The 68,790-nt window shown below is 32.9% G+C and overlaps 1 protein-coding gene across 1 annotated transcript; it reads right to left on the bottom strand.

Moving 5' to 3' along the window:
- Nucleotides 1-56,244: 56,244 nt before the first annotated feature.
- LOC149560089 (phenylcoumaran benzylic ether reductase IRL1-like) lies at nt 56,245-60,344 on the bottom strand. Its single transcript, XM_089824503.1, has 5 exons — nt 59,954-60,344; nt 59,352-59,486; nt 57,225-57,462; nt 56,903-57,106; nt 56,245-56,587 (listed from the first exon to the last, which is right to left on the bottom strand). The coding sequence occupies exons 1-5, from the start codon at nt 60,131-60,133 to the stop codon at nt 56,424-56,426; spliced, it is 921 nt and encodes a 306-aa protein (XP_089680629.1). The 5' UTR covers nt 60,134-60,344; the 3' UTR covers nt 56,245-56,423.
- Nucleotides 60,345-68,790: the final 8,446 nt, after the last annotated feature.

The following is a 68,790-nucleotide window of genomic DNA, read 5'->3' on the forward strand; positions in this document are numbered from 1 at the left end:
AGACAATTCATGGTACTGTCACTTGGGCAATGGGAGACCATTAAATTATGATGGCATGCTTTTGCAATTTGGGCTCAAATGTAGTAGTGACAATAAAAAGCTTTGAAAGATAAAGAACATTTGTCACTATGAAGCTCTAACATGACCCATATGTCCTTAGGTTAATTTTTCATTTAAAATTAGCATGTTCTATAGGTATGTTTGAGGTAGTCATGAAAATTTAGAGGAAGTGAAGGACAACGATGGACAATAGAAACCATCTTTAAATAAATTGGATAGGTTGGAGGATAGATTGATAGAACGTGGGAAAAAATTGGTCAAATCCAAGTCATGTTCCTTTTCAACCATTTAGGAATGCTTTCAATTGGATAAGGTCAAAAGCAACAAAAGTAGTGCTCCACCTCCTAGTTGGAGATGCATTTAATAGATGGCCTCAAAGAGTTTAATTTCTAGGACAATGAGGGATGACTCTTGTGTGCTGGAGTGGGGTCTTTTCTCACAACTAAATTATAGTTATTGATTTCTTTAACAAATGTGCCACAATCTAATAAAAAAAATATAATTTGTTGCTGCTCTCATACCATGCTTCAAATGGAGCCATATTGTCTAGGGCACTCATATGACTCCTCTTAAGTATATATAGAATGTTGTAGCAACTTCATCAGTTGCATAATTTGCATAGTTCTTGTCTTCTTTCTCAATAAGAATTCCAATCTTTTCTTAATATCTTTAAATTCATTGTCATTTTCTCTTATCTTCTTTTCTTCTTCATTTGTTCTCTTTTTCTTGACCTTCAATCTTTTGTACAATTCATTCGGTATATTTCCATGAACATGTATGAAATTTTTATTAAAATCTATCATATATGTAATCATTTCATTTTCTGATTGTCTTTTTTTGTGAAGGATCATACAAATCATAAAATTTATTCAATTGTGTCAAATTTCCATCCTTGATAATCATTTGATTCATTCTTCCTATCTTTGGTTTCAAAATTTTCTTTTTCTTTTCAACTCCCTATTCTTGTTGAGGTTTATTTTGAGGTTCCATCATTTTCTTTGTTGGTATTGTTTCCTCTTTTTTAGCTTTTGTCTTCTTCCCAACATATGTGGCTATTACTTTTCCTTTCTTTCTATGTCTATGTCCACTAGCCATTTCTTGAATCCTCTTAGACATCTTAGGTGTTGATTCCTCATTTCCTTATTTGACTACAATATTTGGTGATGCCACTACTAATGATAAAGTCCTTTTAGGTTTCTTAATAGATTGTGCACACTAGTCAATAATTTTAACTTCATTTTCCTCTATTGCAAGTTGATCTATCAATGGTATTGTAGGTGGGTGGATGCAAGAAGTTGAGTCCCATTTTTGGGGAAAAAGTGGAAGTGTTTTTTTTACTTTAAAAATTTCCTATCGATTGATGTCTAAATTTGATGCACTTAAAGATTGAATCTAAAAAAAAATTCTAATGGAAAATGTAGTATTCTAAGTCTGGTTTCCAAATATGGAATTTTTTCAAATACCCACACAGTATAATTTACATTTTGGTAATTCAAAAGAAGAATATTAATCTTATCTTATAAAAAATGGAAAACTCCTTCAGAAGAGCAAAAATAGTAGGAAAATAAAATTATCAAAACAATAGATGTAAAAACCCTAGATCTTTTTCCCATGCAAATGGTAACAATATTTGAGCTCTTTCAAATGAACATATCAGAGTAAGGTCTACTTCGGCTGTCCAAGACACACAAAGATCCAAATATGCAATCAAGATGGAAAATAGCTTCTCCATCCTGGAGAAATTTGAAGAAAAACATTATCAAAGCCAACAAAACCTATAGGGGGCATGCTTGTAGCAAATACCTTCAAATGAACAAGGACCCTCAATTGTAATTCTTACTAATTTCTCAAGCCTATCAGGTAGTTCCTATCCTCATGCTTTCTTTATCATTGATAGCTTGGAAAATTAGTTTAGGGTATTCAACTTAACTAAGTATGCCCACTCTCACTTTTGCAAGTTTTCCCCAAAATCTATGAATTTAGATCTCCATTTTTCTTATACTCAACCTCATTTGGATAGGTTTAGGTTTCTTCTTACATCTGATATTAATACCTTGAGTGCATATATCCCCCCATATCGTTGTCTTGCAATGGCATCTACCCATTCTTCATCAAACCCTAAGAATCTTCATAGTCCACAGTCCCCACCAAAATTTGATGATAACACTATAATTATATCCAATAAGGAAGTTGAAGAAACTTGGCTTGAATGTCAAAAGGTAGGAATTTTTTTAGTTTGGAGTGGTCCTAAGAAAGATCTTTCCCTTCTCTTTGATTGGCTAGAAGAAAATTGCGATGAATAGGTAAGTATTTCTCGCTTTTATATAGAATTATTTATTTGCATTGTTTGGATGATCCTATTAAAAAATAATTTATTTTAGCTTTTGAGAGTTTTTTTAAAGGGCACATTGTTAAATTCGTAGAATGGTCTCTTGATTTTAGTGTAGAAAGGTTAGATTTTATGATACCGACATGGTTTAATATCCAATCTCTACCTTCGAAGCTTCTCCAAATTGAGATACTTAGGTCTCCAGGATCTACCTTGGGAGAACTTATTGTTATTAATTCCAACTTTTAGTGTTGCAATAATGTGAAATTTCTCATCAAAAGAAAGTTTAACCAATCAACATAGATACATAGGAAAGTAATAACTAAGAAAGCTTAATATGATCTAAAACTACAAATATTTGAAGGTAAAATATCAGAGATTATAAGATTAGATGACAATAACAAAATCAGATTTAATACTCTACCCCTAACTTTAGATTTCAATAGTAAATTCCCAAGGATAAGAATCTTGAGGAAGAGAAGGAATCAAAGGAATCTAGATTAGGACATTCCTACAACTTCACATGAGCAATTTGAGTTTTAGATAGAACCATTTTGCATAGAAGGGCTAGGTAGTGGAAGGATAGATGAAGTACCAGTAGAGACAGTTAAACTTAAATCAGTCATAGTGGCGATCATAAGAAGAGCCTAAAATTTTCAAAAGATGACAAGCTCATTAGGAAACAAAGATCTAAAGAAAAGGAAAAGACCTCTAAAATTAGCATGGGACAAAGTAAAATAGTGGAAGATGGCAAAGCCAGGAAAAACAAAGGAAATAGAGATCCACTACATTTCCAGGAGCAATTGGTATGTAAAGAAAAGGAAGTAGAAAATTTAAAATCCATGATAGACAAGCTTAAGGAAATATAATCTCCTCATAATAGAGGTTCTATAGAGCATAATTTGAGTCCTTCATCCGAAGATGTCAAAGACAGAATGAACTCAATATTACAGCAAATAGAGGTAGCATGGGACAATAAAGAGGGCAATATCAAAGACAGAGAATTCTTTATTATTTGACCCAAATAGAAAAATTGAAGATGAATATAAAACTCAGAAGGATAAGACTAAAAATGGAACAAGGCCAGATGTAGATGTAGATGTAGATGCTAGATGATAAGGAAGCAACTCTGGTCTCTCACAACTTATACAAGTTTTGACAAACTCCAGTAACCTCAATAAGCTCTCCATTCACCTTGGTTAGAAAGAAAAATGATAAGGAAACTAGTATAAGGAAAGTAGATAAGTCTCTTTTAGAGAAAGTTCAAGATTTCTTAAATAACGCTATTAATTTGGACCGAGCAATGGAGAATCTAAGTATATCAAAATTAGAAGAAGATGGCCTTAATCTTTTAAGTGATGAATTAACTCAGGTATTTAGGTTCGAGAACATTCACAAAAGTACTAAAGTTCAGAAGGGAGATTTAATTTAGAAGTTTCTTAAATTAGGAGGTAACAATTATACCTATGAAGATCTTAGAAGAGATGTCTTAATCATTGAAAATGAGGATAATAATATAAGACAATCTTAGACAAAGGAGCATGGAATAGCTATAGAGCAGAATGAGAAAATAAAAAGCAATGACAACATAACAAGCTCATATATAGAGGTGGAAAATCATCATGGTATTATAAATCAAAAATTAAGAGAACCTGAAAATGAGGAACTAGAAAGGAACCTTTGTGATAAGTCTACTACTGTTCAAAAATTGGAAACAAATTTAGATCAACTCGGGATTCAAATGAATCAAGAAGGTCTTAAATCTCCTAAATGCAGCAAAATGAAAGGTAAAAGAGGAAGAAGATCCTTAAAAGAACTCAGGAAAGTAGATGGGTATAGTAGAGAATAGCAAAAGATTGATCAATTATTTAAAAATGGGAAGGGGAAGTGCCTTCCCAAGGAGTCATGAAAATTACAACATGGAATGCTACGGGTCTTAATGCCCCTAGCAGAAAAAGGTTACTAAAATAGAACCTTAAAAAATTTGAATCTGATATTATTTTAATTTAGGAAACAAAACTAAATAAGTTAGAAGGTAATAAATTAGATAAGATGTTAGGTCTTTGGAATATTATCTTTCAAGAGTTAGCTGGGGCTTTAGGAGGATTATAATTTTTTTGGAACCTTGGAAAGGTTTCCATAGATGTTTTATACAATAGCAATAATTGGATTAGTGGTAGTGTATAGAGTTTAAAATTAGATCTTAAGTTTATTGTCATTAACGTCTATGGTCCAATTAGTAATTTAGACAAAAAGTCAGTCTAGGAAGATATCACCAAATTCATGAATAAATTTAAGGGTATTTTATTCTTAGTAGGTGGAGACTTTAATACGATTTTAAATATAAATGAAAAAGTAGGTGGGAGTCAACAAATCTCACAAGCATCCAAAGATTTCAAAGAATGGTGTGCTAATCATAACATGATTGATATCTTGATTAGTAAGAAGGCTTTTACATGGAATAATAGGATGAAAGATTTTTCTTACATTGCCAAAAAACTATATAGGTTCCTTATTAAAGGTGATTTGGATGATAAAAATTTGAATTTCCAATCTTCTATGTTGTCGATTGTTGGGTCTGATCACTACCAAGTTAGATTTGAATTCTCTGAGCCACAAAAACCTACCAGGAACCCATTTAAATGTGAAAAGATGTGGTTCTTAGACCCCAATTTTATCAATAAAATTAAAGAGTGGTGGGCTCAAGAAAACTTTGAAGGTTCAAAGATGTTCATTTTCATTGCCAAATTGAAAATGCTTAAGGAATGAATTCTCGGGTGGAACAAGGAATAATTTAGTAATATTTTTAAAGAAAAAATAGACATTGAAAAGCAACTAAAGGAGTTAAACCTAGAAATTATTAAGAAAGGTATGAAAAATGATAGTTATATTTTGGAAAAGGAACTACTAGAAAATTAGGAGGATATACTATCCAAAGAAGAAATTTTTTGGAGACAAAAGTCAAGAGAGAGATGGTTAGAGGAAGGGGATTGAAATATGAAATTCTTTCACAACTCCACTCTATACAACAGATCAAAGAGAAAAATATCATGTATTAAAAATCCCCTAGGTATCTTAACTGATAAACCTAGTGAAATTGTAGATACCTTCGTTGAATAATTTAAGAACATTTTAAACAATTATGAATGGTCCAATAGAATAGCACAAGTTAATCTTCTCAAAGTAATCCCAAAGATTGTTACAACTGAAGACAATAGGATTTTAAATAAACCTATTACTTTGGAAGTGGTCAAGTTAGTAGTCTTTAATATGAATATGGATAAATCACCTGGCCCAGATGGCTTTCAAGCCTTATTTTTCCAAAAATGTTGGGATATTATTGGTATAGATCTCTGGAAAGCTATTAAAACCTCTAGAAATGGTGGTGCTCTGATATTGGAAATCAATCATTCCTTTCTAACTTTGTTTCCAAAAAAACCAAATCCTGAGACCACAATAGACTTCAAACCGATCGTTCTTTGTAACATAGTTTACAAAGTGTTTTCTAAGGTCTTAGCTAATAGACTTAAGGGTATCCTCCCAAAGATTATTACAGAGGAACAAACAGGATTTTTCCTGGGCAAGTCCATTCTTGATGGCATTATCACCATCCAAGAGACAATTCACTCCACATGTAAGAATAAAGAGGCATGTATGTTTATGAAATTAGACATTCAAAAAGAATACGACATGTTTGATTGGTAGTTTCTTTGCAAGGTTCTTGGAGCTTTTGGGTTTTCCCATCAGTGGATTAACCTCATTTTTAAATTTATATCCTCTCCCAAAATATCTGTACTTGTTAATGGAACACCTGAAGGTTTTTTTAATATATCTAGAGGTATCAGACAAGGAGATCCATTATCCACTTCTCTTTACATTATCATGGAAAATGCCTTTGGGAGAGTGGTGGCTGATGCTCATAAGAATCAAAATATTTTAGGTATTATTGTTACTAGTAATGTGCTCAATATCACACATCAATAGTATGTTGATGACACTATTCTTCTTGGCAAAAGTATAGTTTCTAAGGCTTTGGGTCTAAAAAACATTGTTAATTCATACATGGAAGCATTAGGGCAGAAAGTGAATGAGTTTAAATTTGAGATTTATTTTTTATATACTAAACTTGAAATAGAATTTTAAATATGCAAAATCATTGGGTACAAAAAGGGGTCATTCCCCTGCAAGTATTTGGGAATTGCCCTAGAGTAAGGTCTGAAATCCAGTAAAGTCTAGTCGAATATGCTAGAAAAAATGTATGTGAGGCTTGGTAGTGGAAGGACAAATGGCTGACAAAGGCTAGAAAGAGTATCAAGATTTGATCTATTTTATCTACCATTCTAACCTTTCCTCTTTCTTGTCTTCCTCTTCCGAAGCATCTTCATCTAAAATTCAAATCTAAACTCAAAAATTTTCTTTGGAATGATTGTGAAGAAGACAAGAAATTGGCACTGATCAAGTGGGAAAACATCTATAAACCTAAGGACATGGGTGGTTTAGGGATTAAGAATTTACAATGGCAAAATGAAGCCCTAGGTGCCAAACTTATATGGTGCCTCTATAAAGAAAGGGAACATAAATGGGCCAAGATTCTTTATAATAAATATCTCAATGTAGATGACCCTCTTTCAATTTTTAGGATGAAGACCTTGCCCAAAGGTTTTGAGAGTTGGAACTTTATTATAGAATGTCAACATTTGGTTTGCAAGTTTCTTGCTTGGGATGTAGGTAAGGGCGATGAGGCATTGTTTTGGAATGATTCTTGGGATGGACATCCTCCTCTCTAACATAATTCTATCTCTAAGGAGCTTAAAGAAAAGTTATGTAATCTATGGGGAAGCAAAATTTGTGATTACAAGACTAAGCATATTTCAAAAGGTAAACCAAGATGGATGTGGCAACCTTTGGATGGGTTAGGTGTGGACTTAGATGTGATTAAAGCTTATGAAAATATATTAGTAGACAAAAGGATTAAGCAAATAGAGAGGAACGATGAACTTATTTGGGCAGCTTCTAATGATGGGAAGTATAGTGTGAAAAGTTGTTACAAGGCTTTGATTCATTCTAAAAAATGGGATAAAGTAGACATTCCACTTAAACTATTCTAGGACTATGCATGCCTTCCAAAGGAAGGATTCTTTTTATGGTTGGCTTTTTAGAATAAAAATTTGACAACTAAGAGGTTACATAAACTTGGTTTCCATGGCCCCTCTAGATGTGCATTATGTTAGCATAGTTGCAAGGACTCAGACCATCTCTTATTTAACTGTTCATTCTCCCAAAGATGTTGGGAATGGTTCAAGCATATGTTAGGATGGTCTAAACCTTTGCCAAAATCCTTCATTGAACTCCTCAAGGGATGGCCCTAGAATATAGTTAATGGCATTTATAATAAAATTTGGAACATATGTCCTTCCATCATGGTATGGGAAATTTGGAAGGAAAGGAATAGACATATTTTTTGCAACAAAGAAATGAAGCCTAAAGAGTTAATAGTGAAAATAGAAGCTAGCATAGTTGAAACAACAAATTCACACCTTAGAAATGTTCATAAGGAAGAAAATTCCTTGTCTAATTGGGATGGTCAAATGAAGAATTGGTCAAAATTGATAAATCATCCTCTTCTATATACCAGGAAAAGTAAGGAGGCAAGAGATAAGTGCAAATAGACACCACCTCTAAAAAGTTGGGCTAAACTCAATTTTGATGGTGCCGCCAGAGGTAACCCAGAGAGGGTAGGCATTGGTTGCATCATTAATGATGACACAGGTCATTGGGTAGCCAAAAAAGCTATGTCAATTCAGCCCACTTCTAATAATATGGCAGAATTAGAGGCTTTGGATCAAGGTCTACAGTTGTTTCATAAGTTAGGATTATCCAAAATTATCATAGAAGGATATTCTTAGAATATATTAAACATAATTAGGAAATGAGTGACTCCTAATTGGGTTCTTAACTCCAAGCTAAAAGAAGTCCTTGCACTTTTGGATCAGTTTACAGACAGTAGGATTTGCCACATTTTTTGAGAAGGTAATTAGAAGGGTGATTATTTAGCAAATTTGGGGGCAAATGGTGTCAATTCCTTGGTAATCAATGATGTTCCTTCTTTTTGTAGTTTATAGTTTTATCGATTTAATTAGACTTCCTTGTTTATGTGCCCAACTTCTATTCTTTCTATTTTATATTTATAATTATATTTATATGTATATATACATATATATTTATATATATATACATACAGTTACATACATACATACATACATGCATGCATACATACATACATACATACATACATACATACATACATACATACATACATACATACATACATACATATATATATATATATATATATATGTATATGTATATACAGATTCATAAATAGATTATATTTGTTCTATTTATATTATTTGTTGGTCCTTTTTTCTTAGGGTTTTTGCTTTTAATATATTGTTTTTCTATCCTTTTTCTGGGTTTATATTTATAGATACTCACATATACATATATAAATATAAATATAAATATTAAAAAAAGATAAAATATAATATATAAGGATTCATAAATGGATTCTTATATATCAGATTATTTTTTATCTATCTATTCTATTTTTTCTTGGGGTTTTTTCATTTTATATATTGTTTTTAGGATATTCATAGTTTATATATTCTATATTGTGATCATTTCATTGAGTGGTCATTTAACTGCTTCTATTGGCTCTATTTTTTTTGGTCATTTTCTTGTTGTTTTCATCATTATTTAGCATTTAAGACAACCCCATGATTAGGTTAATGTGGGTGACATCATCAAATGTCATCATGACAAGGTGTGATTCTATGGGTTTAGATGCCTTTGTCTTCTTCTAGGGTGTCGTCGTCTCTCATTTTCAGCTAATTCATTTTCTCTGAGGATGGATTCAAACATCAATGTTTACCATGCTACTAAAAATTGCACCATGGCTTTCCTTGGCAATGTCAAACTAGAAAGATGGAATAGAATTCTTAGTCCGATTGATGACATGACCAAGATCGCTATAAGGAAAGCCATTGGTGAGATGATTTTTAATTACTAATCTTCATGGAGGATGAACAATGACATAATTGGCTCTTTCATTGGTTGTATGGAAAGAGCATAGATTGAACCAAGGGATATCATCAGTCTATGTTGCAGCATCTTTGTCTCAGTCTTGAGGAAGGGTCTCAAGCAAGCAGTTTATAGTATAGATGATAAATGTTGTGTTCCCCTTCCAAAGAAATACATGGAGCTCCCGCTAGAGTCATCTAATTTAGAGATATCCTATTAATGCCCTTCACTGGTTATTCATAAAAAATTTACCTTTTACCGAGAATGGCCTAAGATGGAGGCAAGTATTTAATTTTGCCTATGGTGGAGAGGCATTGTTGTGGAAGAAAGCAGAGCATGGTTGACAAACTACCTTAATTTGTTCAATGCTTATATTCAACCTAGAGTGGTCTTTGATAATCTTGATGCCCTAGAATTTTGCACTTCGAATTCATGGAAAACTAGTAGGGCTAAATTTGATTTCAAAATCCCTCTAAACTTCTATGTTGAGAACCCTAATGACATGTTCGAGGTCATTATGGTGTTTTGGAAGAACGTATAATGCTGATATTTTCTCGAGTAGTCTTCCACATTTTTTGGCAGATAGTAAGAACATATTAGGTCTTAGGGTTGGTATTTACATATTTTATTGTAATTATTAGCTTGTTTATTATACTTTAATATTTTCTTTCTGTAATCTCAAACTCAAGACTCTTGGTATATGAACTTGCATGGATGTAGATGCATGGAATTATGGTCTTACCCTAAATTTTGTATATCATATCTTGATTAAAAAGCTAATATCAAGTAGTTTGGTGTGTTTAATTATCCCTTTGATTTCTCTAGTTTGGATGCCCTTGTGGCATATGGTATTTAGTAGATCCTTACAGTTATTCTGTTTTAATTTAATGGGTTGATAGTGGATTGATGTATTAAGAATAAGATGCTATCTCTAGAGCTATTAAAGGAAGTTTTGCTCTATTTTTAAGTAGGTTAATCGAATCCATGTATTAGGGATTTTTCCCTTTGATTGTTGTTCTATGTTATGGTTTTGGTAATTATCATTTCATTACTAATACTCTACTATATGGTGTAGTAATATAAACTAGGGATCCTAGATTTTAGAATCAATATAAGATCTTGATGTATGGAGATACAAATTCTATCAAATTCTTGTATATATCTTATTTGGGTTACGTGGCTGATAATAAGAAGTTTGGTTTTTTATTATTCTTGAGGAATCTAGATTTGGATGCCCTTGTGGCTTTTGGTTCCATAGACATACTTAGAACATTTTATTTATATTCTTGTTCATATGGTTTGGTATGATCTTATTCGGGCAAGCTCTCTGCATCAATAGACTGTTAGGGCTATTAGTTTGTTTATTTAAACCTACTGACGGTTCTTTATGGTGTCACCTACTCTTTGGTAATATCTTTCTCCATATCTAATGGAAGGTTGCTATGGTCTAGAGTATTGGATTTAGATATTGGGGTGCTCCATGATCTTATTAGAGAGAAGGTTATGTTGCAATCTTGTTAATATGACTTGGATTGATTGATTTGATCCTTATTTACATTAATTTTCTCTGATTGTTCTCATCCAATGATTCGTACATTGTGGTGTGGCTTCAATTTTGACATCTTAAGTATTGGATGTAAGACTAGGGTCGCAGTTGTACCCATCTACCCCCTGGCATTCCTTCGTATTAGGTTAGAATGCTTTAGGCTAATGGTTTTGGTCCTATTGTTTCCTATTTTTCTATCATTTTTATTTAGTTAAATCTCATCTTTTATTTATTCTATCTAAGTTTATGTCTTGATTGATATATTTAACTCATCTCGATAAGGTTAGGTAAGCATTTTAGAGTTATTTTGATATAGTTTAAAGCTTTGTTAATTAATATGAGTTTACGAATTATAAATCTAGTTATAAATAGTCTCTATGTTTAAAATATTATATTATTCATATGATTAACCAATTTGCTTCACAAGCCATTTAGATAGGGACGTGCATTCTTGATAGCTTCGCAAGAATGTAAAGAAAGTGATGGTATTTCTTTAAGATATCCTATAGTTTATCGAGGAACTTATCCTCAAATAATTTTGTGTAAAGTTGATTTTGTAATGTAATACCAGAGACAAGTATAATTCAATAGGGGTATGCCCCTTTTATGCTGTAATAATAAAGGACCATGGTCTTGGGCTAGATTGGAGGTTTTCTTTCCTTGTTCTTTCCTACTAGTGCCCATTTGAATGGTGGAATGCTATTGTATTCATTTGATTTTATTAATAATAAATTAATGGCCATTGGCCATTTACCGATCAAAAAATAAATAAATAAATAACATTTTGGTGGGCATATTCAAAAAATGTTTTTTCAAAGTACTTGTTTCAAGAGCATACCACACACATGTACAACCATCCTTTTTTGGAAAAAAAAAATATGTGAGTGATTCATTCTAGGGAAAGGTACAACACACCAAAGATTGATGAGAACATGTTTTCTTATTTTTATTGATTTTATTTTAAATTTATTTTTATTTGACCATAGACTGGATTTTGAAAACATACGGTGTATGACTACCATTATTTAATTAAAATTTTACCTTCCTTAAAATAATTATTTTTCATATTGAAGTACATTCTATGTAGATTGATGACATATAATTCATTTTTCAGAACATAATATTAAAAAAGATAAAAAAAAATTAGTTCACCATACTATTTGATGTTTAGGTTAAACGTTGGCTTAATAAATATTATTAAAATACTAAAATAAATCATATGAGTATAAAAATTATATTTTGATCATCTAGACAAACAATTGTATATCAAAAAAATTTACCTTTCTTAAAAAAAATAAAAATTATATTGAAGTATATTCTATGTAGATTGATGACATATAATTTTTTTTTCAAAACATAAAATTAAAAAATATATAAATTTTTTATTTCAGCATACTATTTGATGTTTAGGCTAAATTTTAGCTTAATAAATGTTATTAAAATACTAAAATAAATCATATCACTATAAAAATTATATTTTGATAATCTAGACAACCATTTGTATATCAATTTCTTGTTTCATCAAAAAATTCATTGGGAAAGTCCTCCAAAAAATTATGCCAATGCTAAATTTTTATGTTCCTATGGCTTCCCCAAATTTTGGTTGGCACAAGCATGGCTTTGGTTGTACCAAGCGCATCCCAAGGAAAAACTCAATGCAATCTATGGCTTGTGAAATTTGAATTTAAATAAATGGGTTACATGTTTCAAAATGGCTATACATTTCTAAAAGTTGGTAAAAATAAGTTTTAGGCACCAAAAATTATTTTTTATAATTTTTCAGAAACATGTACCCATTTTTAAAATAATAGCTACCTTTTTAAAAAAATGGGTACCCATTTTTTGAATTTATGATCAAGCATTTGAGACTAAAAAAGGTATCTGTTTCTAGTGACATAATGTTTCCCCAATAATTTCCATGGTTTTGGAACTCAACTTCTTACATTAACCTAACTATAGGTACTATTGGTGGAATAACTATAGGTGGTCAAGTGCTTGTTGATGGTGCAACTAATAAAGGTTACTCTAATAATATATTAGTATCTCCACTCGCCCTCATCTCTTCTAATGTTCACTTAAATTATGCATACTCTTATTTATTCATTTGAGTTTCTTTAAGCATTTTATTAACTCACTTTCCACTTTCTTCTTTGCTATGTTTTTTATTTCTCTAATAAATTGAATTCTCAAATTGACAAAGGGTTCTTAGCTACAATAACCAATTTAAATTTTTCCTTTGATATATGTGTTGTCTTCTCTACCCATACTTTATTACTTGTATATGTTCCTTCTCTTAAAAAAAATTTTTCAATTCACTTTCCTTTAAAATGCTAATTTCTTCTTACATTATTGCTCACATTCCTTCTAAAGTTCATATTATTTCATCTCATACTAGGTTGACTCATTCTATTTGTTGCCACGATTTTAGCATGTGAGTTTTAAACTTGTGAGAATCAGTCCTATAGAGGTGACTCTTAGATTATTTATTCATCATGAATTCTTATTTCTAATGGTACTTTTGTAAGGCTTGGTTTTAAAAGAGATAGTGTTCCAAGATTGTGTTGAACTTGAACTTTGAACTACGAGGTTCAAGGTTCAATGTTCAAAAGGCAGTTTCTTCAATTCAAGAGCTTAGTTCAAACTTCAAAGTTTAAAGTTTTAAAGTTTTAAATGCATGGTTTGGAGCTCAATGATCAAGGTCTAGGGTTCAAGTTTACAGTTCAAATTGGAAGTTCATGTTCAATTGTAGAAGTTCAAGGTTTAAAGTTTGAATCTTAAAATGTTAGTCTTGGTTCATGGGAAATATTTCCAAATTCAACTATTGGATTTTTCTCTATTTTGGATATGTTGTTAAGAGACACATTTTCCAACTTCTAACTAGAGCAATTGACAAAAATTGATCAAATGTAAAAGATATTGATGTTTGACTATGATCTAATCAACACAAATAGATAGCCTAAAGCTCATCTTGAACTTGAACCTTTAACAACCAGTTTCAAGTTCAAGTTTGTTGTTTCTAAATGCAGTGGTTTAGAGTTGTTTGTAGCCCAGTGGTTCAATTTCTTAGGAGAAACTAGTTCAAATGGTTTGACCAGTTCAAGTGTTTAAATAGTTTACAAACACCAAGGTATAGGTTGGCAAGTTCATATTCAACTTGAACCTTGAACCAAGTTCAAGTTCAAGTTCGAAGTTCAAGGTGTTGGTGCAAATTTAGATATAAGTTCACAAGTAGTTCAATGGTATAGGGGTAAATTAGATCAAAATTTTTAGCCAATTCACGTGTTTAGACAGTTCAGATTCATCTTGGTTCAAAAGTTTAGGTTGGGAAGTTATCATGTTGAACTTGAACTTTGAAAAAACAAGTTCAAGTTCAATGTTCAAGTTTGTAGGTTCAAACTATACAATTTTTAACAATAGCGACTTGTAACTACAAATTTTTTGATAGGAAACAAGGGGTCTTAGTGCAGGAATCATAACTTTTAATCCAATTGTTGGATTGAGCCTATTTTCAGATATGATTGAGGAAACCTAGTTTTATAAATTCTCTCCAAAAAAAAATTCATATTCTAAATAGATCAAATGTTACACATGTTTTAGTGTGACACTGTCAAAATTATCTGTGACAGTTACAAAATGATGACAGAAATATTAGTCTTGATGCGGAAGCCATATGTCCCAAACTCACTATTGTATCAACCTTATTTTTGGATATGTTTGAATAAATATAATTATATAAATCATGTCTAAATTTTTTTGTTAGATTCTGAATGGATCAAAAGTTACACATGTTTGATTGCAACATTGTCAAACTTATCCATGACAGTTACCAATTGTTGCCAGAAATATGTGTAATGTTTCAAGGGGCATAGGTTTCAATCTAACTATTAAATTGAGCAATTTTTTAGATATGTTTTATAAATACTAGTTTTTAAAATCCTTTCCAAACTATTTGGTCAGATAACCTACAAATTAATAGTTATGATCATTGGCATGAACTATCAAAACTAGAAATTAAATTTATGAAATCATTACAACATCTCATCACTGAATTGCTTATTTTGACATATGTACTTTATAAAGAAGAAAAAGGAGAGGAAGTTGAAGACAGGAGGGAAGAAAAATGACATGTTATCTAAGAATTATTTATGATACCTGAGAAGTCATCCATAATCTAAGATGATAATTAAATATGCAACAAAACATCAAATCAAAGGTTCTTCTTTTTCTGCATGTCATGTGGCTAGTGGAGAGGGGCACATTTTCTGTTTGTAATAGGGAGATAGGAGAAAGTTAACTTATTTTTCAGAAAATGCTGATTGTAATCACAGGGATATGCAAATTGTGTTTTTTCTTTTGGTTTGTGTATAAAGCAAAGGTAAGTTTATATCTATTAGACCATGTAGTTTGGATATATCTTTCCTGGATTGATACTGATCCTATTGTCACATCTTTAATATTTTGTATGCAGTCCTATGTCACTTATAGTTTGTAGAATAAATAATAGAATCCTTCATTTTCTTTACAATTGAAGGAAGGATTGAATGAATGGTCGTGTGGTTGTTTGTTGATCTTTCTCTATTTATTCCAACCTATAAATATAGAATTCACATTCATTTCATGTTTATGAATGAATGTTAGAAATCCTCGGTATCTTTAGGTTAAAGATACATCCTATTTTTTAATTCTTTGTAAATCTTTCAACGAGGGAGATGTACCTCTCAATTTAGAGGAGGTTTATTAGTGTATGATAACTCATCCAACTGTTAGTTCTATTTGTTCTTCTTTCTAGGTATTTAAGAGTCAAGTTATTTCGTTATTTCTTTGAAAGACAAATTTGTTTACTAGCACTATTCATTCTACAAAACCTTTTTGCATGTTCCAAGTTATTACAAAGACATGTTATAATATTATTTTTATCTCTAGGTCCAAATTGACTTTTTTTTCATCTACAACCCCTAGCAATATGCCCAAAATTGTTGCACTTATAACACGTACATCCATTTCTTATGAAATTTTTAATTCACAAAGATATATTAGCTATAGGGTCAGTGCTTCCATTGATTCCACTATTATTATGTCTAGGCTTTCTATATTCATTGGATTTATGTCCATAAGAAAAGAAATTATAACAATAACCAAAAAAGTGTTTATTATACTTACCTATACAATCCTTATTCATGTGTCCAAGCTGATTTCAAGAAAAACATCTTCCATTAAATTGTTTCCTTACTTCTTCACATTATTTAGGCTGATTAGGTAACTTTATGTTCAAGTCTTCTTGTTACTTAGGTTGTTGGTTCAGTAAATCTTGTTCCTCAGTAACTTCATATCCTTTAAATGATCCTCCTTCAAGATATCAAATCCATGTTTTGTCTGCAATAGTTCTTTGTGCCATAATCTATTCATCATGTTTGTTAGTGCTTGAATATAACTTCTCAAGATGTTGTTTTGTTTTTGTAAGTTTTCCTTTCACAATAGTGTTGTACTTCTTAAGTTCTATTTACCATAACATTTTGCTCTCAAGTTCAAATGTCACCATGGTAAGTTTAGATTTCAGAACTGCATTCTTCGATCTTAAATATGATCAAGACTTTTCTTTTCATCATCCATCATGCTCATCTCTAGGTTTGGATTCTAAAGCTCACTCTTTATAATTTTACTCTCCTTCTTAAGCTTAGAAACTGCTTCATTGTCCTTGATCTGATTATGTGATTCTTTCCTCTTTGATTTAGATGATTCAATCTTCTCTTTTAGTTTATGAATGAAGTCTTTTACATCTCTAAGTTTGATCTTTGGTTTATTTCTATCTTTTGTAACTATATCAAGTTCATCATGAGCTTTTTCAAGATTCTTTTACAATTGTTACATATCCATAGTGATCTCACTCAAGTTGCTAGGCCTCTTATGAGTAATTTTTCTCTTATACCAATTTTTAGAAATAGCCTTGAATACTTGGGGAGGATGGGGGGTAAAATGGTGTTCCACATTCTTTTTCCCAACTATGGATATCATTAACAATATTTAAACTTGCATATATGATCAAGATAAAAAGTAAACATAACCTCAACACAATGTAACTCATAAAGCATTATTTTTTAACACAAAAAACCTTGGAAAAGGTAAAACCCCAGTGGGTATGGTACCTAAAAAATGATCCACTAATAGAAAGTTTCTTGTGAAAGATATTGATCCTATTATGAGTCTATCACATCCAAATAGTGTATATGTCCTTGGTAGAGGGCTATGGATTTTTAGAAGTTTTAACCTTGTTAGATGTTGGTATTACAATAAAAAAGTATTCTATAAGAGCCTACCACTCAAATAAACAATAATATCTTTACAATGCTATAAAAAAGGTAGATAAAAATACCTCTTACATAGTGTTGATATCTTCAATATCCGATCTATTCATGTAGCTCTATCTTCAATGCTAATCATGCAAATCTATTATCCTATACTACCATCAAATTTGCACCAATATTTGTAATGGATAGTGCTCATTCAAACAATTTATTAAAATGTCACACTTCACTAAACAAAACGTTCTTCCTTTATACCAAAGTATTTCATCCTGTTGGCCTTATTGTTTGATACTTTGCTAAATCATTTGAATTAACTTTTTCCAGGTGTGGCTTAACATCTATCATGTCATCCCAACATTGTTAATTCATTTTTTTGGTAAACCAACATGATCCCTTAACCAAGGTGCATTTATCCTACCTTTTTCTATTTTGTCTATTAGACCCTATAAATAGTAAAATGCTTATAACTCTATCTATATATAATCCAAAATTAAGTGCTATTACCCATGCATTCTTCAATACATGTACTATCTTCATCTAAGAGTGCACATACTCAAGTACCTCGAGGGATCTGCATTGAACATAATAAGATGACTATTCATAATTTCCCTTGATGACACTTAGAAACATTTTTAAGTCTTAGCCTACAAAACTTCATAATATGTTTTTCTCTCTTCATACAAGATATATGTTGTCATAGATGAAAACCCTAGCATATCTTCTTAGGAAAATTTCTAAAAGAATTAGCATCCATATGATAAATCTTGATGTTCTTGTTAGTTGCATATGAAAAAAAAAACTTCCTCTAATTTAGCAATAGGTGGAAAAGTTTCCTCAAAATCAATTTCTTATTTTCGTGAATAACTTTTGCATATTCAGATCCGAGAAAAATTGACAAAAGTGTTTCTTTAGAAAGCATATTCTACATGAGTAAACCTTATATGCTTATTCACAAGAGTCAAGCTTGTATTCATCTATTATAGCATTTTTTTTTAGTCTAAATAGCCAAAATTTTGGACCCATGCACATCAGGTGAGTCTTCATAAGTTTCCTTCCAACTATCATAACTTTTCCCATAAAACTTTATACCTTCTTTCCTAAAATAAGAAGTCATTGATTCCCTTAATCTATAAGACTTTTCCTTTAGGGAACTAATTCTCTAGAATGAATCGTTAGAAAGTAATGGACCCACCAAGATAAGTTATGTGATTAAAAAAACTTTTAATAACTTTTTCAAATCTGAAACATGTAATCAAAAGATGTGATATCCATAGAAAGATAATAGTACAAAATAGTTCATATGTTAACTAAGGAAACGCTTGATTAGAGGGAAAACCTTAGTGTGAATGATGCCTAGAAGATGATGTACCAATATAGAAATCTCATTGTGAAAGGATATGACCAAGTCAAGATTCAAATTAAATATAAGATCAGCAAATATGTGCCCTTGTTAGGAGACTTTGAATCCCTTCTAGGAGATTCTAACCCTATTAGGAGTTGTAGCACCCTATTAGGATTTTAAAGGAGGACATGTGAACCCTCTAAACTCAAATAGCCTTAAGAATGTCTTCACTAAACAATCATCAAGATAATATATCCAAGTTCTTGAACTAATTAGATAAAAACTCCTTTACCAGTACAACTATTTTGAATCTCACATCACATCAACGACATCAATCTCTCCTCTAATCATACATAGTTTGAATCCAAAGCTCACATAACATAATATACATCCACATTAGATCACATGGAGACTTTGCCAAAAGGGGAATAAAATTTCCTTTTTAGCAAGTCCTACGTAAAGTGATGAGTCAGCCTTGATGCTTTCTCAATTCACAGTGACTTATATAGGACCATATTAAGATATTAGATTTACATGTTATCCTACAAATAACACTTCCCATAATGATTTTAAATATAACTAGCTTCCAAGGAATAACACATTGAATAGACTTCACAACTCATCACAAATTGAACATATGATTCTGCCATATTAACCATAACAATCTAAATATTTTCTCTACCATAATACAATCCCATGATTTAATGGTCTTCAACTTCACTAAAAAGATACAACATAATTGCTAGAAACTATTAATAAAAACTCACTCTAAGAGTAGTCTCTACAAAATCCTTTATTACTCATGCAAATCTTCATATTTCATTTTGAAAATATAGACAAATCATCAAAAAAATTTCTTGAATACTCCTCTAATTGAACATAACATAATATTTTGATCAGAAACCTTAGCACACAAATCTTCCTTTGCAACTTTGGTTAAACTATCCAAAAAACTAATATGTTGACATCAATGAAAAATATTGTCATGACTGCAACACATAAGTACTCAATCATATCTCTAATATACATATGAACTCCCTCATACAACAACATAAAGGATTTGTGCTTAAATTGGAAACCAATGATGGAACATGGATGGGAGGTAGAGGAAAAAAGGGAGAAGGAACAACAAGAAAAGATAAAAAGGTGGAAAGAACCTAAGAGGGGGAACTAGAGAAGAGGAAAAGATTAACCCAATAGCCAAAGAGGTCATAGGCATGGGTCTAGCACCCATGATACCTTTATTTGCCCCATTAGCCTTAAGAGGAGAGGACATGGAGGGGGGAAACTTTAGACATGGAGAAAAGGTGACCTCTAGAGGAACAAAGTTGAAATATAGTAATAGAATTCTCATACCCTAGAGTTTGAGAGACTGAACCCATCCTGGACTTAAAAAAAGCCAAAATGGGTATTCCTTGAGCTTAGAGATACCCATTCATTTTTCAAAGATGTATACTTTGAGGCTTGCTTCATCATTCTTCTATTTGACATGGATTATCTACTTTTTTCATTTTGTAGTGCCCCTCTTGGAGATCCTTGAAACAAGGATAAATAAAAGCCAATACTTTTTTTTAAAGTATCAAGCATGGATTCAAATAATATCAACATACAATCGATCAAAAGATTGCAATGGAAGAATTAACCAAACAATTCAAGAAACCAATGATCTCCAAGCATCACTACTTACCAATGCATTCAATAACCAACTATGAAAGTTTGAGAAAACAAGAAACCCTTAATCTTTAATCTTTTAAGACCTAGGAAGGGGTACAACCTAGTAGGGTATCCAAAACACCCTTTGAAACTCACCCGAAAAGTCCAAAATTACTTGATGTTTACCTGAGCAAGTTTTTTGCGCAGAAACCATGCAATACTTTTCCAATATTGTACAATGTTATTTAGTAATACTAGGCAATACTTTTCTAGTGTCACGCAATACTTCTTACAACTATCATGCAATACTTTCCAGCATTGCACAATATATTTTACTATTGTCATGTTATATTTTACCAGTATCATATGATAGAACTTGCTACTTCTATGTGATATTTTCTACCATTGCATGATATTTTCTAGTATCACATGAGATTTTCTAGTATTGCATGATATTTTCCAGTGTCGCACAATATTTCTCTCTATAGTCATGTGATAATTTTCCAATATCACCTAATGTTGAACCAATATCATCCAAGTTTACAAGGAAAAATCCTGATGAAAATTCTAGAATAAAGATAGAGTTAGAACCACTACACTAAGGACTACTGGAACCAGAATATAATTATAGTAGAGGAGTAAACACTCAAAAGCATAAGGTGATAAAAAAAAATTAACATCTAATCCATAACATCTAAGCTAATCATGCAGAAAGCAATATTGTGGTTAAAATACATGTACATAAATTGACTATTTCAAGAAGGAAAATACAAGCAAAGAGCCACCAAACTAACAAAAACTATCCTCATTTCCTCCCAACCATAATGGCATGTTGAGACCTCAAAGGCCCTAGGCATCCCCCGAGCATGAACTTCAAATTGCCAACAAGATAGTTGGAGCTGTACCATGAGATCATTCTTACCAATAACCATCAAATAACATCATAAGAACAAGTACATCTAACATGCTAATCTACCAATAGCATCACTAATCCAAAGCAGTGGTAAGAAACATCATCTAGCAATATGATACAACATCATAATAAAGGAATGCATGAAGTAACATATTAATTGTCATCTAAACATGATATCGAATGCTTCCAAAGTAAAACAGAAATCACTAGAGAACATACTCTACATACACCAAAGTACATTGGCCTCAAACTAGAAACAGACCATCTTTGTACATTGTTTCCTAGTAGTGTTATAGGTAGCTACACCTCCCAACCATGTGGTACCCATAGGCCCACTCCGGTCATACTGATGGAGATAATGATCTAACCATAAACACACAACACAATCATCCATCCAAAGCTAACACTCATGCCAAACAGTACAAAGGACTAAAGTGAAGATCATGAGATAATGTAATACAACAAGTCTTGGTCAAACACTTTATGGCTCTACTATATAGGGACTCTAGTGGAGAGTAGATCACTTGGCATCATGGACCCTAAGCTAAACATCGTATAGAAACTCTCCCTCAGGAGGCCATCATGCTATTTCCCCAGATGAACCACATCGATATCTGGCCCTTGGATAAATTGAATAGACACATGCCTTTAGGGCCTGTTTGGTCAATGGAATAGGATGTGAATGGGATTAGAAAATTAGAATACATTTCTAATTCTTTGTTTGCCACATGGAATGGGATTAGAGAATAGAATTTTGAATTCTTATTTTAGCCCAAAATGGGCTTTTATCCATTCTTAAAAAAACTTGTAATTGGAATGGGCCAATCTCATTCCCAATCTCACTATGACAAAATCTATAATCTATTAGGTCTTCCAATTTACTTTTCCCAACATATTGCAAATTGAATGTTTCATCGGGTCCATAGAAAAACTCGTACTCCTACATTTCATGATGCCATTTCAGGAGATCGATTTCAAAGGTCCATTTCAGGAGATCGATTTCAGAGGTCTTCCATTTCTTAGAGGTCTTGCATTTCAAGGTATGTTCTTGCATTTCACTACCCCATTGCATGTTTCCAAAATATCTTTTAACCACTGCAATTAAAAATCTGGGGAAGGAAAAAAGATGGGTAAAAGAAAAATGAGTTTTTGTGGGTCTACTTCCAATGCCACAACAGTCTGAGATGCATTCTTCTCAAACCCCCACAAAATAACATGCCAGATTTTGGGTTTTGAGGTCTTCATGGTTTCTTACTACTATGTATCTTGTACTCTCTCTTACCTCTTCATGTTTTGTTATTTTCTCTTGCAGGGCTTTATCTTACACAAGCAACTCATTTACAGAGTGTCATGGGGTACCCAGTATGTTGTGGAGTTCTGCAACCGTTGCATGAGTGCTTTTAGTTTAGGGTTGGAGTGTTGATGGTGTGAAAGGTATTGTTATTAGTAATGGTAGAAAAAGCTTGAACGGAAAAGACTACTAGCCTGTATTTCCCCTTTTTTGTTGGGTGATTTGAAGTTTTTGCACAAGTTTCTAAAAATCACTGCGTTTGGGGGTTTTGAAGTTTTAGCAGAATGCGATTGATTAATGTTTCTGGCCATTTGGCAATGTCATAATGCAGGCTTCATGCACTTTATATTACCACTATCTTTTATTATGGTTATGATGCAATTGTGTCCTGTTTTTTTCGTAAATTAGCCAAAGAAAATGAGCCAGAAATCTGATATTTGGATTAACGGGTAGCCTGTTAAGTTTTACAAACACTATTATAATGGAATTTTTGTATAAATGGCTCTGATTATTGTAGCCAAGTTTTGAAAATTGATTTGGGTATTCTTTATATTTTAATAGCTAGGCCTAGAAAACTGATTTGGGGTATTCTTACAATGCGAACGAGTCAAGCATATGTTTTTCTGATTTCTAAATAGGTGTCTGAGTTGTCGAGGGCAACCACAACAATTAATAAAATTCTGTTGAGATGTGTCGAATATTTAAACCTTGTTCCGAAGCTCATTTTCTGGTGTTCACCTTGTAAAGTCATCCAACAGTCATTATATTATATGACGTGAAATGCTATCAAACAGTCGCATCCTTTACATTTACATCTACAACATTTGACAAACCCCTCATCCTACAACAAACAATCATTTGTCTCCCCCCCAAAACAAGGTAGTTCCAATAACTGCTATTATTAGAAAGAGATCTATTATTAGAAACAGAATTCACATCAATATATCTGCTATGCTAACAGTATACAGCAGATTCGTTGGGTGCATTATTTGCGGACCTTTTATAGTAAAATTCTTAACCTTGAGAGTGAGTAATCACGAATATGTTATCTTTTATTTCCTTTTGCTATTTTAGATATCTTTCTTGTAACAATATATGATCAGATCAATCCTCTACTTAAAATTTGTACCAGAAGCATAATGACATTGCTCCCTTGGAGAGAATCAAAACTGTCAATCATGCTCTGGCTCAACTTGAGCATGAAATTTTAAAACTACATCATGAACCAAATTTATATCATAGCTCAAGGGCTTCCAGGATAATCGAGCATTAAATTAATAAGTTACGAATGCATTCATGGGTGGCGATAATGCAACAAGCACCATTACCATCTGATAAGTGAAAGTATTAACATATATGATGCAGGGGAGAATAACACATCTACTAGCACAACTCTCCTTGTTTGTTTCTTATGACTAACAAGGAGAGTTGTGCTGGTAGATCTACTAACTTATTTATTCCATTAGTTTATTAATTTTAAAATTTTAAAAACATTTTTTTCAAATAAAATTTAGAATGATATAAGATCAAAATTAATTCTTTAACTAAAAGAGGGGTAAAAATTTTATTGAATATCAAAGAGGGCTAAACAACACAAAAAACAAAGAGAACTACATTGCTTTATCCTGGTCCACAAGTTGAACCAGCATTTGAGATAAATCAAGGGGAAGCAACCTATGATCAAGAATGTTCTAAGCTGGCCCCTACTCAGAGGCCCATTTAGCCAGACAATTAGCCACACCATTCCACTCATGAGGAATATGCATAAAAGACACAGAATCCAGAGAATTGCATAACTAAATGATCTACTGAATAACCAGAGCCAAATGCCAGTCCACATGCACAAGGTTCCTATTATGCAATAAGTTCACAACCACCCACGAGTCAATCTCACAAATGATTCTTTTCCAGTCACGTTAACAACACTGTTCCACTGCAACCAAGATAGCCAGGGCTTCCATGAGATTATTAGTATGGTAACCCTTGTATAGAGAAAACATAAACTAAATATCACTAGAACTATCATGCCCGACTCCCCCAATACCAGTCGGACCAAGATTTCATCGAGAAGAACCATCAGTGTTGATTTTAAGAGTGCTTGCCTCAAGAGGAGACCAATGTCCCTAATGATTAACATGTTGAGAGTGTTGCTTAGCTCTATTCCCAGAGCGGGTGTGGGAGATTGAGGGAGTGCAACCCTGAGGAGGAAAGGAGAGGCGAGAGTAAATACCAGCATCAGTAGGATCCAAAACCCCACCGATGTCACATTTAGCTAGGAGTGTTTCCTAAAGAGAATAAACAATTTTCCCCCACATGTGTCTAATCTCAAACTGCAAATCATGAAAGATCCTCGTATTCCTCTCAAGCCAAACATGCCATAAAATAAGGGAAGGGTTGATAGTCCAAGCAACCTGAAAAAAATATTTCTTGGAAGGGGAATGGCCCAAACGGTCCCAAAATTCAGACAAAGAGGAAACATGCTAGCACGTGCATCCCCACACACTCCACCAGAAGTGCCAAATCTATTTGGCAAAGGGGCACTAGAAAAAAAGGTGAGATACAGTCTCTTCACTATTGCGGTAGAGAACACAGATGGAAGGCCCTTGGAAGCCTCACTTGTAGAGATTATCCCAAGTGAGACAATGATTGTAAACCAAAATCCAGAGGAAAAAGTTATACTTAGGCCATGAAAAATTATTCCAAACTTTCGTCTACCAAGAGACCTCCACCTCACTGAAAAGTTGCTTCATTAGTGCAAGGTACCTAGAAGAAATAAAATACTTGCCAGAAGAAGCACCTCCCCAAGCCAAACCATCAGGTTCTTGCAATGAGCTACACTCTATAGAAGCCAATATCTGAGATAGTTCCAACTGATCTCCCATTGAACCACCTAGAGGCCAATCAAAAGAATTCATCCATCTATAACCCACAGTAAGGCCCGGGTTAAAAGCCTCCTTATAATGAGCCACCTTATTCTCTCCAGCAGAAAGGAAAGAATCACATAGAGTCTACAAGTGAGGATGAGAGGAAAGTAGAGGAGTATGCCCATTCCAAGAATCACTCCAAAATAGAGCCTCAGTGCCTCTGTTGCAAATCCAAAATAAACTTCTCTTCACCAGGTGAGCACCAATCTTGAGGGTATTCCACACCATAGAGCCTCTTCCCTCAAGAGAAAACCTAAAAATATATGAAGGTTCAACACTAGGTAAATACTTGTGTGACAGGATATTGGCCCAAAGCTGAGGCTGACTAGTACACCAATGCGAATAGAGCTTGGCAGAAAGAGATTGACTGGACAAGATAGCAGACCGAAGACTAAGGCCTCCTTCCTTTTTTGGCCTGCAAACAGTATCCCAATTAATGAGGCTCCATTTGGTATGTTACAAATTGCCACTACAAAGAAATTGGCGAGAGAGGGCACCAAATTCCTTAAGAAAATACACTAGGGCAGCCTGAACCATGCTTCAATATATGGGAAGAGTCTAAATTATAGATTGAAGGAGTGTCACCCTACCAATAGTAGAGAGCCACCTGTGAGTCCAATGATTGCACAATTGTCAAAAAAATTTCAAGCAAGCTTTGCCAAAAAAGCCTAGGCTATCTACCCACCACAATAGGGACCCCCAAGTAAGTCAAAAGGAGAGACACAATCTGAAATCTCAAGATATTAGCAATCCTCTGCTGGATTGGCTCAGGAATGTTGAAGAAAAAAATAGAGGACTTTTGGTCATTAATTTTCTACCTAGAGATAGCCAAATAAAAATCCAAGGTGAGCCCAAAGGCTTTAGCTTCCTGAATCTAAGCTCTCCCAGCAAGGGCAGTATCATCAACAAACTGGAGGTGAGAAAGAGTAGGCAAACCATTTCCCCATTGCCATCCTTGAATCACATTTTTGGAAACATGAAACTTGATAAGTCTACCAAGTCCCTCAGCCATAATGATAAACAAATAAGGTGAGATGGGATCTCCCTAACGAAGACCCCTAGAAGCCCCAAAAAGCTTCGTTGGTTCACCATTAAGGACTAAGAAAGAAGGAGTAGTAACATAGCTAAGAACCCATCTAACCCAATCTTGATTGAAGCCAAAAGCTAGAAAAACTTTCCACAAGAAATCCAAATTGACTCTGTCATAATCCTTAGCCATATCTAGCTTAATAAACATAGCACGTTCCCTAAAAGTACACATAGAGTGAATAGCTTTAGAAGCAATAACCACCCCATCCAAAAAAAAAAATCCTATCAACAAAACCCCCTTGTTCCTCAAAGATAACCATGGGAAGGAAAAATTTAAGTCTCTCTACTAGGAGCTTAGTGATGATTTTATAGACCACATTACAAAGAGCAATGGGCTTTAAAAAGTCCAGCAAATTAGCCTCTTCCTTCTTTGGAATAAGGACTAAGAAAGTAGCATTCAAGGCTCGAAGCATTTCTTTGTTCGAAAAGGACTCCTAAACCACATGCAAAAGGTCATGATTTATACCAAAATTCCTGAAAGAATTCAACAGCAAAGCCATCCGGCCCTGGAGCTTTGCCCTTTAGCAAGCTGAAGACCACCCCCTCCAAGTCAAACATAGTAATTGGCCTCATGAGAGAATCATTCATTTTTCGAGTCACAACAAAGGGAATACAAAACAAGATAGTATTCTCCTCAATCTCTGTTGGAGGTAAATCATCTGAAAAGAGAGTAGAGTAAAACTAAATAGCTTCCTTGGAAACAACTTGAGAAGAAGTTAGACGTGTCCCATGAGAAGTAACAAGAGAAGAAATGTAACTCCTATTACGTCGAGCCTGCACATATTTATGGAAAAATGCAGTGTTCTTGTCCCCTTCCTGAAGCCAGTCAACTTGAGCCTTCTATTTCCAATAAATTTCTTCTCTAAAATCCCACTTAGCTAAATCAGCAAAAGCTCGAGATTCTATAATGCCAAGAGCTTCTGAAAAACCAAGAGCCTGAATCTACCTAGTAATAACATCAAGACAATCATGAGCCCTCTTCTTTATAATATGAAAATTACCAAAATAATTCTTGTTCCAATGCTTCAACTTCCTTTTAACATATTGAAGTTTTTTAGAGAAGGAGAACATAGCAGTGCCATAGGCAGGGCCTCCCTGTCTCCACCAGTGAGCCATTAAGTCATGAAGAGAAGAGTCTCAAAGCTACATCAGCTGAAACTTAAAGGGAGGCTTCTTGGGGACAGCAACATAACTAGCTGTGAGCTTAATAGGCTAGTGGTCAAAACCTCACCAATCAAAAATTTTAGAAGAGAGCAAAAGAGAGCCAAAATTCCAAAAGCAGGAAACAAGGAACCTGTCCAAGCGTTCTGAGATAACATCATTTCCAACCCGTCAATTGTTCCAAGTAAAGATCCCATTGAAAGGTTTGACATCAGAGAGATGTAAAAGATCAATATTTTGTCGAAGAATCTTAGAAGAAGGACCAAAGTGAGCCATCCCACCCCTCTTCTCCTCTAAACTAAGAACAAAGTTGAAGTCTCCAGCCACAATCCAAGGCAAGAAAGGTAGACAGCTTCTGACATGCCTAATATGATCCCAGAGCTTAGGCTTTCCAGGGAGATCAATAGGAGCATACACATTAGTAACAAGAATCATCTCTCTAGTTTCTAGAGAGGAAGCAACCATTGAAAGAGCTGAGAGGCAAGAGACCCAATAAAGTGGCGTAACTTTCCTTGGATCCCAACAGATGGCAAGACCACTAGAGTTCCCCAAAGCACTAATGCACTGACATTGGCCTAGAAACAAAATTTTAGGAGCACATCTAAACATGGAGTCCACTAAAAACTTGGTCTCCTAGATACAAAGGATATCCAGAGAATGCTCAACCACTAGATCATGAATAGCTTTTTGTCTGGGAATGCTATTCAACCCCCTCACATTCCATGAGAGAATAATCATTGAGTAGAGTGGGGAAAATGCTCATCCAAGTTCTTGACAACCCTAGACTCTACTAGTAAATCCCCTGTAAGTTTAATTTTTTCCTGATCCTACTTTCGGCCAACTCTTGAGGGAGTAGCAAAAGAGACTTTCTTAAAACATCTTTGCATCAAGAGCAAAGCAAGAGAAGATTCCTTTCCTTTACTAGAGGCAAACACATTTTTACCCAAATCTGCCAAAAGAATGTCATTTTCCTATGGACCAGGAGAAACCACAAGGCCACTAGACTAAGGGCCAATAGAAGTCTCTTGCATATGCTAAACTACAACATCCTGGTTGCCACTAAGAGTAGAACTCCTCCCCTTTGAACTAGTAGCTGCACACTGAGCCTCTACAGGAATACCTTCTTCTATAACCATATTGTCAAGAACCTCAAAATGATTAAACTCTGAGTCCACTTGCCAATCTAGATGAGATTTTTTTACCTTGCCCCTTAGCATGGTTTTGAGATGAGATAAAGCCATCCTTATCAGAACCAGTAGTACTAGATGGCCCTGGCCCCTCTTGAAGTGTTCATTTGAGCTTTCCCTTTAGCTACACTATCAATCTGAACATTTCCCTTTCCACTAACATTTTGACCATTCCCCTTACCATCATTAGCCATCGTTGGGCTAGAAAACCCAACAAGGGTACCATTTCCTTTGGAGGCTTGAGGCCATTGACACTGTAAATGACCATACACATGACAAAGGTGGCAACAGAAGGGAATAGATTTGTAGTCTAGCTATTGGATCCAAGAAGAAGAGCCAAGAAAAATTTCTAGAGAATCTGGCAAAGGATTATTTAAATCAATTTCAACACAAATACGGGTATAGGAAATAACCTTTTTGTCTAAAGATTGGTGGGCTATAGCAGTCAGCTTTCCAAGCACAGTGTCAATCTATCGGAAGATATCCTCATGCCAGAACTCCAAAGGAAGTCGTGATAGGCGGACCCAAATAGGAACTCTTAAAGGAATATCCTTAGCGGAATTTAACCTTAGATGCTAGGGTTTGACAAAAAGACCTCCATTGTCATAAAAATATGGGCCTCCCTCAAAGCCCTGATTTCGATCCAACATGCAAGAGAAATTCACCAAAAAGTAGTTGTTCCCAGCCAACATAATGTCCATATCACCTTCCACCTACCATGAATAGCAAATCCAAGCTTCCAGAGGCACTAAAGAAATCTAAATACCAAGAAACTTGCATATCAATGCATGTGTGGCCAAATAGTCTACATCCTCCATTACTGCTTCTGGAGCAATAACTAGCACAGGCCGATCCTGGCTATGCAAAAAACAACCATTAACTTTATTTAACTTCTGGCACTCGCTAACATAAAATGGATCCTGCTCCTATGACCTTACCCTGGGAGAAGATCCATCACAACCAAAGGCTCCAACAAGAATGAGACTTGTGGAAACCCCACTCGCAGTCATAGGAGCTAGGAAAACAAACTTTGAAAAAAAAGCTCTTAAAATTTGTTTTCCACAATAAACGCAAACCCTACATAGAAATAATCATCCAAAATATTGAATCTACAAAAGGTCACACTAGATTGAAGAGAAATGGGGTGCTCTCCCTATGCCTGCATAGCCCAGCGACAGCAAAACAAGCTTTTGAAACCCTCACACATGGCCGCTTCCAGTTCCTATCCTCCGTTCATCACTCTCCCTCACTCAAGAAAACTATTATAACCGATCAAGATTAATTCTTATGTTCTATTTCCATAATATAATTAAAGCTTTTCACAAGCATCACTATAGTATAACTTGATTTACTCAAACATTATGACTTGAAAGGATGACTAAGTGGCATCCTATTTCTTTTCTAAATGTATTTTTAATTCATCAAAACTAACATATTTTCATTAATAATAAAACATTATAGTATATTTGAGACATAATTTATAATATTGCCTACTTTGTAAAGGAATCTTATGGTTGAAGTCACTTTGTACAATTCCCATTTCAAAAATTGCACCATAAGTGACAAAATCTATATACCTAATTTTTGATTGTAGGTATGGAATTTCTACTTAGATAAAAATCATTTAGAAGGAAGCCAACCAATTTTTCAGTCGCCATCTGATCAAACCCTTAAAATTCCCTCATCAAGAAATGATTGTAGATTTCTTCCATTTCTTGATCATCACACACTGTAAAACTCCACTGTTGCCCCACATTACTCTCAAATTCATCATGATCTTCTTTCATAACATTCATTGGACTCTCTTCAACTCTAATATCCATGGTTGAAAAATCCATGGGAGAGAAGAGATTACAGTCAAGAGAATGTAGTAACCCAAGAGAATCTGAAGAACTAATTTGTCCATTGATCATTTGAAGGGAAGAGCTTTTATTATCAACAAAACTATAGTCCATAAATTGTAGATCATGGTGTGTGGTGGATTCATCCATCAGAAAATCATGCAAGTTAGCAGATCTGACAAGGATGAATCCACCACACACCTGTTAGGTTTATTACATTAATTAGGTTAGGTTTTGTGTTTAGATTAGATAAATAAAATTAGTTCAGTATATAGTTGTGGAAGTTATTCCCATAAGTAGTTGCTGTAAGGAAAATAAAACTATATAATGATGCTCAGACATCAATGTAATGATTCAATATTATTCATATCATATTGATATCATTCCAGTATTTTATTTAGTATTATTCAATATCATTTTCAGTATGAATTTAGTTTGTATCTAAATGTATCTAAAAAATCTGAGTAGTATTTTATAGTTTTTGCTCTTTCATTTTATGTTTTCAGTTTCATATTCTTTAGGCTTATTACAGTGGTATCAGAGTAGGTTAATCAATGGGGAGAAGAGTTCTTTTAATAGATTTTGGATGACCAGACCCTATTTGTTGTGAATAAAATAGGAGGTTGGAGGAAATGGAGGTTGGAGGAATTTTATCATCTCAAGCTAGCTTCTCACTTAGAGATGATTACTACATGAGAAGCCACAATTTGTGTCCTTGTAAAGTTGGGGCTTGGCCAATTCCTCCCTAAAGATAAGAGGGGAATCAATAGATTTCTATCCCTGAAGAAAAGAGGGGACTTGGCTATGTGATTGTCATTCTATTGACTGAGGGGGGGGGGGGGGGGGGGGGGGGGGGGGCGGGGGGGGCAGGATTTCAAGAATGGCGTTTGAGACGCTCAAAGGAGATGTCAACTTTTAAAGGAAAGATGTCCATATGTTAGTGGTGATTGTTTTTACAACACTTGAGGAGGTGTTAGACACACTCAGAGGAGATGTGGACTTTCATAGGAAAGACGTCTCATGTGTAGCACATAGGAGGCATCAAGCACACTCCATGGAAATGTGAAATTGTGAAGGAACTATGTCTCATTGTGTAAAAGAGGTAGAAACAATTTTTTTATGAGGCCAACTTCAAGATTCACAATTTGAAGTTGGGATATGAGGGCAATTTCAGGATTAAGATTTGCAATCTAAAGTTGCAGACTATTTTCAAAGATTGGTAAAAGAGCTCAACTTTAGGATTAAGATTTGCAATCTGAAGTTGCAGACTACTTTCAAAGATTGCTGAAGGAGCTCAACTTTGGGATTAAGATTTACAATCTAAAGTTGGAGACTACTTTCAAATATTAGTGCAGGAGCTCAACTTTAGGATTAGGATTTGCAATCAAAAGTTGCAGACTACTTTCAAAGTTTGGTGAAGGAGCTTCATCAAGGTTTATAATATTGGTGAAGGCTTTACAATTATATCGGATTAATGTAATAAGGGGGGGAATGTTGGACGTATTACATTAATTAGGTTAGCGAGAATGATTGTTGAATTAATGTAATAAGGGGGGAATGTTAGATTATTACATTAATTAGGTTAGTTTTTGTGTTTAGATTAGATAAATAAAATTAGTTCAATATATAGTTGTGGAAGTTATTCCCGTAAGTAGTTTTTGTAAGGGAAAATAAAACTATATAACGAGGCTTAGACATCAATGTAATGATTCAATATTATTCATATCATATTAATATCATTCCAGTATTTTATTCAGTATTATTCAATATCATTTTCAGTATGAATTTAGTTTGTATCTGAATGTATCCAGAAAATCTGAGTAGTATTTTATGGTTTTTGTTCTTTCATTTTATATTTTCAGTTTCACATTCTTTTAACCTATTACAACACCATCTAACAAGTAGTTCATTTTCAAATAGTATTGTTCATGTCATAAAATATGAAAGAGCTCGCTGTCTTGGTCATCAATAGTATTAAATGACTTGCTAAATGTGAATACAAGACTTTGGATAAATAAATACAAAACATTCATCGAAGTCACCCAAATGTTTATGGAAGAGAAATAAAACATGAGAGAGAAACAACATGAAAAGACTCATAACAAAATGAATAACACCTACTACTATGCTCTGATTATTTGGCCCTGGACATTTGTAAAAAGATTTTATAGCAAGCCACAATCTTTTAGAGAAAAAAACAAAGCTATTTAAAAGCATGTGAGACAGAATTTTTTAGGATTTCTCATATGATATTCATCCCATTGAAACCGTCAATCTATTCAGCAGTTTTATCTGGAGATTTCAATATCATATTTTGCATTAGAAACACGACTCTTAAACTTTATGTATACTCAGAGGAATATATTTCTTCTAGAAAATCCCCAAAGATAGCGTCTTGGCTGGTTGAGATTCATTCTCTTTATTGATTGAGAGGAAAAGCTTTGCCTTATCTAAACTGAACAGCATACGATGCATCTGATTTTCATACCTTTGAGATTTACCACTCTATGGTTTTAAAACAAATATCTGGTTCTTTCAAGATAAACAAACTTTTGAATCCTCTTATGATCTTATCTCAAGAGGGTAACACTCCTTTACGGTTCATTGTCTTATTGGAGGATTTGGAATAATCTTGTTTGAGCTTGATAGATTTCAAGTAATATTTTAATTTCAATAGTTTCATTGTGAAGGAATTTATTTATAATTATAAAGGTTTTTTTAAGTTATAATATAATATTTTATGAATTTTCAAATCAATATTTTTGTGTCACATAGTGATATTTACTTTTCTATGCATAAATGAAAATGTTATATGTTATTCAAATAAAAGTAGATGGAATGAGATTATATATGTTAAAAAGACTACAATAAATTAATTGAAATCTTTTCCTCAAAAGTAGAAACCCCTACTTTTAGGAGTCCAAATTTAGTTACATAAAGACGTGTAGATAAAATGTATAAGAATTTGAAATGAAATTTTGGTGTTCTAAGCTTAAAATTTTTCTTGATTAACTTCTCGATTAGATTGTGTATGACTTTTTTTGGTGATCACTATTTCAAATCACACTCCATGATTTATCATCAAGATGAAAAGTCTGATTAATCATAAAGTTAATCCTCATCATCAATCTGGGTTGTCAAATGCTACGGTTTGTTTGCATAGGAATTTAATTTTCTACTTTCGTCCTTATTTTTCATGTTTGTAATGCTGCCTTTTATCATTAAATAAGATTAGAAATGTTTATGAAATGTATCCTTTTTGTTTTAGGTTAATGGTTTTACATTTATGTTATGTGCTTCTGCATATTTGATTTGCTTGTTTTGATGTATGTTAATATTTGGTTCATTTGTGTGTGTTTTGAAGAATTGTTTATATTTTGTGTAGTGGCTGAAAGCAATCAAGCTTTTTGAGGAGTTTGAGCATGTTTTTTATGTAAAGGGAGGACTTACATCTTCTTTTTGTGGCTCAATCGATTAAGGTAAGATATCATTAGTAGTGGCCAGGTCCAAGTACAGCACAGGATTCACATTATCCTTCTCACAACTCTTCTGACAAGGTATCCTTAATCCACTGCTTATTTCAATTACAAAACTATCTCTGCTTAATTTTTGTGTTTCTAAATTGTTCCTATATGTTCTCGCTCTTGTTATTATTGTGTTTTTTATGATATTTTTATTGTGTTAGCCATCCGTGAATCTCGATAAATAGTGCATTTTTGCATATTTGAAAAAAGCCTCCATTTTTCAAGGCTTGATATGCTAAGTTTTTGGGCCACTTCTTTTGTATTAAGTATTCTTCACATTTAAATTTATTTCCACCACATTTGGGTTTCTTGCCACTTTCTTGCTTACTCAAAATATAGAAGTCCAAGGAGCCATAGTTAGGAAAGATCGCGTGCACAAGAGAAGATAAAAAATGAAAATTAGGAAAGATAAACAAGGTGGATTGGGAAGGTCCCATTATTAGCCTTCAATCAAATACACCTCAAACTTCTTCTACTGAAATAATTAATTTGTTAAAGTCTCACGTGTGAAGTTTAAATTTTCTATGATTGATATTCGAAAACTATGGGAGAGACATTATAGATAAAGATCTTAACCATTTCTTAGACTCATCATATCATTCTCTGCAACTATTTTCTATGGATTAATCCAATAAGTATGATCATAATTACTCAAAATTTGTTTATAATATTTATTTGTATGAATGCATGAAATTTGTCTATAATATTCATCTTCTATAATATAAAGCTACCATCACTCCCTAAGATGGACAACTATCTTCTCTTGTCTCAATTTTTTTGCATACTTGCATTGGTAACAACTATAACAACTATAGTTGTACTATCCTTTTTTGCTCAATTGTTACTTTTTCTGCTAACATATAGCTGCAGTATCCTTTTCTTCTTGCAAAACATGGTGCAGCTCTTTGTTTCACCATTTTCAGTGTATGTGTATATTCTTCATTATTTGGCTCCAAAGTAGATGAAGATTGTGTTTTTCTATAGGAATGTTTTCTTTAGAGCTCGCTATCTTTATGACTAGTGTTCCATTTCAGCTCTTTTGCAGATTTGGCATATAGAACTGTTGGGTCCTATTGAAACACATGTTGTGTCCTCAAAACCTTCTATAAACTAGATTAGTAATTGCTGCCCCCCTTTTGATCTTCTCCATATACTCTCTTTAATACAATGTAAGCTAGAAGTTGCCTCTTCCATATTGTCTAGAGATCTTATGTGGTAAGAAAAGTTTCTATGTATTGATGTAGTCTCAGTTGTTTAAAGTAATTATTATTTATATTTTTTTTATATAACTCTTAACAATAGTAAGATTCATGTGACCTTGTTTTCACTGTAGGTCATTTGATGGATCTTACTCGAAATATAGAAGTCCAAGGAGCCATAGTTAGGAAGATCAAGGTCATGCACATACTTGATGTTTTATTGGCCAACCTTGCAGTATTCATAGTAGTATCTTCCCAAGATGCTAGAAGACATAGGAATTAGCAAAGAAGAGCTACATGTCCTTTTTATAAGTGTATTATCCATTCTGCTAACACTAATTGCCATAACCAAATATGCATGTGTAGCCTTCTTTCACTTTGCCAAAATTCTAAGACAAAAAGGGAGCATCCAAGATACAGATAACATAACATTGGAAGAACAACTCATGATGTTTCTCCACACCCTTCACCATAATCTAAGGAGCTAAAATATTGGCCATAGCTTTGGTCACTTAGGAGAGATAGTGACTTCACACTTCCACAAGGTCTTGAAGGCCATATTAGTACTTCATAACAATTATCTATTACCCCGTCTCGCAACAACTCCTCCAAAAATTGTTGGGAAGGACCATTTTGATCCATATTTCAAGGTAAATACTCTAGTGACATTTCTTTCTTTGCTAGAAATAATAATAATATTCATTTATATTTGATAATAATATTTATTTTTATAGGATTGTATTGGTGCAATGGATGGAACCCATATGCTTGTTACTATCAATGTCGACATCCAAGCAAAATATCATGATAGAAAATGCAATTTGTCATAGAATGTTTTGGGTGTCTATTCATTTGACTACAAGTTTCAATATATTCTTGTGGTTGGGAAGGGTCTACTGCAGATAGTCAAGTGCTTGCTTTAGCTTTTTTTAGAGCAGATCCATTGGTGGTTCCTCCTAGTATATTAATTCATATTTTATATGATAATATTATCGTTATATTAAATCAAAACTTGTATGCTCTATTTTCACTATAACATTATTTCCATTTGTGTATGCAAATTCTATTTAGTTGATGCTGGGTATCCAAATGTACCAGGTTTTCTTGCCCATTATTGGTGTACACGTTACCACCTAAAAGAGTTTTTTAGAGCAAACCCGATCAGCACTCCCAAAGAGTTATTTAATCACTGACACTCCTCTTTTAGGAATGTGATTGAGCAAACATTTGGTATATTAAAGAAATATTTTCCTATCCTAAAGCATGCAACATCCTATAGTATAATTATCCAAACAAGGATTGTTTTGGCATGTGGCATACTATACAACTTCATTACCATGGAGGATGGTCTTCCATCCGAAGAGGATTTTGAAGAGGATGATGCTTGTGCTGGGACACATGTGTCCATTCTAGAGACTTATGAAATGAATCAAAGAGATAGAGATGACTAGGGGAATTTTCAAGATGAAATAGTCCAAAGGATGTGGGAAGACTACAACTCTCAAACTTAGTTGTATTGCAAAGCATGACCATATATTTGCACTTCATAGTAATGACATATTTATGTGAAACTCATTATATAACAGTTATGATGTATTTATAATATATATATATATATATATATATATATATATATACTTGGTATTCCTATGAATATGGTTTTTTGTCTTTGGTACATGTCTGGTACAATATGACTTTCTAGGAACATTTGTTATGATTGATCTCATTTATTTTGAGATTGCTGATTACAATGGAAACTTCACTATATGCACCTTTATAGTTTTTCAATCTTTAACTTTACATGGTAAAGCCAAGAGAGACACATTGAGGTGTTACACAGTATGCATTGAATAAAGATCAATTTATCTAAATCAACTTAAAGAGACTTTGTATTTGAAAAAAAGCATTTGACTGAAACTAATTTGAAGATATAACTATTTGTGTGTGTTAATGGCAAATAAATCTATTTTTTCATTTTTTTAATACTTTGGCCTCTTTGTTCTAGGTATTACTAGGGAAGTCCTTTATTGGTTGACTTGAGAGAGTAGGTTGGGTCAGAAGAGACTCATCAGCATCACCTGTGTAACAATCTACTATGGCCTATAATTAATCAATCCTATGTATTTCTTTGATGCCATTCATGACACAATTTCTTTACTGTGTAAACTAACGTAGAAATCTAGGATTAAAAAGAAACCATAGCTACTGCTGCTATAGCATTGTTGTTGATACTGAAGGTTTTAACTATGGTTCCAGCAATAGGTATGCAATAAAAATTTCAATATTTTGTTGCCACATAATATTTGAAGATTCAAGTATTGATTTTGGTCATTTTGGTGAATTTTTTAGCATCTTATATAGTTGGATCTGAATTATTTTAGTCAACCCTAGTTGAGCACCATGTTTGGAGAGAGAAATTCAGTCATTCAAAGTATTAAATCAGTCATACCTGCTGCTATTTACATTATTTATTAGTTAACATAAGTAACTAGCCTAATAGCAATGAAGCTCCATCATTTCAAGAAGGATATCAATCATATTTGGGCATTTAGTATGTGTTTCTCAGCCTATTCTTTGCTAAAGTCCACACCTCCAGCCATGTAATTAAAGTCAACATTATTTAGATGGAAGATGTAGCAACATTGGTTGATATTGCAAACTTGTCATCAGTAAATTTTTATGTTTTTATCCTATCCTTTGGAGGAAAAACATTGGTAGTAAATTGATGTTCCAGCCTAATGCCATCATTGACAAAATGCCTTGGATAATGTACATGTGTTTCAGTAATGTTTTCAATAGAACTTCATCTTTTCCAGTTGATTACAGCTTTTTTCATACACCTCTAAGCATGTAGTTGTACCATTGATACATCAACTATTGTATAAACTTGAGCTTATGAACTGGAGGTTTTCTGTATGAGAAATATTTTTATTGTTTAAATTTTTTTCACTTGTTTTAGATCCTAGGTTTCTTTACTACCTTTCCATTGCTCTATTGCAAATGGAAACATTTGTGGACCCATTTACATTAGTTGAGTTGATATTCATCACAAAGAATATCATCACAATACAATGGCTTGCTGATAACACTTATAATACCTATCATCCTAATCTCTTCCATATAATACTATATAAATATCTTCTAAAATCTCCTTCACAATAAATGGGCATGGAAAACATGAATAATCCATAAAAAGATCAGTTTCTATGGAATTCAGTTGTGCTGCCACCTTTGGCTACTTCTTGTTATAATGGAAGAGGGGCTTACAATTTTGTATAAACATTTCAGAAAATAGAATCACTAACATGGGAAATGTAGTTGTAGGCATGGATGTTATGACATTAAAAAAAAAACACATGCTTGGATGTTATGCACATTGTATGACATTGAAAAAAACACATGGTTTTATGTTGAGTGATAGTTGCTATGAGTATTAGATGCTGATTTTTTTTGGAAGTTGTGCAGCTACATATGTCATTCAGAAATCTCTTAACGAGAATGGATGAGGAGATACGTGTGACCACAGTTGCAAGCTCAACTACTACTTCAAGTAAAAATGTCAAAGTGGTGTGGACAAGAGACATGGAATAGAAATTGCTAGATTTACTTTTTGAGTAGATTCAACTAGGAAGAAAAGGAGACGAGGGCTTTAAAAAGGAAGCTTGGACAACAATACAAAAGAAGTTTAATGAAGATATGCATATGAATCTTGGAAAGGATAACTTTAAAATCAAATTGAAAATATGGAAGCAAGGTTTCAAAATGATGAAAGAGCTGGGAAACATGAGTGGTTTTGCATGGAATGAGACAACTCAATGTGTGGACGCTGAGGATAGTGTACGGCAAGAGTTGCTAAAGGGAATTTTTTTATGTCAGTAAAATATCTCTCAATCAATTGTTACAAAAGATATCTAATTCTTTCATTTTTTTCATCATGTAGAGAACTTGCTTCAAAAATGATTGAGTGTACAAGAGGCAATGGTTCTTCTACTTCAATGAGTTAGCAAGCATTTTTGGGAATGACATAGCTGAAGGAAATGTTGCAGCAATAGTTGTAGAGGCCGAAGATGGCATATTTTTGAAGAGGCTATTGATCTTGATGATGAGGGGGGCTTCAATGGGCCTATGGATGGAGGCTTCAATACTCCTGATTTTAATGAAGAGTTCCTCCAATCAAACAATTCTACTACATCCGTAAGAAAAAATCCTTCTACACCAACAACAAGGAGGCAGAAGAGAAAGAAGCCAAGCATGGCTTCTTGTTTGGATGTCATATGTGAGCATCCAAAACATAGATCAAGGTATGAGTAAGGGTCATAATATAAATGTTGATCAAAGAGAAATCAAGAAAGATATATCAACTGCATTTTCTGCCCTAAAGGCCATGCCTAGAATTAGTAAGGAAAAATTGATTGTGGCCTATGACTATTTTACTTCTGAACCAAAAAAAGCTAGGGGTTTGTAGAGATGTTTACGGAGGAGAGGGAAGAGTATGTTCTGTTTATGTTCAAAGGATCTTTGTGATAAATTACAATCTTTATGAACTGATAATCTTTTTTAAGACTATGTATGAATTTAGAATCTTTTTGAAGCAATCGATGAACAATACATGTTTTCCTTCATTTTGTCTAACATAATTATATTTTATGGCTTACTTGAAAAAGTTGTTTGCACGTGTTTATAGTTGCACTATTGTATGTACATACTATGTACCATTGTATGTACATAATATGCACTAATGTAGGCACATAATATGCATTGTTGTATGCACATAATATGCACTGCTATATGAACTCCGTTGTATGTACATAATAACTTTTTAAAATGGCTTTTGATATGTAAATGGTTTTTGTTTATGTCAAATTCAGGCAATTGATGAGGGCATGTTTTTATGGCATTGTCAAATGATAGCAAGTAATCAAATATCATCTTCCATACAACTATATGTATATATGTATATGTGTGTGTGTGTGTGTGTGTGTCAATTGATTCCATCCATTTTTATAATATAATGTAGAAACTTGTATGCATTGTTGTATGCACATAATATGTGTTGTTGTATGCACTGCTATATGCACTCTATTATATGTACATCTCTAAGCAAAAAGAGAAAAAATTGTAGTTAGTAGACTCTGATTCTCGTATTTTGATGCTAGAGTTTGATGTATGACTTTGTAATGTGTGTAATGGTACTAACATATTTGATAAAGCTACTTCTTGTACACGAAGCCATATAATTTATAAAAATATATTGGACAACATTTGCAGATTTTTTTCTTCTAGATGATGATGTTTTCTGTAAACTATTTACTCTTAACTGACCTAATTACATATATGTAAAAAAAATGAGAGTGGTGTGGTATTTGGCATTTCACCTTGCCTTCATGAACATTGGAAATATTGGCAGATTTCTTTTGTCATGGCTAACTTGTATGGTCCCAAGTAAATTTGCCTACTTTAGGTAAATTCCAACAACAAAAAAACCCAATTCATGCTTTGTACATGTACATTCATTTTTGTTGTACTTACTACCAATTGTAGCATGGTAAGGCTTTATTAACTTTATCAAGGCATCTTGTTTTAGGGGGGTGTTCTTTGTAGTAATTTCTCATTATATTTGTTCATTATTTATATAGGGTTGATGGATTTGACAACTTTTCCAATGTGTTGATGTGGTGCTGGCCCTGTAGCAATGAAGATGTCACATACAAAGGATTATCCTGGGCATAGGTTTTTTTTTTTTGTCAAGATAAAAGAAAGGTTGTTACTTATCTTTTATATATATATATATTATTGTGGCAAGCCCTGATGTAGTTTTGGAATGCAGGGACAAAGGCTACAATTTCTTCAAGTGGTCAAAGATGACTCATCTACATCAACCACATCAAAATCTATAGAAGAAGAAAGGAAGGATTGCAAGTTGTGTATTGTGCGAGAGACAGTTGCTAATGAGATTGGTTCCATGGTGAAAGCCAAAATTGTGTTTCAACATAGACTTAATTCTATTCTAGTTTTTATAAACACACTATTGGTGATGGTGATTCTAATTATAGTAATGAAACGACCATTTTTTTGTAAAGAGAGACTAAATCTTTTAATTTTTATATAAATCATGACCAAATTTTACTAATTGGTGATGATGATTCTAATTTTAGTAATGAAATGACCATTTTGTTATTGGTGATGGTGATTCTAATTTTAGTAATGAAATGACCATTTTGTTATTGGTGATGGTGATTCTAATTTTAGTAATGAAATGACCATTTTGTTGTAAAGAGAGACTAAATCTTTTAATTTTGTATATAAATGATGAGAAAAATTTACTAATTTCATGAGTATATTATTGTGCATAACATTTTTATGTTTATATTTATTCATTTAAAAATTGTTGAAATAAATTAATTTCTTATTAATTTAATTAAATAAAAGAGAATTAAAAAACATTTTCTTTACAATAAATTGAAATAATTAACCAAATATAATAATATATTAAAATATATTAAAATATATACTTAACTATAATGAAATGACCATTTTGTTTAAAGTTAATTATGATCATGGAGAATACATCTTTTATGATTTTGTATATAAATGACGAACAATTTTTAAGACTAATTTCAAGAGTATATTATGTTGTATAACATTTTTATGTTGTTATCTATTCATTTAAAATAAGTTGGAATAAATTAATTTCTTATTAATTTCATTAAATTAAATAGAATTTAAAAAATAAAAAAAATTACAATAAATTGAAATAATAACTAAATGTAATATATATAAAAATAAATAAAATTAAAATTAAAATATAAACTTAACTCTATTCCAATTCCAATTTTGTACAAACAAACAAGGGAGTAACATATTTCCAGTAAAATACCAAGCAAACCAAACAAGAATGGGATTGCTCTTTTCCATTCCCATTCCCCTTTCTAATTCTCCATTCCTATGCTTGCAACCAAACGGGCCCTTAGATTAGCCTTACAGGTATGTAATATTTCCATATCTTAGTTAATTACCCATGAATTCATTTAGTTATCACTTATTAAAAACTTCTTCATGTATACCTTGTCAGGATAGCCAGGGTATATGAGAGAAGCCCCTCCACTAGTCTACACTACATACCCATGCTCATCACATGATGATTTCCTATAGGAAATGTAGTTTCCCAACCCAACCCCAATGAACATAACTCTATTGATAACAACCGAGATTTTGGGTCTCACAAGAACCTGATAAGTGCATGCTCATGTGCTTGTGTATGGTTACACCAACTACACAAAGATCATAAACAACACGTGTTTGATGAGAAAAAGTCAAATTACCAAGTATAACAAGATCACTCAACCAACCTATATCTAGGAGTAGATATTTTACACAAATCCTAATGAACATTAAATCACCAAGCATTATGAGCTCACTCAACAAACTTGAATCAAGGATTCAACATGATTCCCGATTTCCATGAAGGGGAAACATAACATGCAAGGAAACATGGAATACAATCCATTTCAACCATCCAAGGAAACAATGCCAAAATCCCAACAAAATATGGCTAGCATGCAAACTGAGGCAAGAATAAAAAATCCAGAAACTCAAAGTTCTCATATAATAATAAAATTAAAACCTAAATTCAAGAATAGGGTCAAAAGATCAAGGCTCTAATAAAGTTCACCAAATAGGCTCAAATTCCCAATCTAGAAAATCTAGCAAGAGACACAAGTCCACAAAATCTACTATGGAAATATGAGCTGAAATCGAGAAATAAAATACCCCATAATATCATATAACCATTTTGATTCCACCATCCTCATCATTAAGGCAAGGGCTACAAGATCAAATCTCCAAATAAGCCAAACAAAGAAATGGACAAAAACCCTGATAGTAGGCAAAATGTGACAATGCCAAAACACCCAAAACTAAAACATCTTTGAATTCGACAGAATTGAAAACTAACTAATCAAATCTACCCAACATCACACTTTTCAAATAAAATCATGGACCTAGACACTTCACAAAAATCCAATAGCATAATAGTGTCTTAACTTACATTTCTAATTTTCTACAAAATAGAAATGCTCACCTCCGTCCAACAAAGTGATATGAATGCATAAAATAAGAGGAGAACACTAATTCTCCACTCCTTAACATTTAGCAACATGAAATAGAAGCTAAAATGGAGTAAAATCATTAAAATCAAAAAGCCCTACCTCACATCCAAGAGGGAAAAACATGAAATACCTCTATGAAATAATAGGGACACTGAATTAGATGAACCATTAGCATAGCAAAACAATCCCAATACAAATCCAATGAGACAGACTTCGAAACAATCCACTGAGCCAAACTCCCACAACGAACAAAACATTGATTTCTCACAAGAGGCATTGGAGGAATTATCAACAAAACCATCAAATAGCAAAGTGAGAAGGAGAATAAACTCACTTTTAGCCAATATATGCACTTTTTCAAATTGACATATTAATTACATTATTTCAATTAAATAATCTAATTGGCTCTCTTAACCCAAATTAAATTAGGTGATTCCAATTGAATTGGAATCCAACTACGAAAAATTAGTCGGCAATAAAATAAAGATTAAATCAAATAAGTAAAATAACTCTAACCCATTAAACATTATTTAATTTAATATTTTTCATGACCATTGGAGAATTATAAATGCATAGACACGCTCACAAGTCTAATCACATAATGCATTATGAATTTGGATTTACCAATTATCGATGGATTAAAATGGCATTAAAAATATATCGCCCATATGGGGAAGATATTGGCTCAGCATGAAAGGTCTAATCACTAACTACATGTGCCACTACTAGGGATATAAGTCCTACACAATAAAAAAACATAATCGAGTGTAGATGCATAATAATAATAGTCAAAGGGACAATTATGTGAAATCACGTAATTAAATAATATAATTAATTCTATTTAAATAATCATTCAAACAACCCATTTTGCATAAATTACTGAAATGAGCAAGCTACTTATCAATAGCACTATAACCAATGAATCCAACATTGACAATTCATTTCTAATTATTAAAGCATTTAATAATGGAATTAGTAATAGTTGGTAAAAAACATAAAATGGAACTTAAAATACATCAGCAAACATGACCAAATACATGACTAGCCACTACTACAGGAATCTAGTAAGGTGTAGCAGGATAATAATAAATAGTATAATCTTTGCACATATCTCAGGCGATTCATGGGATAACATCATGATACCACATAAATCTTTGTAACCACTAGCACAAACCTTAGTGAAACCATCTAGCACATCATAATCTCATAAATCAGCCATAAGAATAATCAATCCGACTGAAACAATAACCTAAATCTAATCACCCCCAAGGGTATAGACCACTCATGATCCCAATCATGATCACTCACAAAGAAAGATCATCAAGGTTGCATCAATCAGGATGACTTACATAAAGTGAATGGGAGAGGCACTACACATTTAATGTAATTCTTTCTTTTTACAAGGACATATGTTGCATGTAGGCATTAGATCATATTTCTCTTGTAGGTAAACTTCATCAACACTAGAGCTTCTTCATTATCAGGGATATCATGTCACCTTATTTCCTTCCTATGGATGAATAAGGGTTTTTAGATAGATGATGTATGTAGTCCTTTGATAGGTCTTTAGTCCTCTATCCATGCATCCTCTTTCTCTTTCTCTCTTTTGGAGGGGAGTTTTATCCTTTCCTCCCCTTTATGAGAGATTTCTTTCATTACATTCACATCTTGTTCGTAGGTACCTAACAAGGGCTAGTAGTTGGGAACCATCTTGCATTGTGAGATTAAGTACATTCCCCTAAGTTCAACTTAAAAGGGAAAGGGGGAAGGCCTATTGGTGTAGCTAAATATTCCTAATTCTACCTTTTCTAAGCTTACCTAGGATAATGCATCACCTAGTAGTATGTGAATGAGAAACCTAGGATTTTACACCTTATCTACACTTGGTGTAGGAAAAATTTCACTTTAGGTGGTGATAGTTCTTATCACATTTCACTTTATGCATTGACTTTACATTTAATTCACATATCACATTATCATCCTTCAAATCTTACACATACTTCATTGCGTAATAGAGTGTGATCCATCATTAGGGGATATGTGATTCTACCTTATGTGGGTGATAAGTTATCTACTCGTTATCATGGTTTCTTATTGTCTTTCTCATATGAAAGGCCAACCATATACATTTTATAAATATCTATTAGCAATAATAACATTCAAGATTGCATCTTGTTGTAATTTTCTTGCCATTCATGTGTGGAACTTAGATCTTGGTCTTTCATTTGATCTTAGCAATATTGTAGAGTCAACAAAAACTCTAAGATGATCACATATGATAATGCCTCATGTTCAATGTTTCAAGTACTAATAAATGAATGAGCCAAAGGTCACAAATAAGCACCACCTTAGCCTTTGCCTCAATGAAGGAAAAAGGTAAAAAAAACTTAAATAAGGTTTTCCATGGATAGATTTGATTCAAGGCCTACTTATTATCACTTAATAATTAGTGTGAATTTAAAGGGTATCATATGCATAAACTATCCAATCAAACAAAAATAAATCTTTCTAATGAGACACATTAGATAAAATTATTGAACTAAAAGATCGATATGTAGTATTGTCTCTAAAAACATTACTTGTGAAACACCTTGGGTACAACTTCTATAGATATGTGTGTATTTAAGTGTGATTTTGGATGGTAAACTATGCATTAAATATTTAATTAAATAAAAAAATTCTCAGTTAATGATACATTAAAAAAAAATTAGCGGTGTCTCAATTAAAGACATACCTTATGAAATATCTTGGGTACACACTTCTAGGGACATTTATCTAGGGGTGTTGTTTATCCTTGTCAAATTGAGCTATCAATTGTAGTTACAATGGAATCAAATATTAAGGCCATTTAAAATGGGAAAAATGTTAATAGGTTGAGGGATGAATAGGGTATCACAATAAATGATAGAAAAAGAAGAAAAATCCTATTTTTTAAAGCAAACATTGACAAAGATACACAATAGAAACCATAATAGAACTAATATAATAAGTTATATTTATTTTTCTATTTAATATTTAATATGACCTTGCTCCTAATTATATTTAATGTAATTTGTTTAAAAGAATAAACATTATGATTATTGTATCATCAATATAAATGAAATATCCTTTAAAAAAATTATCGTTTACCATCCTTTTTAAATTTCAAGACATTAACTATTGATACCAAATACAATTTCAAAGCTAATATATATTTTGGGAAAATAAATCATTTTACTATATTTCACATAAAATTAAATTTATATTTAAATAATATAAATGGACACATGAAGGTGGACATTATCTAAAATAAATGATAGACAATAAATAATGTTCCACCAAACTAAAACTCAAGGGCACGTCAATGTAGCACTCATAATGTACTATTTTTAAAATTATTTATTAGTTAAAAATTTAAAATAAACAATAAAAATATAAGGAGTATGACAATTTTTAATTAATTAATAATTATAATAATTAGAATATTTTTCTATACAAGACAATAAAGTAATAAAACTTAAGAAAATATTTTGGCACAATTTATATATTATTAAGATATGTAATGGCAAGGTTAGGTTTTAATTAAGATAAGGAAACATATATAAATAGATAACAATGTCAAAAGATTTCTATTGCGAACTGTGGAGACGTATGAGGAGAAGGAGTTGTTCGACTTTTTAGGTTTAGGAAAAAAGATTCCGGATCAATATATTCATAGTTCAAGATTGGCAGCCATTAAGAAACGAAGGAGGGAACTCGGCATCAAACCTGTCCAAAACAAATAAACTCAAACCAATATTTTAAGCTTTGGACTTCAAGGTGAAACACTTAAACCTATATTTTATTTTTTCATTTTTTTAAAGCAAAGTAGAAGAAATTTTTGAAATTAGAAGGCCTTGCCCGAACTAAGAAAATCGATGAATGCAGGCAACACCTCAAGATAGATATGAAGAATGTTCATTTAACAAACCCTACCCAAAAGTATCATAGGAGAAGAAATGCCCAAAAAAGAACCAAACTTGATGGTAAGGCTAACCCTAATCAAGACAACAGTTCTGGCCAAGTCACAAATGACGGACATGTCATTACAAAAGATGGGCATAATGATAACACTATTACAAATGATGGACAGGCCATTACTAAAGATGGGCAGAATGATGATAGCACTCTTCAAGAATCAAAGTTTCTAAAAACCCTACCAAATCTGTTTGAAAAACCTAAACCTGAAAGTCCACCTGTTGGATTTATATTCTTATGTAATAGAAGAACAATGCCGCAATGCTTTCAATATGGTGTGTTTGCATTGCCTCAATCAAAGTTAAAAAAGGTACAAAAAATTGTCCCAGGAACAAAATTATTCCTTTTTGATGTAGATTCAAGAGAGCTGCATGGAATCTTTGAAGCAACTTCACAAGGTGGTAAGAATCTACAACCTATGGCCTTTTGCAGACCTCTTCCTTCTCAGGTGAGATTTGACATATGTAGGGAATGCAAGCCTATAGCTGAGAAGGAATTTAGAAATGTCATTGAAGAAAACTACTTTACTAGGAACAAGTTCAAAAAAAATTTAAACTCACAACAGGTTTTGGATCTCCTGAAATTATTTGGTTACAATGAAAATCAAGAAAGTTGTTTGTTGGCAAAAGAAAATAGATCTGAGAAAGTTGTGAATATCAGCAAGGGAAATCAAATATCTGCAGTTAATGATGATCAACAAGGGAATACTGAAGCATCTACAGTTGATTGGAGATATCATATCAGTGAACAAAATCATCAGGCATCCGGGGACTCAACTGAAATATATAATCATAATCAGGGGATGACTTCTACAGTTGAGAATTTAGAGACATGTGATTATTCATATACAAGTGGGTGCGTATATGAAGGGAAACATCTTTATGAAGATAAAGTTTCATGGGGCTGCTCAGAGTCTACTGAGTGTCAGATAAACATGGAATGTAGTGGAAGTATAAGCACTTGTAGGGATTTTGTAGTAGATAATCATCTTTCTAACTCAAGCCCTCACAAGGAAGTGGAAGTGTCATTGAGTAGCAAGAACTTTTCTGCAGGTGAACAAAAATTGGAACAGCCCATCAGCTGTAGCATATGCTCTTCTCAGGATCATCACTGTATATTTCTCCCTCCAAAAGAGGAGAATCGTCCAGGAAAGAAACATACTAGTTCTTTCAACCATATTCAAAAGAAGAGAAAATTAGAAGATAATCTTTATGATTCTTGTCTGTGGAAAGAAGAAAGAGCTTCAATGAGTAGTTCAAACATTTCTCAGCATCAACTATATATGGAAGACACCAGCAGAATTAGGTTTCCTGAGTCTAGTGCTCTGAAGAAGATAGTGACAGATGATTGTGCAAATAGGAAAAAATATCAGAAGTTGGGAGGAGAAAGTTGTGATAAAAGGCTTAATTGGTCCCCCATCAAGACCAATCCTAAAATTTACAGGTGGGCATCTCCCTATATCAGCCGCCTCTCTCAATTTGCCTACCCCTCCAAACTGGAACAGCTTAAGTTTTAAAAATTATAGAAAACTAGTAGGTTTCCTCTATGGAAAGATGAATAAAATTCTGAGTCATTTTGAACTCTTTTCTTTTGTATATAAATTCTAATAACAACCTTGCCAATCTCACAAAGTTTGAATTTCTTTTTATCAGTTATTTGGGTAAAGGATGGGAAAGTCTCCATCCCTTAGACTTTTTCCTTTTCTCTGTAAACTCAGATTTATTTATTTATTTTGATAGAATTCTCTGATATAACCTCTGTTACTTTTGTAATTTCTTCAAGATCTATATCATCAGCCATTCTTTAAATTAAATATCATAGTTGAAGCAGCTGGAAATTATACAAATTTGTCGATTGTTTGCAATCAATTAGAGGACTGATGATTGGAATAATCAAAACTAATTATAGAAATTTAAGAAATTTAAAATAAATACTTAGTTGTAAAAGTGATTGCAGGTAAATAATGTACTAATATCCTGATTATTGCAAATAATATAGTTAGGTGCTATCTTTATTTTTTTTATTATGATTTCATTTATTTTGAGAAATAACTGTTACTATTTGTGGTTTTATTGATGCATCTATATCAACACAAATTAAGTTGTTGGAATATTCTTCGAAGAGGTTAAATTTCAATGAAAGGAACATAAAATTTTCAAAAAGTATTCCAAAATACATATATGTATTGTGATATTGCTATTAGGATTTAACTGTGTGATTTTGAGTCAAACTCATTGACCCATGTTTCATGAGTAGTGATTCAACATGAATCCTTCTCTCATGAGAATAAATGGAACACTTAGCACTCATTTGATCTAGGTGATGCTCACAGGGGTGAAGCACAAGGACTTCTCGGGAGGTCACCCATCCTAGTACTACTCCAGTCTAAGCACGCTTAACCAAACTGGAGTAGTACAGGGATGAGTGACCTCCCGTGCTTCACCCTTGTGAGCATCATGTAGATCCAATGAGTGCTAAGTGCTCCATTGAAACATAGGTCAATGAGTTTGACTCAAAATCACACAATTAAATCCTAATAGCAATATCACAATTTGACTTGCTGTAGAAATTATCTCCTACATATGTGTATTGTTCATTCAATCTGACAAAAATATCAGCAATATCAACAAAATCAAAATACAGAATTGTTGTGTTGTTGTATGTGCTATGATTGCACATATTTCAAGTAAAGGTCACACATATTTAACCCTAGTATTTTGTGCCAAGCTCCTAATGCCTCCTGAAGGTTCGCAGTTTCCTAAGCCTATAAAGAGATATCAACAGAAGCTTGGAAAAACTGAAATTATGTTTGTACAAGTATATCAAAAATGATTTGATATTTTGATAAAACAACTTTCACTTTGACTGCTTATGATATTGGTAATAATATTCAATATTGATTTTTTTGAGGTTAAGAGCATATTGGTGATCATGGTTTTCATTGTATTTCTGTTGAGCGAGGGTTATAATATTCAGTACAGATCTTAGTTTCTAAAGTTTAATTATTTCTTGTGTTAGCTCATTTTCACATTTATAGAACTGATATGTATGATCGTAAATATAAAATTTCTAATGTTTGTGTATGTGAATTTGACTTTAAGATTAATTATTTGTTGTTTTAAAATAGTAAAATCTTGAATATAAGAATTGAAATTTTAAGATTCTTTTTCAACTTTCTACATCTAAATTTAGACAATCTTAAATAGATCATAAGAACAAATTAATAATCTTCAGCTTAGAATTAAATGTACAAAATTAGTACAAAGATAAATAGAAATCAAACAACAAGCCAGTTCAAAAACCAAAACAAATGCTATTGAATTAGATCGCACCTTATTTATATATTAATTCTACTTCACGAGTACAATTATTTAGAAGAATTTTTTACTCTTAAGAAATTTCTATTTTCCAAAAACGTGAAGGAGAAAGTGATGACAAGCTTCTTGTCCAACAATGTCTGAAGTAAAAGAGAAAAAAGGTCCACTGAATTGGCCACGAGGCAATCCCCATTATCAAACCTTGCTGTAAAAGTCACGGATAACAGTGAAGAAGAAAGTATTTACCCTGCTTAAGAGACAGAACAGAAACAAATATTTTAGGGTCTGTAGACTATAATTGTTACATGACCAAGTTAGAACCTTCCCGCAAAGACTACCTACATTTTAGCTGCTGACCATTCTGCATTCATGTTATATGAAGCAATCTAGAAATAATACATTCTCCATAGTTTATATGATACTTTATTCATTTGTTTGGCAGACTTAGGCCCCTGTGATTCAATCATGTCAAACAGACAAAGATTGAATTGTATTGTGAGATTCATGATAACTGTAAGAGATTTCTCGTCTCTGATTTTGATAAATTGCTTGAGATGTTCAGGAAATTGGAGAGAAATATATGAAACCGTGAGATAGTAATGAATGGGACAGAGGAAGGATATTATAGTCTGAAGCCGTGTTCTTCTACATCTATTGTATCTTTTCTTATCATAGATTTAGCATTGAATAAAAACCTCGTGTAGACACAAAAATCATAAAAATTCACACAAGTTTTTTCCTTGGAATTGTAAAAGATATGTAGGAATGACCTCGCTTTGTTTTGCATGATAAAATGATTGAGAAAGCTAATGAAACTTTACAAGCTAGAAATAAAATGTGTATTTGAACTGAAATAAAATATTGCTATAGTCAAAATTGTTATCAATAAGTAAAGTGGGATAATCTTCAATTCCTGTAAAATTAATATCAAGTTCAAAGAAAAAGAGATAGGGGTCAAAAGCATTGACACCTTACTAAATAGAACAGAAAAACACTAAAATGGCTAATTAGCAATATTGAAATCAGGAAAATAAAAGAATGTTGTGAAATATTAAAAAAAAATCAGCAACCACCAAACCCACAAAAAGCACACAGAACAAGCTACAACCAAAAACAGTTAACTAACAAAATTGAACCAACCACACTAGTGAGCACTAACCTGCAACCAGTGCATGAATCACACCAAACCAACAAATACCATCCACAACTATCATCATTAACAACCAAACACCAAGCACCTGAAACATACTATTTCAAGGTAAAGCGATAGAAGACCAAAAGACTACTTCCACAACTCCTTAGCTAGTCTAGGAAGGATTACTTGGGGAGACACAAGGACATGACCTCACTCGTCCCTTGAGAAGCCTGCCCTCCTCTTTACTCTGGACCTCCTCACTCCTTTTTCTCTTCACTTTTCTATCTTCCAACTGAAATTTAAGACCGCAAATATTATCCTCCATCTTTCCCTAATCAAGAAGAATTGGAAGGGGAAGCTTCAAGAACACAGACAAAAAGTGATGCGTAGAGGAAAAAAGTTGAAAGAAATCCATATAACTCTCATACCCCAAAGGTTGAGGGAACGAACCCATCATAGACAGAAGGACCACCAAAATGTGTATTCCTTGAGCTTGGAAATACCCATTCATCCTTCAAAGATGTATACTTTGAGACTCACTTCATCCTTCTTCTGTTTGATAGGGATTAGTTTCTTCATCTTTTAATGTACTTCTTTCTTTTTACGAGGAGACATGTTTCATGTAGACATTAGATCATCTTTTCTTTGTAAGTACACTTCATAAAAATTGGAGGTTTTTCATTATGAGGGATATCTTGTCTCCTTATTTACTTCCTACCGAGGGATAAGTGTTTGTATATAGATGATGTATTTAGTTGTTTGGTGGGTCTTTAGTCTTTTGTCTATGAATCCTTTTTTTATCTCTCTTTTGGAGGGAAGTTTTACCCCATGTGGGTTTTTCACTTTTTCTCCCCATTATGAGAGATTTATTGTATTACATTTCTATCTTGTTTGTGGGTACCTAATATGGGATAGTGGTCAGTAGCCATCTTGCATTGTAAGTTTAAGTATATTTCCTTATGTTTATCTTAAGGGGGTAAGGGGGAAGGGGTGTTGGTGTAGCTAAATATTTAGGTAATTATAGATTATTTAAGCTTATTTGGGTTAATGTGACTATTGGAAATATGGTCAGATAGATGTCTTAATGGTTGTCATTTATGGAAACATACATTCAACATTTCATTTATGCATTTAGATATAGAAAATTGTCTAAGTGTTCGACAATTTGTAGCAGCACAATGAACAAATGTTAAGTGTATGGAGGACTCATTGAGAGTTAGCTCTTGCATAATTAAGGACTACTTCATGATAGTATCATGATGACCTATGCATAGTACGATGTGAGTTATGACTTAAATACTAGTGTGAGTATTTAGCAGTGCAGAAAAAAACATAGCAATGAATTGGATTATACGGGCTTAGGAATTATTTTGGTTACAAAATAATTACTAAGTTATGATGAACCAACTATGTGGACATTATTATGTCAAGCATGTGAACACATGAAGGCCAACTAAGCATAATTTAGTGAATATGTGAAGTATAAATAAAGATCTTATCTTGCAAAGATCATTGTGCTATCCATGATAGAAGAAAAAGTATAAAGTAATATGTGAGCGTTATGTGATGTGAATTCTGATGTATGATCAGAACAAGTATGAAGTACAATAGACAACAAGTATTGTATGCATATCTATTCTTTCGAAGAACTAAATTGTATTATTGCATGTTAGGGTAGAGGGCTCTTCTTGCATACATTGTATTTGTTCTACCAACTCCTAATAGGGTTGAGGCTTCTAACAAGGCCTAGTCTCCTAAGAAGGACTCGAGACACTATATGTACTTCATCAAATCCTAACATGGTCAATATCCTTAATAGGATCCTATAGTTTAGTGAATCAACTAGTGGGTATCATCTCCACAGGGTTTACCCTTGGCCAGGATTTTCCTAGTTAACAAATAATGGTGTTATGAGTTATCTATGTGCATGGTTATATTTACTATTCAACATTGATGGTTTACTTCCATATGCAAGTTATAAAGTAATTAATAATATTTAGTTGTGAGTTCTATTTCTATTCGCAACACCTAGTAGTATGCTGAGGCACCACAATCATTTATAGCCTATTTGTATTTCGTGTAGGATAAATTACACTTATGGTGGTGATAGTTCTTATCACATTCCACTTTATGTATTGGCTCTACTGAAACAAGGGTTTAAAATTCAAATTAAAAGTAGGTGCAAAATATAGAAAGATCTAGAATAGTGGTCCAAGTTTTGTGAAGCATAACTTTTGAACTAAGACTTCAATTAATGATCTATTTACTACATCAGAAAACTCTTTGAGTGTTATATAGTTTATAAAATCACCAATGGTCATTTCCCATTTTTGGGGGCCATATGAGGTCATTTAGTACTTCAAATTGGACTTTGTTGATTTTGCAAGGCATTTTTGGAAACTAAAAAATGTAATAAATCTCAAAAGTGGAAAATTTTTTATTGAATTTTTTTCTACAATGCCTAAAATTTGAATTACCACCTTCCCTTCAACTCACACACTCCAATTCTTTATAATTATGACTATCCTATTAGATAACTCATTTTTCTATATTTTTACATTGGCCTAAAATTTTGAAAATTGACCTAGAAAAAATAGTAGTGGAAATACTAGAGTTGGAATCTCTAAATTTCCCAAAAGGGTATCCGTAAATGAAAAATATATATCAAATAGAAACTATCACTAGATACATTTTTAGGTGATGTAAGATTTCTTTGAGATTCTTGGATGCTCCTGCATCCCACATCCATATTGATTTCTCAATCACTCATTGTGCTCAATTTTGTGATAGATTATTATTATTTTTAAATAGTGCTATGTTCAAATTTGTGATATATTATTTTCTTAAAAGAGGTGCTAATTAAATTTAAAAACAATCAAAATGCAACGGCTTCTTAAAATAGTCCACTCTTGCTTGTTAACCAAGGTACACTTAGCATGATTTCACTACCTACGTGAAGTTGAGGTTCAAGTAGAAGATTTATAAAATGTCAACACTACAATTGTGCAATGAGATTTGAGGTTATCATGTATTCTCTCTCTTATTCCTTTCCTTGTACAATGAAGGTTTAACAAACTATTAAATCAATTGGAAAATTTAATGTATTTGAACTTAACTTTGTAATTTGTCTTGATCACTTGACTTAGAAATTTACCAAATTTTAAATTTTGGAGTTCAATATCCTTTTTCCAATCTTGAATGTTCAAAACTCTTATCAAGCGACATTAAAATCCATTTTTTTCCCTTTTGACATAAAGCCACCAATAAAAAATGAGTTTCACCAAACTTACACATCTAAAATGGTTGTTAGCATTTGGATTAATAAGTGTGTAAAAAATTCATATATGTTTAAGTAAATATTGGTCTTTAGTTGTGTCTTATGCTAGAAAAAAATTACATATTCTCATGGTATCTTCATGTTACACTCAATGTTAGCTAGTACTATTTTTTTTTTTCATTTTCACAACTATATTTAGATAACATATGTTGCTATCTAAGAGGAGATGTCATGTATAAAGTTTCACTTGATCTTAACTTTGAATCCATGTTCTCTCTTTCAAAAGTCCTTTCCACAAGTGACCATATTCTTTCAAGTTCCTCTTGTAGTAGTTTCCATCATGATGTTGTGCAAATAATACTCATAAAAAGTCACTCAGAAAATTCAAAACCAGCTAAGAAAACTGCAACATATTTAAGTCTATAGATACATTTGACTAAAACCCTATTCAAAAAATTTACTAATGTGCAATCCTCAATTTTAAGTAGGCAAATATCTAATTTTTTAATAAATCGTCAAAGTATATTTCTCAAATAGTCTCCAATTTGACTTGAAGCAACTCTAATATGTCTCCAATCAAAGCCTCAAATTCTATTAAAAAAATACTCAAAATAAGAGATAAATATATAATTTGACCTTCTAAATAAATAAAGATTATATTTCTTATCGTCAAATATAAAGATAATTCGTGATATTGCTTTTAGCAAGATTATTTATACATAGTAAAATATAATAGTAAAAATTGAATAAAAGTTTATAATAATAATCATAATATACATTTACAGGCCAAATATCTTAATAAAATCATTTTTATAACATAATTTTTTTGGTGCAGCAATCTTTATATAAATATCTAATTGATGATTTAATTTTTTATAATCATAATGATAAACTCATAAATAGCTTAATCGAAAATTATGCTGGCGTCAAATCAACGATGAATGTTTTAAAACAATTAGCAAATGCAACATTAAAAAAACCTGTCTTTTCATAAGATAAGAGTTTGGTAAGATCTATATTTAGAATCAGTAAAGTTGTATGGAATCTATTCATTTTTGTCCCCCATGTGCAAAGTGTGCTGCAAATCCTGATCCATATTCTATCTCACACAAATTTCTCCCCCAAAAGTTCTTTGAACTCTCGCATTATTCATACAAATGAATTAAGGTACTCATCAACAGTTGTGTATTCAACATCTGGGTACAACTGAGTTGCTTCCACTCCATTAGATCCAATTTCAAAATTGGTTTGATCCCCTTTTACATACAAACTGTGAAAGCTTGCTATTCTGATTTTGCTTGGAAATGGTGTCTCTACATCATCAACCAAATTTGCATAGAATCATTACCCACAAAGAAGTTGTAAAACATTTCCCATGATATCAGAAGCTAAGCCAATTCAATTAATAGAAAAAACAAATCAAACCATTATCAAAGAACTGGAGCATTGTCTGTAAGTAGTTTCCAATATAAGGATCAACATTTACACTTTTTAACTTTCAGTGTTTTTCTCCAAGTGTTAAAAGAAGGGTTCTTTTCTTTACAGGATTTTTCTCAAATTTTAGGGGATGGGGGAAGAGGGATGTAATTTAAAAGAAACAGAAACAACATTGAATTATAAAATCTAACCTTCAATTAATTTAAGAACCTTCTCCTCGGATAAATACTCTTTTACAAGTGTCTTCCCAATTTTCTTCTCCCACAGGTCAACAAGTTCATTGAATGAAAGTGTATTTGCGGGAAGCCTCAAGTATAGGATCTTATTCAGGGTTCTAGGATCATCCACTGCCTTTATTGTATACGCTCCAATGTCTTCCTCTTTCACATATATACCTGAATTCTCACGAGAAAGATGAATTGGCATAACAGAAAATAAATACCTTATTCAAAGTCCTTGCTTCGCTTAATGAAAATAAATAATATTAATTTTTTGATAATAAGTAGTTTATACCTTTAGTATTTCCATCTCCATAAATCACAACCTTATCTCTTGGAGGGGTCATGCGGTCAAGCTGCACAAAGTTTGGAAGAAAGTAGCCTGCAAAACAGTTGGAAGCGACATATGTATATGGAATACCTTCTGCTTCAATAGCCCGCCTCAGTTTGATCCTCAAATCATACATGCTTTTTATGGGCTCGACTGCATGGGTTCTATCAACATCCATCCCAAACTCTGATGGGAAAAACCTCTGCAAGAACCAATAAAGAAGCAGAACATATTGAATTTTATGTATAAATTTCGTGATTATTAATAAATAAGAAATATTTTACTATGGCAAGTTAAATTGTAATATCATTGATAGGATTAATCTGCGTAGTTTTTGAGTCAAAATCATTGATCCGTATTTCATAAATAGTGGTTCACAAGAATCTATTTGACATGAGAAGAAACTGAATATTTGACAATCACTGAGTGTGTTTATTCTCATAAAAGATGGGTCCTTGTGAACCAATGAGTGTTAAGTGTTCCATTCTTTCTCATTCAGATTGAGCTCTTATGAACAACTATTTATGAAGCATGAATAAATGACTTTGTCAAAAAAGTCATGAATTTGCTGAAGGCCTTGTGTTGGAGACTCCTCCTCCAGGCTTTGGTTCCTCCTTTCTGATTTCGTCTTCCATTATTTGGCTGTTGTACGGACTTTTCTTGTTTAAAGAAGGCTCCTTATGGGTGAGTGGCTTTTTTGTGTTTGGTAGTAGAAGCCATATTGGCCTAAGAGATTTTATTATGGCTACCTTTCCTATTTTAGTTATTTTTATTGCTGTTGATTTTGGGTTTTCCTATGTTACTTTTGCATTTGATCCTGAAGGATTAGTGGTTCTTCTACATCTCTCTTCCAATAGGTTTAGTGGTTCTTCTACATCTCTGTTCCTATGGGTTGAATGGGTAGTTCGTATTTTGCCCCATCCTACATTGGTTGGGATGGAGGGAAAGGTTGGACGTTTATCCTGGGATCTCTTTGTGCTTCTGTAGGTTATTGCAGTTGTGTCTAGTCCCAGATTGGACCTTTCACGACTCTGTTTTATTGATGGCAGATCTTAGGGTGGTTAGACCCACCTATCTTTGAGAGATTGAGGCATTAGTTTTTGGTTGTGGCGGGCTATAGTCATTTTTTATGCTTCTTTTACCCTTTTGTCCTCCCCTTCCTCTCTCTTAATCCTATTCTCTTATTCTCTTATGGGCCTTGTTAGTTCTTTGTTGAAATCTCCCACATGAGGCTTTTGTTGAGGTGGGGTTTTCTCTTGCTGTTTCGATGCATATTTGGCTCTTTGGGCTCTGTTTTTCCATTTTCATGTGGTTTATCCAGGTGATAATGAAGTAGATATCAGCTGTTGTAATGAGATTATGGTTGTTTAAAAGGGTATTTTCTCAGTTGGTCCTTCTGGAGGCCAGTGGAAATCTGGGTTCTAGCTTTCCTTCTAGATGGTATTCTAGTTCCTAAAATTTCTACTTTCTATACAATTCATTGTACTCTTGTGATCAGTGGGTTATTGAGTGCCTTCAAAAAAGCTAGTTGCTTTGTGGGTCTCTGCGGCCTCTATCCATTTTGAACATTGTCTATATTCAATGGGGTCTATTGGAAAAAGTTTTTGGGAGGCCTTTCAAAAAAAGCCATTGTTAATTGGTTTTCATTTCTTTGTACTTTTGGGTTCAATGGGTTTTTGGGCACCTTTCAAAATCAGATGTTTTTAAAGATTTGTGTCTCCTAAGTATGTTGGAGATTTACATCTCTTCATGGTGGCTCTACTGCTAAATGGGTTTGGGAAGCCTTTCAAAACCCATTGTCACTTTAGGTTCTTTGGCTACTCAGTTTCCAGTGGAAGTTGGTTTGGGGTTCCTTCTTAAACCACTCTGTTTGAAATATGTAATCTTTGTGAAGATCAAAGATCTTTATTTCCATCAGTTTTTGCTCTGTTCAAAAGCTTTTTCTTCTGAGTTCCTCCCTTTTCTTTTTCTTTCTAAATTTTGTACTGGTTCGAACCCCTTTCCATTAAATCAACCTGAATAATAACATAATTCTCAATTATTATTAAGAATGATAATTCTAAGCTCATATTAATGCTATATAAATTGTACCTTGACGTTCCCAAGTTCTTTTATAGCCTTGATCAGATTAAACTGCTCTGCTGTCAGATCTGTGCTAATGGTGGATATGACCACATCCACCAGCTTGATTGCTGCTATTAGGCTTCCATAATCCTCTATAGATCCCTGTATATGGGTATTCAGGAAAATCCCATTTAATTGATAAAAAGGCTTTTCAGATGCCAAACTACAATAAAACTTTCAAAATTACGGAATGGTGATAATAAATGAAACAGATCGCTTTTGTATATGGGTATTCAGGAAAATCCCATTTAATTGATAAAAAGACTTTTCAGATGCCAAACTAAAAAAGACTTTCAAAATTACGGAATGGGGAATGAAATAGATCGCTTTTGTATTCTAGCTGGGTATTGATGAAAAGTTCAACTGACTGATAAGGATAGTCATTCTGGGATTCTGAAAAGTAAAATGGTAATATCTGGGTCAAAAAGAGATTTCTGATCTGTGGAATGTTGATCTAAAATGAAATAGCTTAAGGGTTTGGCGAATTTTAATTCACAAGTGCGTCGAGAAAGAAACCAAGTAAAAGCAATTAAAGAATAAACAATTATCAGAAGAAATCGACGACTTACATGGAGTATAGTTGCTCCAGAGGATTTAAAGGAATCGAGCAACTGAGCCTTCTCTGGTTGGAAAACTGTGGATTTCCTCACGAGGAGGAAAGTTGGATGACCCTGAGCAAGGCTAGCTTTGGTTACATGACGACCTATATAACCTGTTCCTCCTATTATAAGTATTTTGCTGCTCCCCATTTTCACCTGAGCTGTTTCTCGGGTGGCCAAGCTCTTCTAACAAACATTAAACATAGTCATTCATCTCCATCTTTCCTTCAAGAAATGTAGATGATGAAATCATTAGTGAGAATCTTAATCCTAAGACATCATCAGTGGTTCAAATCTATCAATTTAATAATTCAACGTAGGCTTATATTCTACAAATAAAATAGTCTGTGGGCTTTGGCTGAGGGTTTACAATGTCAAGAAAAGATCGTTTTGTTCAAATGTGTTAGTTCAACAAATTAATAATAAATTTCTACAACCTACAAGCACAATACTATAGGGGTAATTGATTGTTGGAATAAGTTCTAGTTTATGATTATTAGATTTTGGATTTAGTTGAACTTTTAGTCATGAATAGCATCTTTCTTATTTAAAAAATTATAGAGATACTAGAAATTTTAAGTGAGAAGAAAAATTGGAATGTAGAATTGAAATTAATAATAAGAAATATATTAATCAATTCTTATTTTTTCAAATAAGAATAATTTCTCCAATTTCAAAGCATGACCTAGTCAGAATAATGTAAATAGATCTTTTGTTCCATTTTTCAACAAAATAATACATCAAGTGAATAAATTTGGTCTAAAAGGTATGAAAATTCAGGAAAAAAACAAGACACATGTCACAAGTCACATATAAAGTAGATATTCAGCTATTAAAATACCAAAACCTGTAGTTAATTACTTCTATGAAGATCCTAATAAAGATAAAATTAAACAGGAGTAAAGAAAGTTAATATAGAGTTTAATAATCAGGAGCAAAGAGAGTTAATAGCTCAGAGGCCGAGCGAAAGGTCTTAGGTTTGATTTCTTGTCGATCCAAGAAAATATATACCTCATGGGATGAGACGTTAGAAATAATGTCTTTTAAAGGAGTGCTGCTACTCAGTAGATGAGTGGCCTGCAAGACTAGATTTGCGCAGTTGATCAATGAGAAAATCAGAAATACATTGCACCTTGATAGTTCCAACTTCTTTATTGGTCTGGATTAGATTGAATCGCTCTGCTGTCAGTTTTGTACTGATGGCAGAGTTGACTGGTCACCTTTTTAATTGCCTCTACAAGGCTTGAGCAATTTTCCATTGATCTCTGCAAGTTGGTATTGAAAAAATGACGTTTAACAACAAATTATAACATTATGAAAACTTCAAGAAGAGCAAGTCAACACAAATCAATGTCTTAAACAAAAAAAAAAATTTGAGTTGCAAGAAGATAATATAAATTATTAAATCAAGTTCAATTGTAATCGAATTGAATTGAGACATTGATATAAAGTAACAGAGTTCTAATAGGATTCAAAAATATTTGACCCACAATGGTGAATAACATGATGAAATTCTTGGTTAAATGGTAATACTGAACAATAGTCCAGTTGAATTGAATTTCGACATCAATATGTAAGATGGCGCAATAAGATTGAACAACAGAGAATTCAAAGCAAGACATTCAAGCCATTTAGCACTTCAAGGACATGGTGGCAAGATGTTGTATGGTAGGACATGGAGCGGTCTTCGTTATAAAATGTCTTGCTCTATTAGATTGGAGGTCTCTTGTGGCGATGATGACTATGAAGATGCAAAGTGTATTATCAGATACATGTATGATGATGATTGGAGTGCCTTGGTAGCTCAAGGATTAGAAGACGAGGAGAAAGTCGAGCCAAAGAGTGATGAGGAGGAAGAAGCCAAGGAAGAAGCCAAGGAAGAAGAGCAGATAGAAGAGGAAGACGAGGAGGATGAAGAGGAAGCCAAATTAGAAAATAATAAAGATAGAAGATGTCAAAGAAGAAGAGGCAGCTGAGGATGAGGAAGACGAAGAGCAAGATCAAGAGGATACTGTTGTGAGGTTTCCAAACCATCGCCCCAAAATTTTTGGGGACCTCTCTTTTTTGGGTGGGCCTTGGCAATTTTCGTGGGTGTTGTAAGTCTTTGTTTGCCTTAGCAAAATTTTTGAGTTGTCCAAAGTTTTTTTATTTGAAAATTTTACACCTTGGATGCCTTAGGGTCAAAAGGGATTTGATTTGTTTTTCATCCTGTACTAACTTGATTTTCTGGAACATGTAATTTTATTCTTAGGCCAAAAAAATTTCAAAAACTACATATTCAACAAGATAAATTTGCAAATTTCACACTTAAAGGGATTTTGCAAATTCAATTTAATTGTATAAACTTGAGCATTTTCAAAAATGAAATTTTTTAGATTTAATTGTTTTGGAAAATCTTGTTTTTTTTTTTTGGTGAAAAGAAAATTTTGTGATAGTAAAATTGAAATTGGAAAATTGATTTTGAGCCCCAGGAAAAGGTTTAATTTGGTTAGAAAATTGAAATTGTTTGCAAAATTAAAATTGAATTAAATTGCAAAATCACATTTATTTTGGTTGAAATATTGACTAGAAGATTTTAAAATGTTAGAGGAAATTGGTAAATTAGAATTAAAAGTTGTTTTTAGCTTGCTAAATTAAATTTTAATAATATTTTAATTGTCAAAACATTATTAAATAAAAATTTTGACATCTTCTAGGCTTTCCTTGTTTTATTTTGCAATTTTTGATCAAAACTAGCAGTTAAATGGGCTAATTTTACTATGGGCAAAATAAATTTTAGCATGGCATTTAAATCTAGGCCATTAATAAAGTACTAATTTAATTTTTCTTTCCTCTAGCGCAAGTCGGTCAGCTTGGAGAGTCAAGAAAATTTGGTATAAGAGGGGCTCCCACCCCCCCCTCTTATCTCATCATTCCATCTTCCTCTTCCTCATGTTTTGGGTGAATTTCTGCCCTTGCTGAGGAAGAAATAAGCTTTATTCCATCAATAAAAAGAAGGTTGGAGATTGATAAGTGTAGTCCATATCATTTGGAACGAAGGAACAAAAATAAGTGTTTAGGATGGTAGATGTTAGTGCAAGCAAGAACCCAAAGGAAATGAACATAAAAAAAGACAAGGAAGACATGATGCATAAGACCACCTTCTTTTTGAAAGTGAAGCTAATAAGTGATACCAATATTGGTATAGTGAACATGATACAGTTGAAAGACAGATTGAAAAAAGGACAATCCCCAATGGTAAAGAAGATCTATAAGAGCAGAATTGTATGCATGGTGGCTTTCCCTCCTACCTTGCTTTGTCATGAACTAGTAATGGAGTGTGCATTCCAATTTGATTTTGTTACTAAGTCCATCATTTTTTATGAAGGGAAGAGAGTGTTAGCCAACATCAGTGGACATGTGGTCGAAGAAGCATTTAATATTCTCCAATACAAAGGCATGATAGTGGTAATGATGGATCAAGAAGCTAAGTTATTTCAGGATAATCAAGAGGCTTACTTCATTCATCTAAAGAAAAATTGGCTACATGAAGGCAAGAAGGGAGTCACCAAGTTATCAAAGATCCCCAGGTTAGATTTCAAACTAGAGCACAATGATCTTATTGTCCTTCTCAACTAAATCATGGGCGTAGCTCAAAATATGCAATTTGAGAATTAGATTACTTCTTTATTGATGAAATTGAGAGTGGAAAGAAAAAATTTGATTGGGCAAGAATCATAAGTGAAAATCTAGAGTTTTAACTTAGGGTAATGCAAAATCAAAATAAATTCTATATGGGATCCTTTCTTTTCTATCTAATTGCGAGACTATATGAAAATTCTAGACTTAAGGCCTTAGGAGTGATTGACAATGGGTTGGGGCAATGTTAGGTGCATGAGTTCTATCCACAGCATCATTTGCACAACACTATAGATTATAAGATGTTCTATGACACCTTTTCCATAAAGATGATAAGGATATTGCAAGGGACACATGCTAAGAGGCTCTTAATGGAAGCATAAATAAAAGTTAAGAAGTATGGGAGTTGGTTCATCCAATTTCCACAATTTACATATATTAGAGTAGTAGGAAGCATAGTTTGTCCTAAGAGACTTCCAAGGTACCCACCTGATAAGATAGTTTTCATGGAGTTGGCTAGGAAACTTCAACATTATGACAAAATGATGAAACTTAAAGGTGAGATAAGGATTACCTTCTCATTTTGAATAGGCAATGATACTTGCCCCAATCCTATCGCCTTTGCAGCTGTGGAGAAAGAGTTAGAATGGTACCATCTAGGATGGTATAGAGAAAGACAAGGATTAAATCCTAATGGTCTTATCAAGGCATCTCACAGAAATACATTCAAACATGTTCCTACTATAGAAGATTTCTAGGCCAATGCATAGGACGACTTTCATGTAAGGAAGCTAGCAAATATGTCAGTAAGCATGATGAGGGCAGTCAGATGGAGAAGCCTTGATATTCTCAATCAACTAGAAGATGATGAAAATGTGCTAAGAGAAGATTATGATATAGTAGATGCAGGAATAGAATTGGGTCTAGTGGATTGGGATGATCATTAGGATCCTTCCTTGGAGGCAATTACAAGGATAGTTGATCTACACACTGAGTCATGGTACAATGGGAAGTTAAGAAAATTGCAAAGTCAAAGGGTACACCTTACTTATGAGAAGATGAAACCAAAGGAACAAGGTCTAGCAGAGTCAATCAGAGAAAGGTGAGGGTAGTAGCCAAAAATAAAGAATAGTTAAGAGCAAGAAGAGGAGTTTAGAGGTTGAGAAAAGTAAAGAGCGTCAAGAACCTCCTATGAAGAAATAGAATTCAACACCATCAAGGGAGAGCATAATTGAGGGTAGAAGCCAAGAAGTTAATACAAGTGAATAAGGGGCTACAGTAGGGGTGAGCTCTAATTAAAAATCAAGTAGTTACAGTGACAGTATTGAGTACTCTCCTCTCTCAGAGAACCAACACAGACATGATGTGATAGTCACTAGTGAAGAAGACAGACCAATTGATATTGAGGAAATGAGCCAGGCACCCTGGGCCATTAGTGATGCTTTGCTAGTCGAACCAAATCCAGATTTGGGGAGATGCACTGCACCACTGTGGTTAATGCAAATGCTCATGCCAAGAGGTAAAGTAGTGACTACCCGAATAGTTGAAGATATCCAACGGTTAGAGGAAAAAGGTGATAGCGAGAACTAGAAAAAAATTGCAAAAATGGTGGCAAGGGTAATCAGGAGTGACAATGAGGATCACCGAAAAGTTCAGATTGCTATTCCAAAGGTTAACAAGGTAGTGGATGAGATTGTAGCTTAGGAATATGAGATAGCAGAGCATAACTTGGGAATAATCACAGATGACATGGAATGTGAAGAGATCTAGGAAGGCATGGTTTCAATTAGAGAAAGGTTGAGGAAGGAAAATGAAAGGATTGTAAAGTTGGAGGCCGAAAATAGGTATTGGAGAGATTTCCAACCTATCTAATAGTTGCATCAGGCAGCCCTTCCTCAGGATAGTCGGAGCATCAGAGAAGCGATATTAGCATAGTTACATGAAGTCAGGGATTAGATCTATGATACAATCCAAGATGGGTGAAATTTATTTCCTTCCTTTGTCTCAATATTCCAGTCATTAGTGGCTATTAGAGATAAATTTATAGCATTTTAAAGGGAGTGGAAGGATTTCTTTCTAGTCAGGGACTTAGCCATTCTCAAGCTATAGGCATTTATTGAGCTACCAAATAAGTATTTGGAAAGAGCCAAGTTGATAGATGAAGGAAGATTGAGTACAGTGGAGTCTTTGTTTGTTGCTTTGACCATTAGATTGAGAGTGCTTGAATAAATACATAATGAGATTGCATAGCACAACCTTGGTGTTGACACTCCCATTTCAACCATGATGAGCAATGTTGGGGCTATGGTTGATTTTGAAGATATCAGAGAGGAGAACATCAATGAGACAGAGTTTAGATCAAGATTGGATGAGTTGGGAAGGTTTCCATCAAGAAGAAACATTTGGGCACCCTTGGGTAAAAGCACAGATCTGTGTCACCATTTGTGATACCAAAACCTGTTTTGGTCAAATCTCATTTCTCTATCAAAACTCATTTTTTTTCAAAAATTAAAAAATACCCTTTTATAGATCTCAGATTCAATATCATCATTAAATAAATTTTTGAGTGTTTTGATTAGTTATAATATGTTATAATCTCAAAGTATTATAAGTCGATATTTCAAAACTTCAGAAGATGGTCCCTCAAAAAAAGAAAAAAATAGTAAATCATATAAAAGAAATTTAAAAATTACATTTATCTCTAGAGGAGAGAACCCTCTTCACAAATATGTAAGTTTTTTTCAAGAAGGTATAGATTTGACAGCAAAGTTTTGACGGGAGGAAAAAACTATTGGATTCTGATAAGGTCGAACTTGAGTACTTATAACAAAAAAAAAATATACATCAAAAATAATTATTTCATTTTTTTTTTGCACTAGATATACATGTCATCTATAAGATATTTTCAAATTAGAACAAAAAAAGATAATTTGCATATACTTGTTTGACGAAAACTACACCCTATATTTTTTATAGTTTAAAAAGGGACTTCAAAATAAAATAAAATGAATAAATTCCTACTCAAAAAAATTATAAAAAATTATAGGCATAAAATTCATCCAATTCTATACATTTCATCAGTTTACATCATCCTTATATTTTAAACACAAATACCATTTTTTTTTTCACTAATGTTGAACTGTCACATTCTGATATCATGTTTCTTTATAAAAGGTGACACAAGTTTGTGCTTTTACCTCCTTTCCTCCCTCAATTCCTTTGTTGGATATGCAAAAGAATATGAGAAGGATCATGAGAAAATATTGCAAGCAATGAGCAACATGATGAATTCAGTTGAGGTCAAGATGAAACATACACTTTGCCCTCCCATGAAGGAAGTCAATGACAAGCTAGCCAAGTTCATTTCTTTGGCTAAAAAGATGAAAGAAAGGGGTAGAACTATACTAAAAGATCATTTAATATAAGAAAAAGTGGAAAATTCTCCTTCTTCTTGGGTAGGATAGGTGTCTGATGTTGATTGGCTACTATTTTGGTGCCTTCTCATTAGTTGCCACTTTTTCTTTTTTTTCATTGTTCCATTAATGAGGTGTTTTCTTTTCATTGGCCGATGGGGTGGCAACCCTAATTAGAGTTTCTAGGATCCAATCTAGATCATTGATTTTTCCTCTTAATCTCTACCATTGGTTGTAATTTTGGCCTTTATATAAGGCTATTTGCTCTCATTTGTAAAGGGTTGAAGAATTTTTTTCCTAGGATAGTACCAAAATTGCTTCTCTTTATCATTTTTGTAACTTGCATGGTGATTAAGAACATTTGGTGTTATTGCACAGTTTCTACTTCCAAAGTTAGAGTTAATTTTATTGAAGTTGTTAAAGTAGATTTTATTTTGAGAAAGTTGTTAAGTAAGAGTAAGAGAGGATGGATAGTTGTATGGTAATATTAGTGGATGTTTGATAGGGATTTACAACTAGGCCACTAGCATCAAACTTAGCTTGTTAGGAAGCCTTGCATGGTAAAGTAGTCTTTTCCCTTGAATCATTGCATATATGGAGGTAGAGCTGTTAGTTAGCTTTTGTCAGATTCAATCATCATCCATTTGCTAATCTTTCCATTCATAGGAGTAGGAGTAGAGCATCAAGTAGTTCAATAGTTGGAGTTCATTCTTAGAAAGTTAGAAAAGGAGAAATACCATTGGTAAACACACCCCCATCATCACCACCATCAACATTATCTAGCACTCGTATATTTTATAAACCCATCATCATCACCATCACACCAAAAAATCCAAGTCATCCTTGAATGAATAATGTAAGGCTGCTTATGTGATTACTAGCAAATCATATCAATATAACTAAGTTAGTATCCACGGGTGTAAGGAATATTGGAGTTTTTCTCATGTCTTCATGAGTATTTACTTTCCAAGAAAGGGATTAAGTGTTTGATATTCCATATTAAGTATTCAATCGCTATATGTTATGTAATGGTACAAAACTAACATCAATAGATACATGTGGCTCTTCTTCTCTTATAGCAACAATTAATAGACATGCTCTCCACTGGCTCTCTTTTAAGTCTTTTTTCTACATTTTATAGTTTTAGCTTAAGCTTTGCCAAATTTTGGCCAAATTTGGGGTCCTCAATGAATGAAATTGGCCAACTAACTAATATTGGGCACTAAAGTTATCACTGAATTTTCTTTGAGAATAAAATAATAGTGTTATGTGTTATGTGTTATGTGTTATGTGTTATGGTGTTTTTTTTTTGAATTGTTCTAAAGATTTTAGATCTATTAGTTTGAGTTTTTATATTAGTATATATTACTTTTAAATTAGATTAAAAAAATAATGTGAATATTTTGTTGGTTCTAATTAATTGGTAGAAATTATTTCTCATAATGTAGTATATATAGGTAAAATAAACATTTATATAGCCATTCATATATTGATGTAAATCAATACAGTTGATTCATTGAATAAGAATTTTATCATATAGTTTTATGTACTATATAAGTTAGATCTTTTAGCTTTAGCATTTAGAACTTCAATAAGCTTTCTCAACACATATTCATGACTCAGTGAAAATAATTTTACTTTCAACATTGACAAATAGTTTCACAATTTATTTATATTTTTAAGTCATTCACTGGACATTTGAGTCTTAATAAATCGCTTTAGGAAAGACTTGAATTCTTTCTTAAAGATTAATATTTATGCATTTCTATTTTAAAA

Source organism: Cupressus sempervirens, chromosome 4 (genome assembly GCF_028749045.1).
Source record: "Cupressus sempervirens isolate cs-2001-9-10 chromosome 4, ASM2874904v1, whole genome shotgun sequence".
NCBI lineage: Eukaryota > Viridiplantae > Streptophyta > Pinopsida > Cupressales > Cupressaceae > Cupressus > Cupressus sempervirens.

Excerpts from the sequence above, each read along its gene's own strand:
- LOC149560089 (XM_089824503.1), bottom strand. The coding sequence starts at position 60,133 with ATGGGGAGCAGCAAAATACTTATAATAGGAGGAACAGGTTATATAGGT. Across the intron at positions 59,487-59,953 it reads CTGGAGCAACTATACTCCAT|GGATCTATAGAGGATTATGG; the intron begins GTAAGTCGTCGA and ends ACCCATATACAG. Across the intron at positions 57,463-59,351 it reads AAGAACTTGGGAACGTCAAG|AGGTTTTTCCCATCAGAGTT; the intron begins GTACAATTTATA and ends TGGTTCTTGCAG.